General features: G+C 51.3%; 3 protein-coding genes and 2 pseudogenes across 3 annotated transcripts; 1 reads left to right on the top strand and 4 right to left on the bottom strand.

Annotated features, from left to right (window-relative positions):
- Nucleotides 1-28967: 28967 nt before the first annotated feature.
- Nucleotides 28968-30660, bottom strand: LOC147963650 (putative proteasome inhibitor). Its single transcript, XM_087529653.1, has 6 exons — nucleotides 30590-30660; nucleotides 29841-29918; nucleotides 29724-29752; nucleotides 29578-29635; nucleotides 29419-29496; nucleotides 28968-29040 (listed from the first exon to the last, which is right to left on the bottom strand). The coding sequence occupies exons 1-6, from the start codon at nucleotides 30658-30660 to the stop codon at nucleotides 28968-28970; spliced, it is 387 nt and encodes a 128-aa protein (XP_087385779.1).
- Nucleotides 30661-31123: 463 nt separating this feature from the next.
- On the bottom strand, nucleotides 31124-43581 carry LOC147963649 (putative proteasome inhibitor; annotated as a pseudogene).
- A 3076-nt stretch (nucleotides 43582-46657) lies between these two features.
- LOC147963648 (uncharacterized) lies at nucleotides 46658-47833 on the bottom strand (annotated as a pseudogene).
- A 4838-nt stretch (nucleotides 47834-52671) lies between these two features.
- Nucleotides 52672-54084, top strand: LOC125515303 (peroxidase 22.3). Its single transcript, XM_048680748.2, has 3 exons — nucleotides 52672-52942; nucleotides 53054-53260; nucleotides 53345-54084. Exons 1-3 carry the CDS (start codon nucleotides 52724-52726, stop codon nucleotides 53930-53932), a joined length of 1014 nt encoding a protein of 337 aa, XP_048536705.2. The 5' UTR covers nucleotides 52672-52723; the 3' UTR covers nucleotides 53933-54084.
- Nucleotides 54085-56115: 2031 nt separating this feature from the next.
- Nucleotides 56116-57243, bottom strand: LOC147963647 (putative FBD-associated F-box protein At5g56400). Its single transcript, XM_087529652.1, has 2 exons — nucleotides 56286-57243; nucleotides 56116-56126 (listed from the first exon to the last, which is right to left on the bottom strand). Exons 1-2 carry the CDS (start codon nucleotides 57241-57243, stop codon nucleotides 56116-56118), a joined length of 969 nt encoding a protein of 322 aa, XP_087385778.1.
- Between the last annotated feature and the right edge of the window lie 13440 nt (nucleotides 57244-70683).

The raw sequence follows: 70683 nt of genomic DNA, 5'->3' as shown, positions 1-70683 counted from the left end.
GATGCATATTTTGTTCCATTAGAAAATACAACTATATTTTGTTACATTCAGGTCATGTTATATCCTGCACGTATGTTACAGGTGTTTCACTCTACTTTGTGCTCCAGACTTGTTTTCCCTACAATATGGCAAATTAATGTATATTCTTCTGAAGTCATAGTACATTGTTTAATCTGGGGTTTACTCCGGTGCCAAGTGTACCATATTGCTAGATTTAACTTTAATCTACGAGAGTTGCTCTGTAGCTATTTCAGCATAAATGGTCCATCATACTAGGATTTAATTAGTGATCTAACTTCTGTTGCTTCTTGGTGAATATGAAATATATTGCGTTTTCATGGAAGCAGGAGCCGAGTAGTTGTGGAGCGGGTCGTGGGAGAGACGGTTCGTGAGCGCGGGCTAGACGGGAAGGTGATGCATGCGATGGCGACTAAGCCGGCGGGCAGGACAGGGGCGACCGTGGCCATCATGTTGTTTTTGAGGGAGAGCGCGGCAACCGCCATCACGCAGCTGAAGAAGTCGAAGCCCGGGGCGAAGTTGGCCATCGTGGCCAGCGTGAAGCTGACAGACCTAAATACCGGTGATAGGTTAGTCGCTGTCGCACCGTCTTTGAACTTGGTGGAGGCGCACAAGGAGAGCGGTGGTGCCGTGAAGACCTCGACGCCTGCTGCCATGACCACGTCCATGACGATGGAGTTGGTAATAAAGATACTAATTGTATACAAATCCCCCAGCTTTGAAAACATTAGGTTATCGAACTTATTATTGAAAATCTTGATTCAAGATAAATGGAACATTTCCTATATACAATGAGCTTATTATTGAAGGTTGCATCAATTATGCTATTATTGCTGAAATAAGAGGCTTATGAATTTGTCAATCTTTGCGTACCTTGTAATAGTGACTGTCAATTGTTGCGTACCTTGTAATACTGACTGTCAATCTTTGTGTACCATGTAATAGTGACATGTGGATGCATGAAGTTGAGTGATACTCCCTCTGTAAAGAAATATAAGAGTATTTACAGTGAGAATACTAATACTATTTATAAATGGATGATATATATCTAGTTATAACTTCTCGGGTGGCGAGCAATTTGGCTTCTTAAGGAGATAGGAAGATTGCGGAGAGGGAAAAAAAGTGAAAGAGAATTTATATTTTTCATTGCATGATGAAAACTGGATGTAACCATGCTTAACCCGTATTTCTAAATTAGAAGAATAATTTGATCAATGTGTCCATATTTTTATTATTCCGTGGCAACGCATGGGTATTCGGCTTTTGCCCGTAGCAACGCACGGGCATTCTACTTGTAGAGATAAGTTTTTTCCTCAGTTATGAAACCAAGGTTGTTAATCCGGTAGGAAAACCAAGCCACACTATGTAAACAACACCTGCACACAAACAACAAATACTTTCAACGCAACGCGTAGAGGGGTTGTCAACCCCTCAACGATCAAGAGAAAGATTAAATTGTATAGGTTTTGATAAATAGACATAACAAAATACAAAATAAAAAAGTGCAGCAAGGTATTTTTGGTTTTAATATATGATACAAAATAGACCCGAGGGGCATAGTTTTCACTAGAGGCTTCTCTCGAGAAAATAGCATACGGTGGGTAAACAAATTACTGTTGGGCAATTGATAGAAAAGAAAATAATTATTACGATATCCAAGGCAATGATCATGAATATAGACATCACTTTCAAGATTAGTGGATCAACTCCTGCCTGCATCTACTCCTATTACTCCACACATCGACCGCTATCCATCATGCATCTAGTGTATTAAATTCATGTCCCATCACAAATCACTTCTTCCCATGGCCAGATAAATCAATCTAGTTGGCCAAACCAAACGAATAATTCAGAAAAGAAATACGAGGCTATAACAATCATGCATAAACGAACACCGGGCCAAGCGCCACCGCATCACTGCCTTCAGGTCACCACTGCATCGCCTCCTCCGCCTATGCTCATCAGGAGGACCACCTCATGCCGCGACCTCCTCTAGAAGCTCCCAGCTACATGTCGTCGCTCCTTGTGCTCTTCGCCATGTGCTGCTGTACAGGGAAGACCTCCCCCGCCGCCCAGTTGGCGCCGCTCCCCCGCGTGAGGGAGGCCCGCTGGGGCACACAGACCACCCCTGCCACCACCACTGTTACCGGCGGTGGGGGAGACCCGAGGGGGGGGGGCGTTCGCGACGACGGCTAGGGTTTTGACCCTCCGGAGCTGCCCGCGCAAGCAGCCCGGGAAGGGAGGGGAAGTCTTTGCGCCTTATTTAAGAGTTTTTTTCTTTTTCGTTGTTAGCGAGTTTGTGAAAGGAATTCATTGCTTCAACTTGTCGGCCCTCCAACCTAGCTCTAGCATTCAATAAAGAATCAAACCGAGATCGTAAGTTTCAGTTCCCATCGCGTCCATCATCACCTTCATTGCTTGCACATTCATTGATATGGCACTAAGTTTTTTGTGCGAAAAGGCCTAAGGCCAGTTATATTAAGTAAACCGGGTCTTTACAAACTCACCCATACAAAAAAATTGCATATAAATTCTTGGGGGATCCAAAGTCTTCTTTCTCCTGCATCCACCGGCGGGCGCCGTGAGGTAGCTCGATGCCACCTCTAGGCCTCTTCCTCGACCAAGCAAACATTTTTTGAACCCGGGAGCTTGTAGAAGTAGCGGCCAGGAAGTCATTGATGTAGACAAGGAGATGTCGCCGGCCACGATCTGTGAAGCAATCGTCGACCACGGGAAGAAAATGCCGAGAAGAGCCTGTAGAAACTCCGAAGACCACCAAAGCCGGTTGAATCCAAAGGGATCCACCGAAAACCTAAACCAGTTGGATCCCAGAAGACCCATCGGAGACATAGCTCCACACGCCCTCCGTCGGCAATAAACACACCAATGGAAGTAGAAAAGGACAGGGGGGACATTATTCATACAAAGGACGGACTAAGACGACCTAGAACCTATCGCCACTGAGAACCCGACGCGATGCCCACTTCTCCGATGACCTGGCCATGCTGGTTCACCACCGAAGGTTGCCAAGCGCTGGAGCTTAGCCACCAGCCAAGACCATCATTAGCCACCGCTGATGTACACGACTCAACACGTGGAGCAGTCAACCTCCCACCATCCCACGCTCCCCACCAGGGAACCACAACTTGGAAGGACATCCCCACCACCGTTGGCGTTTCGAGGGCTTTGCCCAGCGGTCCATCATGGAGGCGGCAAGAGAGGAGTAGATGTGATCTAACTAACCTGGCGATGCATGAGGACAGGAAACGCTTCGTAACTAAGGGTATCTCTAATGGGCGTACATCAAAATGGACTCGCAAACATGTTTGGAAGGTCGTGTCCATGGATAGTGAACACTACTGGAAAATCACACATTGCCTTGTACTCTTCTCCTATGTTGTGTGTAAAAATATGGGTTCTGGGCTTACACAGACATAAACCGAGTAAAGCAGTAAAATAGTCAAGAAATTAGTTAAAATATACTTCACAACGTTGTTATATAAGTTAGTTGGATGATTGAAACTTACTCCATGTAATGTTGTACTTCTAGACAGTTGTCAAGTACATATGTATGCAGTTTGCGCCATTCCTCCAAGCATTCTTTCTTATGGGCCACCTCAATGCCAACAACACCACCATCTTCCTAGGCTTCCTCTCCTAGATTCCTGGTTTTTATCTTTCCTATCATTCTTACGCATGTTCCTATCTCCCTGTTAAATGTGGTTTCTATGTCATCTTTGAAATATCTAGAGCAATAAGTCAAGCACTCATCGTCGATATATGCCTCCGTAATTGAACCTTCGGGGCCTTGCTTTGTTACGTATTGTTGACTTGAGGTACCCAAGCCTTCTCTCAATTAGAAACATCCAACCATATTGGACAGGCCCCCTTAGTAGTGACTCGTCCGGAAGATGTACAGCTAGGTGCACCATTGCATCGAAGGAAGAAGCTGGGAAGAACTTCTCAAGCCTGCAAAGAATTTGAGGAATATCAAGTCTCAATTGCTCCAAGATGTCGATTCTTAATGTCTTGGCACACAATTCCTTAAAAAATCTGCCTAGTTCGGTAATAGCCTCATACGTCTGCTTGGGGACAATGCCTCTAAGACTGGCTGGTAAGATAGTTTGCAGAAGTATGTGGTAATCACGTGTCTCAATATCGTGTAATTTACTAGTCTCAACAACCACGTATGTTGTCAGGTTTGCAGCGTGACCAAATGGGAATTTGACATTAGCCAGAAACTGGCACAACTTTATTTTGTCTTCCTTACTAAGCGTCCATGATGTAGGATACTTCTTGTAAGAACCCTCCTTATTCTTATTATTTTGCAACCAATGCTTGTCCCACATCCCTAGATGTTGTAAATCCGATCTTTTCCCGATGGTATCCTTGTTCTTACCATGAAGTTCAAGGAGTGTACCAATGATACTCTCACATATGTTCTTCTCAATGTGCATAACATCCAGGTTGTGCGGTAACAAAAGATCCTTCCGGTATGGCAAATCATGTAAGCTCGGTGTCGGTGTACTAGAGTAGGGGTACCCTAGTATCCCGAACTTGTGCACGGACAGTCGCAGCATCCCGCGGCAAGGCTTGCCGGGTGACCGCCAAGGTCCTCCGAGGTTCCTTTGGAGCCATTCAAGAACAAAGTATCCAAGTCAAGGAGACAAGACCCCGGCAAGAGGAGCTTGCCGGGAAGGCCAACCAAGGCATCTCAAGGCCCCGGCAAGAAGAGCTTGCCGGGAAGGCCACCCAAGGCATCTCAAGGAACTTGCCGCGACGCGCCGCGCGTCCCGGCAAGGCCCGGTGAGCGACAAGCTCCCGGACGCAACAAGACAACGACCGCGGCAAGGCGCTTGCCGCGACAAGCTACCACTCTGTGCCCGCACTCCAGCACATCCACCAACGTGTCGCTCTGGGACCCTTCCAGGCGTGCGTGGTGGGAGGCTGTGCAGCCAGCGGTGCGCGGTGGCAAGCGGCGCTGACAAGTTTGCCATCGTGGCGAGCGGTGGCGTCCCTGACGGTCCCTTTTACACTGTTTAGGCGACACAGACGGGCATTTAATACCCTTGTCCCCTGCCGTCAGGGTTAGGTATGATACACTGTAGCAAGTAGCTGTGCCAACCGCAGCACCTTTCCATTTTTACCCTTGTCTACATTGCCACCTGTCGGTGACCCCTTGAGCATATAAAAGGAGGCCCATGCGCAACGTAGAGGTTGTTGGCTGTTAGCTAGTTCAGAGAACACTCACGCTCGGTCTCGTTAGCAGCTGGTGTGTATTGTAGCACTCCGCGCTCCCGAGCAAGAAATCAATACAAACCACAAAGCAGGAGTAGTGTTTTACGCATCCGTGCGGCCCGAACCTGGGTAAACTGCTCGTGTGCTTCGCCTCGCTCTGCTCTTTGCGCGACCTCCGCCCCCGCCGAACCGAAAGGGACTCGGTCCGCCGGTCCCATAGGTGTTCGTGGATCAGTACCCGCGACATCTTTGGCGCGCCAGGTAGGGGGCGTCGAGGTTGTGTGAACCAGATCCGGCGCTCACGCAAGCTAGATCTTCATCATCTTCATCGACATGCCGCCGAAGAAGAAGGTTTCCAAGCGGCTGCTCCGTCCGCGCCAAACCCACCACCGCCGGAGCAAACGGCTGATGGGGTAGGCGCCGGCGGAAGAACGGGCGTCGACGAGGGAGCTCACGGTACTGCCAGGTCCAAGGACAAGGTTGCGCTGCCCATCGGCGGCGTAGCCGGCTCCCACAACGACCAGGCGCACTCCAAGACCTCGGCGTCCGTACATGCACCGCGCCCATCTCATGAGGTGCGGGACCGGCAGCGTCATGGTGCTCACGGTACCATGCGCTTGCTGGACCAAGATCGAGCTGGTGGATCTCGGAGCGCTCAAGACCACCACACACGCCAACATGCTGGCACGAGCGAGGCACGGTCGCCTGGACGGGATACTGCTCCTTCTAACATAGGTAGAAGTCCGAGCATATCCCGCTCCTCGCACCGTTCGCCACACCACCCGCCACTGCAGCAGAAGCTTTGGCGCGAGCTCAACTACTCCTAGACTACCCTCCAACAGCAGACAAGATCGACGGCTGGAGAGCCACCATCCTGAGTCTCATCAGCTTCGCCAACGGCGACACTCAGCGGCAGCCGAGCACGTCGCAGCCGCAGCTAGTCAGCCAGGCACAAGCCGGTGGCGACAAGACCGGTGGGGGTGCAACCTCTGTGCACTCTCCACCCCAAAGGCCAAGATCGCCGACTCGCCGGATCCACCTCGACAGCGACTCCACCGCGTCATCAGATCCACGAGCTCGCCGCGATCAGCGCCAAGTTCTTCACGAACGACAGCAAGAAGACGCTCGTAGTCGCATCGAGCGTCGGAGAGAAGCACGACGTCAATCAGACCAGCGCGCTGGGCCCTCTGTCGACATGCATGCGCTAGGGGAACCAGGCGACTTGCCGTACGCGGTAGGTTGCCCTGCGTTCACTCGTGAGCTGCGGCAAGTCCAGTGGCCCAGCATGAAGAACTTCAAGCCAGATGTACCAGAGAAGTACGACGGCAAGTCGCATCCGTCGGAGTTCCTCAGCATCTACACCATCGCGGTGCAGGCTGCCGGGGGGCGGGACGACAAGATCCTTGCCAACTACTTCCCGCTGGTGCTCAAGCCCAACGTCAGGTCCTGGCTCATGCACTTGCCGGAGAACTCCATATCCTCTTGGGCAGATCTATGCCATCAGTTTGTCGGTGCCTTTACAGGCGGCCACAAACCTCATGGCCAAGAGAGTGACCTTCATCTGCTTGCCCAGAAGGAAGGAGAGCCCCTGCGCAAGTACATTCAGAGATTCAGCCGTGTACAGCACAACATCCCAGACGTCCACCCTGTCGCGGTCATCAGCGCGTTCCATCAGAACGTGCGTAACCGCAGGATGCGGGAGGAGATGGCGATGTGCAAGATCAGAGACGTCAGTGAGCTGTATGCCCTGGCCAACAAGTGTGCACGTGCTGAGGAAGGGAGGAAACTCCCCGGAGAGAATGCAGGAGCAGGAGGATCTGACAGCGAGGATGCTGCCCCGGCAAAGAAAAACCGGCGGCGGAACAGGAAGAAGAAAGGCAAAGATGTGCTAGTCGTTGAGCAGTCCGGCAATGAAGGTGGCGCCAAGAAAGCCAAAGTTGGTAGCTCCGGCAAGGAGATTGCCGCGTGCACCAACTGCCAGGCTGTGGCGGTCGCCGACAAGCAGGACGGCTCCGACAAGCAGTATTGCAAGATTCACCGCACCAAGGGCCATGACCTCCAAAGCTGCAAGAAGGTCGAGCAGCTTGTCCAGCAGCAAAAGGCTGAGTACGAGCGACGAGACAAGGAGAGGGCCCAAGGAGGCGCTGGAGAATCTGGCAAGAAGCGCGCCGGCCGGGGAGGACGCCGCGGCAAGGCCAAGCAGCGGCAAGGAGACAGACCTCCCCACGGCCGCGACAAAGATGAAGATGACGACGACGACGAAGACATGGATGATGTCGAGACCAGCGAGCAGGAGTTCCAGAAAGCCACAGAAGTCTTGTGCGTTGACGGCGGTGCTTCTCTGCATACTTAGCACCGCCAACTCAAGCAGTGGGTGCGGGAAGTCAATGCAGCAGAACCACCTGTCGAGTCACGCAAGCTTCTGAAATGGTCCAGCACGCCTATCATATTTGATATTGAGGACCACCCTGACCGCACAACTACGGTCGGGTGCTTGCCGATGTTGGTTTCACCAACTATCCGCAACCTCAAGGTCACTAAGATGTTAGTAGACGGCGGGGCCGACTTGAACCTGATCTCCTCCGCTGTACTCCAGAAACTCCAGATCCCTGACAGCGAGCTCGAAGAGACCAGCACGTTCCAAGGAATCAACCCGGGAAGGAGCAAGCCGAAGGGGAAGGTCACGTTGCCAATAACATTTGGCAGCGAGCTGAACTTCAGGACTGAGAGGGTCACTTTTGACGTTGTCGATATTCCGTTGCCTTACAATGGGATACTTGGCCGTCCAGCACTCGCCAAGTTCATGGCAGCCTCTCACTACGCATACAACATGCTAAAGATGCCAGGCCCGATAAGCGTCATCTCTGTCCCCAGCGACAAAAATGATGCTCTTATCTACGCCGACAAGATCTACCGGGAAGCGGCAGCCGCAGCAGACCGCAAGTCACTTACCGTTGAAGCTCCCGGGGGGGAGAAGACCAAGTCCGGCAAGAGTTCTGATGCCCACTCCGGCAAGCGCACCTCTTCGGAGTGCTGCGCCGCCGTTGAGGACGCACCATCGAGCTCCACCGGCAAGTGTAAGAAGACGATGGCGGCTCCGCCAGAGACGAAGAAGGTGTCCGCCAAGGAGGACGGCACTGGTGGTACCTTCACCATCAGTGCCACTCTCGACCCTAAATAGGAAAGCGCGCTCATTGCTTTCCTGCGGGCGAATGTCGACATGTTTGCGTGGCAACCGTCTAACATCCCCGGTGTTCCCAGGAAAGTAATTGAGCACCATCTTGTCGTTTGTCCTCATGCGCGGCCCATCAAGCAGAAAGTCAGGAAGCAAGCAGTGGAGCGCCAAGAATTCATCGCAGAAGAGATCAAGAAGTTGGAAGCAGCAGGCCTTGTCAAAGGAGTGCTCCATCCTACGTGGTTGGCCAATCCTGTAGTCGTGCGCAAGGCAAACGGGAAATGGAGACTTTGTATCGATTTTACCGACGTTAACAAAGCTTGTCCCAAAGACCCATTTCCTTTGCCGCGCATTGACCAGATTGTTGACTCCACAGCCGGATGTGATTTGCTTTCATTCTTGACGCATACTCAGGATACCATCAGATCTTCATGGCAGAAGAGGATGAGGAGAAGACCGCATTTATTACTCCATGTGGCATGTACTGTTTCGTACGAATGCCTTTCGGATTAAAAAATGCTGGTTCAACATTTGCAAGAGTAGTCCATGTCGCTCTTGAGCCACAAATACACAGAAATGTGGAAGTTTACATGGATGACATAGTGGTCAAGAGCAAGGACAGAGCAACTTTGATCCAAGATTTAGACGAGACCTTTGCAAATCTGCGCAAGATCAGCCTCAAGCTCAACCCCGAGAAGTGTGTGTTTGGAGTCCCCTCCGGCAAGCTTCTCGGGTTCTTTGTGTCTCAGCGGGGAATTGAAGCCAATCCCGACAAGATTAAGGCCATTGAGCAGATTGAAGCACCAAAGCGCGTCAAGGATGTACAAAGACTTGCCGGTTGCGTGGCTGCTCTCAGCAGGTTTATCTCTAGGCCTGCTGAGCGCGCCCTGCCATTTTTCAAATTATTGAAAAAGGCAGGTCCAATGAAATGGACTCCGGGAGCGGAGGCTGCGCTGCAAGACTTGAAGAGATACCTGTCTTCCCCTCCAATACTTGTCGCACCTAAGCCACAAGAGAAGTTGCTGCTGTATATAGCGGCAACCAATCAAGTGGTTAGTGCTGCGTTAGTAGCAGAGAGGGAGGCAGATGACGAGCCAGCAACCACAGCAAGCACATCCAGCGACAAGCAAGGAGCTTCTCCGACAAGCTCTGGTCCCGACAAAGATGGATCTGCGTAGATGCACGAGGAGACACAGAAGAAGATGGTGCAGCGCCCAGTTTACCTTGTCAGTTCCCTTCTGCAGGGGGCTAGGTCAAGGTACTCTGGCGTGCAGAAATTGCTTTTCGGCCTTCTCATGGCCTCGATAAAGCTGCGCCATTACTTCCAAGCACATGAGATCACAGTTGTCACTCGCTTTCCGCTGAAGAGGATACTACAGAATCCAGAAGCGACAGGCAGGATTGTTGAGTGGGCAATGGAACTGTCAAGCTTTGGCCTCAAGTTTGAGAGCACTTCAACTATTCAGAGCAGAGCATTGGCAGAGTTTATAGCAGAATGGACGCCAACACCAGATGAAGAAATTCTAGAAACGAGCATCCCCGACAAGGAAGTAAGCAAAGAGTGGCTGATGTACTTTGATGGTGCCTTTTCGCTGCAAGGCGCTGGCGCTGGCGTGCTGCTTGTCGCACCCACCGGAGAGCACCTCAAGTACGTAGTCCAGATGCACTTTCCCAAGGAGCAAGCAACAAACAATACTGCAAAGTATGAAGGCTTGCTTGCCGGTCTCAGGATCGCGGCAGACCTTGGGATCAAGAAGCTCATTGTCAGGGGTGACTCACAGCTTGTCGTCCGCCAAGTAAACAAGAGTTATCAGAGTCCGTTGATGGAAGCTTACGTTGACGAAGTGAGAAAGCTAGAAGAACACTTTAATGGCCTACAGATGGAGCATGTTCCAAGAGCTCAGAACGCCATTGCAGATGGCCTGTCAAAGTGCGCCGCACTTAAGTTACCTGTGGAACCAGGGATCTTTGTGCTCAAGCTGACTCAACCGTCCGTAACGCCATCAACTGGACCGAGCAAGAAGAGGAAGTTGGTTTCTGGTGACTATTTACCGGCAGAGCTTCCCGAAGCCGCCGCCAAGAAGGTCCCCAAGATCAACGCCAAGAGCGCTGCGGAGCAATCTGCTCCGGCAAGCCCTAGGGTTTGTTCCGTTGAAGCAGAAGCTCCCGACAAGTTTTGCTCCGGCAAGCTTGCCGGGGAACGTCACGCTCCGACAGAGCCGCAGGTTCTCGCCGTAGAAGCGGATGTTCCCACAGCAGTCCCTAAGATCAACGCCAAGAGCGCCGAGGAGCAGTCTGCTCCGGCAAGCCCTAGGGTTTGTTCCGTTGAAGCAGAAGCTCCCGACAAGTTTTGCTCCGGCAAGCTTGCCGGGGAACGTCAAGCTCCGGCAGACCCGCAGGTTCTTGCCGTATAAGCGGACGTTCCCGCAGCCGCAGATTTGCCTTTAGTCCTTGTTGTCGAGCCACAAGCTCCAGCATGGGCGCAGCAGATTGTCCGTTTCCTTCAGACAGGAGAACTTCCCGAAGAGCAAGAAGAAGCGGAAAGAGTAGCCCGGCAGTCAAGTATGTACCAGTTTGTCGACAAGACACTGTACAGAAGAAGACTCAACGGTGTGAAATTGAAGTGTATTCACCAGGAAGACGGACAAAAGCTGTTGGTAGAGATACATGGAGGCATATGTGGTCACCACATTGGCGCAAGAGCACTTGTCGGCAAAGCATTCCGGCAAGGTTTCTTTTGGCCGACAGCCCTCCAGGATGCAACTGCACAAGTAACCAAGTGTGAAGCGTGCCAGTTCCATTGCAAGCAGATACACCAACCAGCTCAAGCTCTCCAGACGATCCCTTTATCCTGGCCATTTTCGGTCTGGGGGCTCGACGTCCTCGGCCCCTTTCCCCGAGCTGTCGGGGGCTTTGAGTACTTGTACGTTGCAATCGACAAGTTCACAAAGTGGCCGGAAGTGGAACCAGTGAGGAAGGTGATAGCACGGTCAGCAGTCAAGTTCTTCAGGTCGATTGTTTGCCGCTTCGGGATCCCTAACAGGATAATCACCGACAATGGCACGCAATTCACGAGCCGCACCTTCATGCAGTACGTCCAAGACCTTGGCGCCAAGGTCTGCTTCGCTTCTGTTCCTCACCTGAGAAGCAACGGTCAAGCGGAGAGGGCAAATGCTGAAGGGCTGCGCGGGCTCAAGACCAGGACTTTCGATAGGCTGCACAAGTGCGGAAGAAACTGGATCGAGGAGCTGCTGGTGGTTCTTTGGTCGATCAGAACGACGCCAAATCGAGCCACTGGACAGACACCTTTCGCTCTAGTCTATGGAGCAGAGGCAGTTATCCCCACGGAACTCGTATACAGGTCACCTCGAGTGCTTGCTTATGATGAGTTCGAGCAAGAGCAGCTGTGACAAGATGACGCGCTGCTCCTTGAGGAAGACCGTCTTCAGGCTGCTGTGCGAGCTGCTCGCTACCAGCAAGCTTTGCGCCGCTACCATAGCCGCAAAGTTAATGCCAGAAGTTTCGAGGAAGGCGACCTTGTTCTTCGGCGTGTTCAGTCCGCCAAGAATTCCAACAAGTTGACCCCGAAGTGGGAAGGCCCTTACCGGGTGAAACGAGTCACTAGGCCTGGCGCTGTCCGCCTTGAGACCGAAGATGGCATTCCGGTGAGCAACTCCTGGAACATTGAGCATCTTCGTAAGTTTTACCCATAAGGCGCGGTTGTCGGAACCTGTTCCGGCAACCACCTTTTGTACAAGTCTTGCCGCTGTTGCATGTAATCCTTTGTACAAAGCCGGGCGCAGACCCCGTGCATAAGTAAAGCTCATGTGCTCCGCACATTTTGTCAATTTCATACTTTCTATTTTTTGGCATATATGATCTGACATTTTGTGCAGCACCTACTCCCCGGTAAGCAATAACGAGTCGTAAGGCTCCATATCTTTATTTTCTCTTCTTTCTTTTTTCTCAAGAAAGGAAGGTTCCCTCGCCCACAAGTTTGCCGGGGGGAAAGGAGAAGATAATGGTATGGACCAGGCGTCGTCCAAGAAAGTTTCACCTTGCCGGGAAGCAAACAACAGAAAAGCTAAGTTGCCAAAGTTTGAGCAATCAAATTTTTTAAATTTTAAGTTATCTTCCTTGAATGACCGCACTTTGTATGGAAAACCTGTGCGCGGAGGAACCAACTCGTAGCTAGTTGCGCCCTTACTTTGTTTCGAGCCCGCTCAACAACTTAAGTGAACTGCAACTAGTTGCGACAAGGTTTCTTGTCGGTAGCGGCACCGCCAGCAGGCTGCTGACGTCCCGCACTCAGCGCTCGCGGCTCAGGTGCCTGCGCCGGCAAGTTCCCTAAAAGCGTAGGGTAAAAAGACATACAAAGGGGGGAGTCAAGTAAAGGGAATAACGTTGCAATCATTACCCAGAATAAAGTTGTATTACAAAGATAGCTTGTCGCAGCTCTAACAGATTGTTTTCATAACATGATAAACAGCAAAAGGAAAGAAGGAATGGGCGGCCTAATCTACGCGATCGCCCTCGATCCTCTTGATCCCGCTCACCTTGTCCACAATGGGTGCGACAAGGGCCTTGAGCGCCTCCAGATCAGCGTCCGGCGGCAGGGTCTTGAGGACGTTGGTGAAGTTGAGGCCCGAATTGCGGAAGGCCACCTTCACCAACACTTTCTGAAGAGCTCCCGCGCAGATTTTGCGCGACTCGTCGGCCAGTTGCTTCGGGATCCTCTCCCGGAGTCGCTGGAGGGCCGTCGCCACGCCCTTGAAGAACAAGACGAGCTTGGCACTGGGTTGGAGATTCTCGTCGGAGGGATACCCGAGATCCTCCATCCCCAGCCGCGCCACCTCCCTGTCAATATCCGTGGCAGCATTCACAAGACTTTCCGTCCAATGCTCCACAGTCTCTCTGAAGGCGTTCTGGGTGGCGGCAACACTCTCCAGCAGCGCCTTGTCGACCTTAATCTCTTCCTTCAAGGCCGCCTCCTGCTTCTTGGCGCCGTCCAGCGTCTTGGTCAAAGCGGTCAACTTCGACTCAAGATCTGCATTGGAGTCCTTGGCGGCATTGAGCTCTTTGCCCTTCTCGGCAAGGTCGGCTTCTAGCTGCGCCACCTTCGTCTCCAACTCCTTCTTGGCGGGCTCGGCGGCGGCGGCAGCGTCCTCTGCTTGCTTGAGGGTTCCGCCGAGTTTTTGCTCGCGCGCGGCAAGCTCCTCCTCGTGGGCGTCAAGATTGACCTTCCGCTGCGCCAGCTCGCCTTCCTCCGCGGATAGCTTCACAGCAGCAGGTCGCTGCTGCTCTTCGACTTCGGCCTTCTCGAGGAAGAAGACCTTCTGCACTTCGGTGAGCTGCTCCCGCTCCTCCACCAGGGACCGGAGGGCTTCCCGATGGAAACCCCCGAGCTCCTCCGCGCGCTTCTCGATATCAGCTCCCGCCTTCGCGACAAGCGCCTCGCGGGATTCCAGCTTAGCTTGCCGCGCACGGTAGAGCGACATCAACTTCCGCAGCAGCCGCTCTTCTTCGGGCTCGTTGCTGCTGCTGCTTGGCGCGTCAACTAGCGTCAGCCCAGCGGAGGCAAGCACTTCTCCGTCAAAGATCTCCCCCTCGACCGGCGCCCTGGAGCTTGACGCCCAGGGGAGGTTGATGAAGACGCCTTCGCCGGCCTTCAAATAGACGCCTGGCTGGGGCTCTTCGGAGCCTGGCGCTGCAGCAGCGGAGGACGGGTCGGTGGTCGGTGTAGCGCCTGGCGCTCCTGCGGCCTCAGGGCCGTCAGTGCGATCACCAGACCCTTCGCCAGTTGCTGCGGCGGCAGCCTTGGCGGCCTCTGCGCCGGCGGCATCGCCAGCACCGGCTGCTTCGTCGGCGACGACCTCGTTCTCCATCTGCTCTGCAGCGGATGGATCTGACGGCCGGAAAAGGGGGAAGAGTCAAGCAAAAATCCAACAAAAAGAAGATCAAAAGAAGAAGAACCCAAGGGAAGTTTTGGAGCAAGAGGAGTACCTGCACCAGGTTCTGCAGTCGTGGTCTCCGCCGTCGGGGGGCCGCTGGTGCTGTCCCTTGCCGGAGAACCCTCCCTTGCCGGAGACTTCTCCCTTACCGGGAAGCCCTCCCTTGCCGGAGAGTTCTCCCTTGTCGGGGGATTCTCCCTTGGCTCCTGGTGGGGCTGCTCTGCTCCTACACAAATCAGCAATCAAACATCAGCAAAGACAGAGTATCCATGCGCGCCTCATAAGCGGAAAGCAAGTTATATACTTACGCTGGGGGCTGCTCTGGAGAAAGGTTGCCGGGTCCGGCAAGGTTGTCTCGGGCGCACCTCCTGTTGTCGCAGTGGGTTCGTCCTCGATGACAATCACCGGGACCTTGGCCCTCTTTGCTGCTCTCTGGGCCAGAGTCCTAAAGAGGAACAAGTTCAGAGAAAAGCAGATCAGATACAAGACAAACAGCAAGGATTGAAGAACTACAAGTACGACAAGGGAGTCTTACTCCTCTTCTTCCTCGCCGGAGCTAAACGCGGAGAAGTCGAAGTCTGGCCCACGTCCGGCGCGAGGAGGCGGAGGAGTAGCTTCCCTTGGTCGCTTGGCAGGAGCAGTGGCGGTGGTCTGGGACGACCCCGCTCCGGCTGGAGTAGAAGCAGTGGTCCGGGAAGGCCCCGCTCCAGTTGCCGTTGCAGCGTGGGATGCTCCTGCGGCAACAGTGCTTGCCGCGGTGGAGCGTGTCACGCGGCGCGGCGGCTGTTCACTCGCCTGCCGCTCCGCTACGTCGCCGGCCTTGCAGAGACGCCTTCTCGGTGGGGACGGAGGCTCTGCTTGCGGCGAGCTATCCGAAGACGAGGAGGAAGAGGAGTTGATCTCCAGCGAGCCGCTCGTATCCTTGGCGGGCTCGCTCGACCCGACGCCATGTCCGGCAAGTCCCTTCTCGCCGGCGGACTCCCCTCGCTCGGCACGGCTTGCCGCCTCTGCCGCATCTACCTCCTCCACGGTGAACCCGAACTCGCCCGCGGCCGCGGCTGCCGCCTCCTCTTCCAGCCTAGTGGCGATGAGTGCCATCTCCGCATCCGTGGTGTCGCGGGTGAGGCTGTCCTTCTCATCGGAGCGGATCGGCACTTCCACCAAGTCATTGAAGAACTGCTGCACGACGTCGTCTGCAGGCTCCTGCCAAGTTGGCACAATTCCATGCGAGTCGCACTCCAGCATCATTGCACGGATGCGGTCGAGCGAGGAATTGTTGCACAGCGGAACGACGCCCCCCGGCAACCTGAAAACCTCGGGATGTTGGGGGTCATACTTGAAGAGTTCCTGGAGCATTGCGTTGAGCTCCAAAATTGTGAAGTTGAAATTGAGGCCCGGCCACAGCCTCATGACGTCTGCCGCGTTCTTGAACTCCCAAGTGGGCCTCCCCCGTTCCTGCAGGGGAGCGATGCGGCGGCGAAGGAAATCTACGCCAACAGCGCCTACAGTTAGCCCGTCAAGCCTGAGGCGCAGGATCCTGGTGACAGCAATCTTCAGCCTGTCGTCTTCCGGGGCCACGTCACTCCAATCGCTGCCGCGTGCTACTGGGGTTTGGCGCCGGGTGGTGAATGGCTGCGGGTTCTCCTCGTCAATCCAGCACCAGTCTGCTCTCCACTCCTCCCACTTGCCGCGGAATTCTCCCTCCAGATACGTTTCCTTCTTGCCGGCCCTTGAGATCTAGGCGATTCCGCCGGATAAAGGTTCTCCTCTCTCTACTCGGGGTATATAGAAGTGGTGGAAGAGGGCTACGTTGGAAAGGACTCCGACAAAGTTTTCGCAGAGATGTGCGAAAACGCCATGGTCAGAACGGCATTGGGGAAAGTCAAGGAGGTGGAATCCGTAGGTATTCATGATGTCGCAGAAGAATTCAGAGAAAGGCGGGCAGAGCCCGCAGTAGAAGAACAGAGCGAAGAAAGGGTATCCGTTTGGAGCTTTCTTCCAAGCGGCGGCGGGGAGTACCTTTGTGCGCGGATGCGCTCGTGTCTCCGCCGACCAGAAGAGGTAGTAGTTCTCCCTCAGCTCCTTCGCGGCAAGCTTGGGGGGGAAGACGGCCCGCTCCTTCCGCAGCGCCGCAAGCCGCTGCGCCTCGGTCGACTTCACGACTTTCCCCTTGTCGGCTTTTGGAGCCATGGCGGAAGTGGTGGAGGAGGTCGACGGCGTTGGTGGTGCTGGTGGCGATGGGGGGGCGGAGCGCTGCTCTCTTTCGGCTTTGAGAAGATGAGGGAGGGGGCGGACGTTCCGCATTTCCGAATAAAGAAACCACCCACGATCTCTCCCACGACGCCGCATTCAACGCGTGTCATTCGGGGAGGGCGCGGTGGATACGGAGTAAGATACGGCGTAACCTAGGCCGCGCGTGCCCGTGCCCTGTTTTGGGCCTGGCCCAACAGCGCTCGGCACCGTGTATGGCCCAGGCCAGGGGGCTCCTGTCGGTGTACTAGAGTAGGGGTACCCTAGTATCCCGAACTTGTGCACGGGCAGTCGCAGCATCCCGCGGCAAGGCTTGCCGGGTGACCGCCAAGGTCCTCCGAGGTTCCTTTGGAGCCATTCAAGAACAAAGTATCCAAGTCAAGGAGACAAGACCCCGGCAAGAGGAGCTTGCCGGGAAGGCCAACCAAGGCGTCTCAAGGCCCCGGCAAGAGGAGCTTGCCGGGAAGGCCACCCAAGGCATCTCAAGGAAATTTCCGCGACGCGCCGCGCGTCCCGGCAAGGCCCGGTGAGGGACAAGCTCCCGGACGCAACAAGACAACGACCGCGGCAAGGCGCTTGCCGCGACAAGCTACCACTCTGTGCCCGCGCTCCAGCACATCCACCAACGTGTCGCTCTGGGACCCTTCCAGACGTGCGTGGCGGGAGGCTGTGCAGCCAGCGGTGCGCGGTGGCAAGCGGCGCTGACAAGTTTGCCATCGTGGCGAGCGGTGGCGTCCCTGACGGTCCCTTTTACACTGTTTAGGCGACACAGACGGGCATTTAATACCCTTGTCCCTTGCCGTCAGGGTTAGGTATGATACACTGTAGCAAGTAGCTGTGCCTACCGCAGCACCTTTCCATTTTTACCCTTGTCTACATTGCCACCTGTCGGTGACCCCTTGAGCATATAAAAGGAGGCCCATGCGCAACGTAGAGGTTGTTGGCTGTTAGCTAGTTCAGAGAACACTCACGCTCGGTCTCGTTAGCAGCTGGTGTGTACTGTAGCACTCCGCGCTCCCGAGTAAAAAATCAATACAAACCACAAAGCAGGAGTAGGGTTTTACGCATCCGTGCGGTCCGAACCTGGGTAAACTGCTCGTGTGCTTCGTCTCGATCTGCTCTTTGCGCGACCTCCGCCCCCGCCGAACCGAAAGGGACTCGGTCCGTCGGTCCCATAGGTGTTCGTGGATCAGTACCCGCGACACTCGGCCTCAGGTGCCATGTGGGATTATTCTCCATGCGCTTTCTCTTTCTACTTGCACTACCATGGTACTTCCCCAGTTTGAAATTCTCCATAGCACGTTGTAAGTACTGATCAACTTCTTTGCTTCCGCATATCTGCTATTAGTGCTGCGTAATTACATGAAAATCCTTTCCTGGTGAGTATTTTCCAGGAATCAGCGATGCCATCATGAAATTGGATTGGTCCATGCACATCCAAGGCGGGAAGTTGTATGTATGAGAAAAAGCATGCCACATATTGTATGCACTGCTCATGTGTCCAAAGGGATCGAATCCATCAATTGCAAATCCTAACCTCAAGATACGAGGATCTGCAGCAAAAGTGTTCATGTATTCCGTCGAAGGCCTTCCATTGCTTGCTATTAGCGGGGTGCTTCATTACATTATCCTCTTCAACCCTCTTTTCCTCATGCCGCCGGGTGTGCTCTGATATTTCCCTCGAAGAAAAAAATTTATTTGTGACCATGGGATTATTTGAAAGTATCGAAGGATCTTGTGAGGAAACTTTTTCTTCCCATCGACGTGTCTCCACCTTGATGTACCACAGTGGGGACAGTGACTACTATTGGAATGGTCTCCCCAATACAAAATGTAGTCATACTTGCGTACATGAATTGTCTGATAATGAGGACCAAGATCAGAAATAATTCTCTTAACATCAGCATAAGATTTTGGAAATTCCACCTTAGGCAAATCAAGACTCAATAGCTGAAAAACCATATTGAATATCCTGTTGGTCATACGGGTATATGTTTCGATATGAAGGACCCTGATAATGAACATCATCTGTGTCATAGTTTAGCATCGCTCGTCAAGGGGTTTCATCGCTTCTTCGTTGAGCTTTTTAAAAATGTCCAACCCACCAGATGCATCTTCTTTATTTCCAGATGTTCTGCTCATGTCATCCACGAGAGCTCCGAGCACATCATACACAAATTGATTGTACAGCTTAAAATTATCAGAGTCGTCAGATTCACAACCATCATCATTGGCAGCACCACAGCTTGCACTGATTCCCCATGATAGATCCACCTCGTATAGGTCCCGAGCATATCAGTGATATTTACATGATATCTGACAATATCAATAGCTTGGCGGATCCCATTACGTCAATCTTTGCATGGGCGCAACATATCTTCTGCCTCATTGTTGAGCAAGCGTGAATTTCATACACCGATTCACACCAGCCATGTATGGTCGCCTCAGCTTCATTCCATGAGTAATCCATCCACAATCCAATGTTTGTACAAGATCAAAAGTAAATACAGCACACCTGAAATTTGCTACTATGTCTTTCAGTAAAAAGATCTCATCTGAAATCGCCCCTGTTTCACACTGCCTCAGTCGCGTGTGACTTCTCCATTCAAAAGGGGCGTGCAGCCGCGTGCACCTCACTGTGGCAGCCTGTTGACTTGCCGGGGCATGGTATGAGAGGAGGGCCCTAAGCCAACGTTCCCAATTCCCTTTGTTATGAGGGAACCGGATGATACCAATTCCAATTTCACGCTATTATGAAAAGAGATCCCGCTAAATGAGTTAGCTGAAAAACAATTACCTATTATTTTTCTAATGAATTTTCAAAAAAGGACCCACCAACATTTACTGTGACACTGAGACTCGGCGCCGAATATGCACATGCCTATTGACGGATGAATACGTCGCCGAAAATCAGCCCAGAACGGCACCAAAATTGCCGAGTGCGTTGCCCCGGGAGGGAAACACCAAGGCGATTAACACTGCCATCTACATGCGATGGAACATTTGGAGAGAACGGAGTCGATGGGTGTTTGAGAAGCAAGTTCATCATGAAGATGAGCTAGTTATGCTGAACAAGCAAGACATCCTCCAGCCTTTGCTCTCCTTTCATTGTACTAGCGACACCCAAAATTCTCCTAATCCTGAACCTGATTAGGTTAGTCTTTTATTTCCCTTCGTCCTATAAGGACCTTTATATTTGTTTTACTCCTGCTCAATATATAGGCAGATGATCTGCCAATTCCTAAAAGAAAAGTTCATGGGTCGTCAAGACTTTACCATGATTAGTTCATATATGACCTCCTCAAGCATTCTTTGAGTCCAACAGGGTCTATTTGCAAGCGAACTATGCGGTACATGCTACACTTCTTCCAAAACAGAACTTCTTCCAAAGAGTTGGCTATCACAATGAGACCCTAAAAGACCCGGGGTCTAGTTACAATGGTATCCCATGGTATAGGCCCATGGCGAGTCTCAGAGACTCAGATGTATCTATAGTTTTTGCTATATTTGTGCTACTTTTATATCATAATTGCATAGTTTTGACACGATTTCATACCAACTACTCCCTTCGTCCGCAAACACTTGTTGGAAAAATGAATAAAAGAGAATGTATCTATAACTAAAATACGGCTAGATATATCCATTTCTCCGACAAGTATTTTCGGACGGAGAGAGTATTTTACTAACCTATTAATCCAATACCCACGACCAATTGGTATTTTCTACATATTTTTGGACTTTAGAAAAAACACCATTTTGGATACAAAAATATATTTCACATAGGTTTTGATCAGAACGAAGCCAAGGGTGCCAAAGGGGGCAGAGAGGAGCCCCAGAGGATCCATGTGGTGGGCCCATGCGGCTCGGGAGCTGGTCACGAGGCGAGGCGCGTGGAGGCCCTAGGGCACCCCTCTGCCGCCTCTTGGCCCCCAGCCTTTCCATACTCCTGAAACCTCTAAAAATATTTATCGAGGATTTTTCACGTTGTTGCCACCTCTTATTCCATGATGATCTAACTGGAGGCCTTCCAGGGTACATGTAAATTATCATATGAGGCTTGATTAGAACACTCAGTACGAGTAGGGTATTACCTATACGCAAAGTCCTTTTTACCGGAGGCGGGAGCTACCGGTCAAACATCCGCCCTCCACAGCTGCTTCACGATTCGTGCGCCTGCCAGCTAATATTTCTCCTTATCTCCTATACAAAAGCAATATACCGTCCTAAATACAGTCAATGGACCCCACGCCCGAGTAAATATCTACTCCCTCCGTTCCAAAATAGATGAGTCAACTTTGTAAACAAAGTTGAGTCGTCTATTTTGATACGGAGGGAGTACCTACCCACGACCTCGTTGTTCAGATTCGCTCGGTCCAATAGTGCTTCGCCTCTCGATCCAGAATGGGCGGCTGGCTGTGCGTCTTCTCCAACGCCGGCCATCGTCGGATCCAACTCTGCCGACGGCAGTACCTACGCGCCAGCGCGAGTTCCCCGTCCTCCTTTGTCTTGCTGCCTGGCCGCCGTGCTCGCCGTGAGTGGATCTTGCAGCACGGCCTAGACGACGCGTCCTTGCACACGGTCGTCGCCGGATCTGGCGACTTCCAAGCATGGCCGCCACCAGATCCCTTCCCGTCTCTCTCTCTCTCTCTCTCTCTCTCTCTCTCTCTCTCTCTCTCTCTCTCTCTCTCTCTCTATCTCTCTCTCTCTCTCGGACCCGAGTGCACCGCGACGAACCACTTGCCGCACCCTGTCTCTCAACAACGGGAACGACTGGTGAACTATGAAACTCACCTCCCATTTCATCTCTCTCTGTGTTCCTCATGATTTCGGTTTTATTGTGCATGATTTGAACTTCCCTTCCTTTTTCCCCAGATGGTTGGCCTCCCCTGCTCCTTGCCGTGGATTTAATTTCAGATCTTGTTATGTTTGTGACTGAGATGATTGGTTATTGTTTACTTGAGGTGAAATGAGAATTCAATAGATGTATTTAATGTGAAATTTGTGTGAAATACATCAGACTTTGAGACCAATTACAAAATATGTCAATTGTGAAATTGTGAAACACGACTTGTGCACTTTTGAGATCCAGTGAAATCAATGGATATAATTGATATTCTGAAATCAAGCTAAATTTCTTTCTGGAATTGTCAAAATTAATGTGCAAATATATGATATTGATTTTTTTGTGATCGCTGAAATTAGTGAAATAGCTGAAATAGAATTGAAATATGTTATTAAAAAGAGTTCAAATCAGTTTCGACAATTGAGTAAAATTAGTATTTTGAAACAAGTCAAATATATCTATTTGCTACAAAAGGCGCCTCAGCAAGTGGCTTGGTAAATATATCTGCAACCTGTTCTTTAGATGAGATGAATCGAACATCAAGAGCTTTTGCTGCAACTCTCTCTCAAACGAAGTGGAAATCCACTTCGATGTGTTTTGTTCTAGCATTAAACACCGGGTTTGCTGACAAATGGGTAGCACCCAGATTATCACACCACAAGACTGGAGGGCGAGCCAGAAAGACTCCAAGCTCACCAAGAACAGACTATATCCATATTAGCTCCGCCGTTCCATTTGCCAAAGCCTTGTATTCAGATTCAGTGCTTGATCATGAAACGGTGGCTTGGTTCCTTGAACTCCAGGAAACCAGGTTGGGTCCAAGAAACACAGCGAATCCTCCTGTGGACCTGTGATCATCACTGCATCCTGCCCAGTCTGGATCTGAGAAGCAGCTCAGCAGCATAGAGGGAGACTTCCGTATAGATAGTCCCATCCCTCGTGTATACTTGAGATACCGTAGGATGCGTTTGGCTGCCGAAAAATGTATCGTGGTTGGTGCATGTAAGAACTGACAGACTCGATTCACCGCAAAGGAGATGTCTGGCCTTGTGAGTGTTAGGTACTGAAGAGCCCCAACTAGACTGCGATAATCAGTGATGTCTGCCTGTCCAAGGAGTGTACCGCTCTCCTTACTAATTTTCTCACTTGAGGACATAGGCGTGGTGGAGATCTTGCAGTTTTCCATGTTTGCCCGTTGAAGGATATCGCCAATGTATTTCTATTGTGTCAGAAGAAGCCCCCTTGGCGATGACGTCACCTCAACTCCAAGAAAATAATGCAACGGACCAAGGTCTTTGAGAGCAAAGGACATCTGAAGGTCAGCTAGCAGCTTGGTGGTAGCAGCGGGAGAGGAACTGGCCACAATAATATCGTCAACGTACACGAGCATAAAGATGGTGACCCCTCTCCGATTGAAGACAAAAAGTGATGTGTCAGCCTTGGAAGGCAGAAAACCAAGTTGTTGAAGACGAGAGCTCAACCGGGAGTACCAAGCCCGAGAGGCTTGTTTGAGACCATAAAGAGCTTTCTGAAGCTTGCAGAGATGCCAAGGAGCAGAAGGATCTTCAAAACCAGGAGGTTGACGCATATACACTGTCTCTTGCAGAATGCCGTGAAGAAAAGCATTTTGGACGTCCAACTGCCGCAAGCACCACCCACGAGATACTGCAATAGAGAGCACAAGACGCACAGTAACAGGTTTTACAACCGGACTGAACGTGTCATCATAGTCCAAACCATACCGTTGCTTGAACCCCTTGGCAACAAGATGAGCTTTGAGACGATCAACTGAGCCGTCTGCTTTGTGCTTGACCTTAAAAACCCATTTGCAGTCAATGATGTTGACATTGGATGGCGGAGCAACAAGGGTCCAAGTGCCATTTTGACGAAGCGCATCAAGTTCAGCTTCCATAGCTTGGTACCAACCGGGGGATCGAAGCGCCTCACGATAATCAGCAAGCTCACGGACAGTGAGAAAAGCACGTGTGTGGTCACGCGTTCGGGTGACCATAGCATGTCCCAGCGAGACAGAGGATCCGGTGGCCGCAGAAGATCCAGCGGGCCCGTCACTCGGCGCAGCAGCAGGTGGATCCGCCTGGGATCCCGTGAGCTGCGCGTCAGGTGAAGGTTCCGCGCCCACGAACGGGGATGGACCCACCCCGCCGGCATCTCCCGCAGCAGGCGCGGGCGCCACACGGGCGGCTCCTGCTGGCGTGTCGGGCACAACGAGAACCGGCCCAGCGGTAGGCCCCACGGCGGGTGCGGACGAGCGCCGCATAGGGATGGGTGAGGCGGGAACCGGCCCCGTGGTGGACCCCACGGCAGGTGAGGACAAGCGCCGCATAGAGGCGGGTGGGCCGGGTGGCCCACCTGGGCTGGGCGCGTCGCTATCATGCGGTGAAGACGCGCCTCTGTTGTCGACGATCACGGTATCCGAGAGCGAATCAGCTCCGGGATCAGTGCCAGAATCTGCATGGGATCCTGGGGCAGCTGCTGCTGGGATCGTCTGTGGCACACGGGATCCTGCATCCAGGTTAGCATCTAAAACAGAATTGCAATAATTCATGTGGTCATGCGGAAACAAGAGGATGGCATGTTCTGCAACACGAGGTGGTATGGGGGCGGTTTGGGGCTGAGAAAACGGGAAAATTTTCTCGTCAAACACAATGTCGCGTGAAATATATATAGATGCGAGCTGTGGGTACATGAAGGCATTTATAGCCTTTGTGACGGATGCTATACCCTAAGAACACACATTGTTGAGAGCGAAAAGCAAGTTTGTGTGTGTTATACGGGCGCAAGTTTGGCCAACATGCGCATCCGAAGGTTCGAAGGGACACATAGTCTGGTTTGTGATGAAACAACTTTTCCATGGGACTAAGATTACCTATAACACAGCTAGGATGTCTGTTGATAAGATAGCAAGCGGATAGGTAAGCCTCATCCCAAAACCGCAATGGCATGGACGCATGGGATAAAAGTGACAAGCCCATGTCAACAAGGTGACGGTGTTTTCTTTCGGCGGAGCCGTTCTGTTGATGCGTGTGTGGGCACGACACATGATGTGCAATACCAAGTTGGCGAAAAAATGTGTTGCTAAGTTTTTCGTATTCACCGCCCCAGTCAGATTGAACGCGGAGAATTTTACGAGAGAGAAGGCGTTCAACATGAGCAAGAAAATCACGAAAAACGTCAAACACATCACACTTTCGTTTGAGAAGATAAATCCACACAAATTTGCTATAATCATCAATGAATGACACATAGTATTGGAACCCACCAGATGAGGTCTTAGCGGGTCTCCACACATCTGAAAAAACTAACTCCAAAGGAAAAGACGACACACTCGATGACCTAGGAAAGGGAAGCTGGTGTGCTTTGCCTTGCTGACATGCATTGCAAACATTGGTCAAAGACCAACTAGACGAAACCAGTTTATTGGAAGCCAAAACATGCTGGACGACTTGAGACGACGGGTGGCCAAGCCTAGCGTGCCAATCTTCAGCAAAGAGCCTAACCGAGGACAAGGCACGAGCTCGAGATGGTCGGATGGGGTAAAGCCCATTTTCACATCTGCCTTGAAGAAGTACCTTCTTGGTAGTCAAATCCTTCATAAAAAAATGAGTAGGGTAATATTTTAGATAAGCATGATTATCAACAGCAAGACGATTAACGGAGAGAAGGTTCTTGTCTGCATTAGGAACAAGGAGGATATTGCGAAGCTGAAGATTGGCGGAAGGTGTAGGAAGAATTGCATGACCACGATGAGCTATGTGCAAACATGAGCCGTCAGCCGTATGGATGCGGTCCCGCCCTGGATACTTCTCCCTTACAGTGAGACGATCCAGGTCGGAGGTGATGTGGTCTGTAGCCCCCGTATCCGTGAACCAGGCGGGATCGCCAAGAATGGACGGAGGAGAAGCAGCAGCAAGGCCGGCCATCTTGGAGTGTGGAGGCTGGAACACGTGATTGTAGCGTTGGCCACACTACCAGGCAAAGTGCCCGGGGCCACGGCAAAGCTGGCACCACACGCGGGTGTCACCGCCACCAGCGCGGTCACCGCGGTCATCACCGCGATTGCCACCGTAGTCGTTCTGCTGGCGGTTGCCACCACCGCCACTGTTGCCGCGGTCACCACCACGGTTGTTGTTGTTGTAGCCGCCATGGTTGCCGTAGTTGCCGCGGCCCTTGCCACGGCCCCTGCGGCGGTTAGAGTTGTTGTTGTTGCCGCGGTTGGGGTTGTTGTTGTCGCGCGCGACGTAGTTGACGGAGGAGCCGCCGGATTGGAGACGAAGGCGTGCAGCGTTGTACTCACGCCGGCGCTCAAAGGCGATGGCATGAGAGTAGAACTCCCCGAGCGTCATGACGTCGAGGCGGGTCGTGGCAGCGGTGATGAGAGGCTCGTACTCGCTGTCGAGGCCGGTGATGACGGCTGTGATGATGTCCTCATCACGCATGGCGCGGCCGACAGCAGCAAGCTGGTCAGCATTGGCGCGGATCTTGGCGAAGTAGTCCGCCATGGAGAGATTCTCCTTCCTGAAGATCGCCATGTCCAGCTTGATCTGCACAATACTGGCACGGCAATGGGTCTGGTACATCTCCTCGAGATGCTCCCAGATGGCGCGTGAGGTGGTAAACCTATGCACCTGTTGAAGAATTTCATCGGAGAGGGAGGCGAGCAAATAGCTGAGAACGATCTGGTCCTGACGGAACCAGGTGGCGTACTCCGGGTTGGGAGCACGAATGCCTTTATCATCGACAGGAAGCAGCCGATCAGGAGGGAGTTCGGTGCCATCGACGTAACCAGTGGCGTTGGCGATGCGGAGAGGTGGAAGAATCTGAGCTTTCCAGGAGAGGAAGTTGGAGGAGGTAAACTTAGCGGTGATCAGGCTGGGGGAAGGAGGAGGCACAGCGGAAGCAATCGGGCCGCCGAAGGAAGCCGGCAGCGAGAGGGTGGTTAGGGCGGTGGAGGAGGAGGCGGAGGCAGTAGGGGAACCCATCGTGCTGTTCAAGCGATAGGGCCTAATACCATGTGAAAACTGGAGAATAGATGGATTGGATCGGCGCACCTGATACGGTGGCCTGAGAGGGTATTTATATACATGAGCTAGGGCACAAACCCTAACCGGATATACATGAGTTGTTACAGGAGATATACAAGATACTAACAACTTCCTAGATCGCAACTACATGTTTAACATCGGCTTCCGGGGCGGCGGCGCGCGACGTGGCCTATGCGACGGGTGGCGTCGGCGGGTGCAGGCGGGCCGCCTCCCTGGCCGTGAGGGCGGCGCGGAGGCGGCAGGCGTCGGCTGCGGCGGCGACTCCTCGCCAGTCGTTTGCGCCCTGGAGAAGTGGCGTCTTCAACCTAGATCTACTCCGATTCGCGCAGATCTCGGCCCCTGGCGGCTATGGTCTCTGGATCTCGGCGTTGGGTGCGCGGATCTGGTGCTTGGGGGCGGATCCGGGGGAAACCCCTGGCCGGTGCGGCGGCCACACCGAAGGTGGTGCCTTTGTGCGTCGTTTACCTTGTTGGAGGCTTCGGTGGGACTCCTCGTCCTCCCATCCCGTCCAAGAGCTCAGGTGAAAGCCTCAGGTCCCCTTTTCCTGGCGACAACGGCATTCTGGTGGCGTGTTCCTTCTTGAGGATGTCGTCCGGGGATGACTCGAGTGGTGGTGGAGTTGGGTGTGGTTCGAGGGCGGCATGTGGTGGCATGATTTCATCAATGGCATCCTTCTCTGGTCCAGGTGCGGAGGGTTCCAGCCGCTGGTTCGAGGGAATTGGGGTCCCTGCCTCCATGCCCGCGGTAGGCCTTCGGCGTGGCGATTCCTATCCATTACCAGGGGCATGGTGTCGCATCCTTTTGGCCTTCTCTGAGGTTTCAGCGTCTGCGTCCGATAACTCTCGTTCGGTGTTCGGCCTTGCTGCTGCCGATGATGGTGTTTTGGTGGTCGGTTCTCCGTTTCATGTGGGTCTGTCCCTTGTGCCTCTCCTTTGGCAGCCGGGGCACTCTGATTTGGATTCTAGGGTGAATCACTCCGTCGGCCGCCGGTGCGGCACCCGTCGAACCCGGGTGGTAGGGTAGGGGCCCTTTGCGGCGACGGAGTCAGATCATGTTTGCCCTGTTTGATCCCTTTGGTGGCAGCCAGCGACACAAATCATGAATGGTGGTGCCCTCCTCCTGGCATCTCCGTAGGTTAGCTAGTTTTTGGCTTTGAGTCGTTCGATGGCAAGAGTGGTGTATGCTCTTTGCCTTCGAGTTGTTCTGCTGAGCACATTGTATCTTTATCTTTCCGCTTTCCCCTTTCTTGCTGTAAGTTGCAGTCTTGTACTTCTGGCCGGTTGATGGCTTTGTTAATTCAAATCCGGGCTCTTCTTGAGCCTTCGTTCAAAAAAAATGATGCTGCAAGGGCAAGGGAAAGCGGCAACAAGACACAGCAGAAATCTGGGTCTTGTTGGAAGAACTCGAGGTCTGGGTGATACTGCATAGAGAGAAGTGCATATTTCAACCCTGAACTTTTGCCCTAGTCTAATTTACAACCCCGAACTCCAATACCATCTAAATTACAACTCCCAACTCTCAAAACCGGCTAGGATTCAACCCTCCCCTCTTTGTTGACCGGTTTTAACCTGGTTGACCAGTTTTACCAGTCAGCATGCCACGTAAGCAAAAAATGCAAAAATTCCAAGGAAAAAAACTGTAAAATTGAAGAAAATCCAGGAAAAGAAATAAGAAATCAAATTTCCGAAAAACAGGGAAAATAAAAAAATGAATTTCCAAAAGAACAATAATTTCCAGAAAAGACCCAAAAACTCAAATTCCCGAAAAAAATATTTCCAGAAAAAATAAAAAAACATTTTTATTTTCCCTAGCTTTTTTCGCAAACAATTTTTTCGGAATTTTGATTTTTAAATATTTTTTCCTGATCTTATAGATTTTTATTTACTTTTTCTTAAAATTTTGAAAAAAAAATCTGACGTGGCATGCTGATTGGACCCGTTGACTAGTCAAAACTGGTCACCCCAGGTCAAAACCGGTCAACAGGGAGGCGAGGGTTGAATCCTGACCGGTTTTGAGACTCGGGGGTTGTAATTTAGACGGTATTGAAGTTCGGGGTTGTAAATTAGACTAGGGCAAGAGTTTGGGGTTGAAATATGCACTTCTCTCTACTGCATATGGAGAAACTGGAAACAAATATTAAGCCTACTGAGCAGCAACGAGGCAGACATTCCAGCAATAGCTTAGCTAAGATAAGAAGCACAGAGGGTTACGAAGACAGCTCTACATACAATTGTACAGTCGAGTATGACAAAGCACCGTTTCGAAGGTGAATACAGGAGTTTACATTCATGTTCTCAAGCGCAAGCAGAATCTATTTCAAACACAATTTGCGATACATAGCAGGTTGGTGCTGCAAAGCGTTCACGATCGAGCACAGCAGAAACAAAGCAGCATTCAGCGCAGGATGCAGGCAGGCATGAAGCCGAGTCTCAGAAGAAGTCTGGATCTTGTTGGAAGAACTCGAGGTCTGGGTGAGTGCTTCCACCTGAATGCCTTGAACGCCTGCGTCAACAAAAAACTAGGTGGTTGGCATCAGCTGTTCATCGGAGTTTCAGCTAGTGAGCACCCCACCCCTAAACCCCGGTCGTGTGCAAGTAGAAATAGGTATATTGGTTTCAATTATATGTTAGTAAACTGTGTTCAATGACTTCCATGACGCAACAGTATATAGAAATATGTATTATGCTGAATGATGCATTGGATGTGGATGCGAGTTAACTCTCAGCGCGAAAAAAAAGAACCATAAGCACCGTTTGTTTCTTACTTGAGACAACAAACCTTTCTAAAGTGGTGTCAAGTACAATAACAGGCCATCTCCAGCCTTACCGGTTGCCAAGCATAAAGTGGGTCTATAGAAAATGTTAGAAATAATTAACTTACCTCACAAAGCGCGATGATTCAAATCCTGGGACATCGGGCGGGCCAATTGGATCGTAGCGACCACCGGGTGGAACACTCCTATTGTGAAGTATTTGATTCTCCATTTATGACAAAACAAATACTGCAATGGAATATTTAGTAAAGGAAAACTGAACATACCCAGGGTCACCAAAAGGAGTAGAAGGAGTTGAAGGAAAGAAGCATGGATCATTTGGGCCTGTAGTAATCAAATAGATTGTTATTTAGGCAGTACAGCGGAACAAATGTGAAGAGACTCCAGAGATATTCAGTTGACAACATATTACCAACGTGCATACTACCACCTGTCTCACCACTGCAAACAATAAGACCCATATGTTAGTTATGTTTGAAAGAACTGATGTGTCGATGTTTTTACATGCATATTATGGTAGGAGAGAGACCTGTGAGGGTACAAGCCTGCACCAGGAGCAGGGAAGGTGTCATCATGACCAAACAGAACTACAGGAGAATAAATCAGGCTGTAACACAATACATAACTGGAAATATTAGCCCCGTTATCAATATCCTATAACCAATTCACTGGTAGCCTATTTATCCTACAACAGTGCTAGAGAGTGCAAATTTTGGTAAAACCGAACATAATTAAGTTGACATGAATGTAAACTCCCAATCGGGCGCTCCACATTCAACCGGCCGCTCCGCCCGCCCTGACTATTTACGATGGCTAGCCATGGCCCCAAAACTAGACCTCTCCGCGCCCTTCTCCCACCATCCAAGCCTCCATCCGCTGTGGTCATGGCCCGTTCCTTTGCCATGTGGTACATGAACTTCACGCCGGCGTGCCTCGCGCAAATCACGTTGGAGGTCTGTGATGCGGAGGCCTGAATTCATGCTTGCATTTATGCGGGCCAACCATAGAGCTCTCCGCTGCGTTCCAAGGAGATGGAGGAGGGCCACCCATGGGCCATGGCCATGCCAGAGATCATCATGGAGTTAGCGTCAGTGTGGAGCAAGAGCCTGCATCATAGGAGGACAGCTGGTGTCCAGGTTCCGCATTGTATAACCGAGGCAGCACTACGACCGGGTGCTGGCGGAGGCGAAGGAGGAGGAAGCGCTGCACCACTAGAGGAGCTGCCGGTCTCTGTGTTTCATCTTCTTCAGGAGGAGCAGCAAGTACAACCTAGTACACCTCGAGGAGCACCGGCTAGTGGAGGACCAACTCTCGACGGAGCGGACGTCCAAAGATGTCGGCATGGCCATGGTCGCGGCGGACTCGAGTATTGTCGACGAGTAGGAGCGATGATCGATTCCATGCATAGTGCCGCATCATCTGCCGCGAGCGCTGGCAGCTCCTCTACAATGAGATGGAGCACAGCTGCCTCACTGACGTGCTAGAGGTGATGACTAACAACGCGCCGGACCAGCATGCTGATTATGGAAGGAAGGCAAACGTTGGTAGCTCCGCCTCATTCGCACCAGCACACAACATCGACAAGGCCAGTCCGTCCGGCATGGGGATCGTCGACCCCACCTCCACCGGCGATGATGACCAGGCAGACTCTGATGAGTAGTAATTTTTTTAGGGTGTTTTAGATGTTTTAGTTATGGCCTTTTGATATGTATTAAAAAAATCAGAAAATCAATGCAACATCTGGTGTCCCGGACATTTGGAGTTGTTTGTTTTGGTGATCCGAGTTGGAGTTGCCCTAAGCCTTAGCGAGTTCTAATCATATTGGACAGGACCAAATAAAAATAGAGAAATGTCTAATAGCTCCCGGGTGCCCCTACACCCTCATGAACAGTAAATTCATATAAAATTGAAAAAAAATCAAAAAAATCTGAAACTTTTAGGGATCAAGGATTATGAAAGGTTTGATGTTCCTGCAAAGTTTCAGCAACAAATAACCTTCGTGGAGCCCTCACCAGAAAAAACTTTGCAATGATTTTGAACAATGATTTTGTTTTTTATATTTGAGTGTTCTTCCAATGTTATTTTTAGCTAAAACTTTGCAAGATCATCAAAAGTTTCATGATGTTAGATGTCCCAAAATTTCAGATTTTTTTAAAATTTTTTGAATTAGTTTTGAATTTACTGTTCATAGAGGGTGTAGGGGCACCCGGGTGCTGAAAGTCCTATCTCATAAAAATAACATCAAAGTACAGAATGGTGAATAACGGTGTACCACACAAAAGAAGGGAAATATACAAAAGCTTGTATTCATACCCGGCAGTCCTTGCGCTCGGGTTTTCCCACAGAACATATTCAGAACTGGAGCAAGTGACAACAAAGTACAAAAAAGGTGAATAAAGGAGTGCCACACAAAAGTAGAAGGGAAAATACAAATGGTTGTATCATACCTGGTTTGTTCAGAAGTCCTTGTAGTCGGCTTTCCCCACATAACATTTCCAGAACTGCAAGGAGAAGTGCCACGTGTTAAGAGAATTACTAGCAAATGGAGTCCGCTACAACAGGAAAAGCTTTGGAACTTAAATTTTATGCGAAGGAGGAAAATCATCAGAATATAACTAGAAAAGCCCAAATTCCCAATATAATGATATTAATTCATTGATAGCAAGTAAAAATGCAACATGAAGTAATTCCAGAGGGCAATATACTAGATTTTTGTTTGCGATGAGATACACGGAAACTTTGTCTGATTTTAGTGTTAGAGATGGAGATGTGACATGCCACAAGTTTGAAACCCAGCATAGACATACCTGTTTATTGACGAACTGCTCTCAGCATTAGGATTCTGGGCGGCAGCAGTGTCCATACCATTCAATTCAGCCAATAAGCTTAAGTTCAGGATATTAATGAAGTCCGTAATTTTTTTGTACAAATCTTTATAATTCCTGGTCTATACTTCAGAGAAGAAATCCTTCGCACTATATACAAGGAACCAGGGTCAAAAATTCAAAACTTTGAACTGGAAGATCCACGTGTGGATAGAACTATTCAAAAGAAGGCCAGCCATCAGAGCAAGTACCAAAGTATTTTACATAATAATGATAAACTAAACACGACAGAATTGTCCTGTTGGCTGCACCGAGTCTTGCTTAACAAAGAAACTAGAAATGGATTCAGTACTACTTACTTCACATTGTATCACACCTGGACAATATAAATCCATAACTGGTCCAGAAAGTCATACTCAATTGAACAAAATAAATTTTTATACTACAGAATTTGTAGCAACCCAAGTCATCACATAGTAGAATAGAGTAAGCACACCAACATATGCTAGCAGAATTCATAAACAGGCTATATAAATCCATCTCAATTTTTACTTGTCTCTATAATGCTGGTTAATACAAGTGAAGCTACCTAACAAAAAGAATGTGTTTGGTACCAACTCGCTGACTAGCAATGCTCATGTGCATACAACAAGCAAAAAAAAAAACATCATATAGTAGGTCAACCACCGAAGTAGTGTTACATATATAAAACGTCTCCACACGTAAAAGAGAACATGGAATGTCTAGCAAGCTGCAGTATGGTTATAAATCATATGTCCAAAGAAACAGGTCTTGAGTTCAAATGGCATGGCTTATAATTCCTGTTATTATGTTACCAAATAGTTTAGTCAGCCCAGGTCACAAGGATGATGATAGAGAAAGCCAACCATCACCATAAACTGAAATACGTATAGTAGCAAAGCAAATTTCAAATATATCCCCACTTGTTAGTAACCAAATAACGGGAATGTGAACATATCATCACTACCGTCTGAAATATTTATTGGAGTGAAGATTACCACATAACGTAAGTTCATGTCTTAAATCGCAAACCATATTTCCTGTGTGAAGCAAGTCACATCTGTTCTAGTAAATTATACATTGCTCTGACATAGTTTAGTACTGCTACTATCCATTGTGTTTTTAGAATGTTATAACAATAAGCAAAGCACATGAATCTAATTAAGAATGATCTAAAACAATAATAACAAGACTGGAACATACTTTTATCTGGACATGGAAGGGTTCCTCATGTTGTGCCTCAAGATCCATCGCATCAATAGCAAGGAAGTCAGCAATCACTACACATTTCATAAAAATGCACTTCTTCTTGCCCTCCTCCTCATCCTTGGAGTACAAAAAGGCATAGCAGTTGTCCATAAACCGAAAAAGGCTTTCTCCCCGCTTCATAAATAAAGCAACCACCAAGCACAAGGTACCAAGGTAACAACAGGACACACCACACACCAACACACAACGCCACCGCAAGTCAGGTCCAACACACAAACGCACACACAGGCACAAACAGCCCCAAGTTCCGCTGTGGGCACAGCACAACAAGCCCAACACCAAGCACGACGAAACAACCCAATACGGCGGCGGCAGAGGCGGAGGCGACGACATGATGATCTAATCTGGTTCCGGAGGTGGCGGGGGAAGCGGCGGCGCCAACCGGAGAGCCATCGCGTGGAGCTGGGTGATGATGGAGGTGATGGCGTCTCTCTCCTAGGACGGCTAAGCGGCCGCCAAAGCTGCAAGTAACTAGACCATTTGAATAAAGCGACAAGAGCACGACGAAGAGGGATATGCTGAATCACAAGTTTATTCCTAACAGTCCACAGCGTCCAGGCAAGGACCCCAATGGTCAGCCACCTAATGTGGCGCGCCGCAGGTGGGATCGCCTGGAGTTTGGCAAAGAGAGCGGGGAAGTTGTTATGGTCCCAACTTCCACCGACAATCTCGCGGAAACAGCTCCAAAGGAACTGCGCGGACACGCAGGTGGAGAAGATATGGTTCGAATCTTCTTCAGGCCCACAGAGCGGGCAGCGCCCATCCCCAGGGCCATTGTGTTTCAGAACCTCAACGCCAGATGGGAGGCAGCCGCGAATCCATTGCAACAAGAAGATCCTAATTTTCAGGGGGAGGCGGATCTCCCAAATGGAGGAGAGCGCCTCATGGACAAGCGATGGGGCGATGGCCAGGTATAAAGATTTGGTGGAGAATTGCCCAGAAGGCTCAAGTCGCCATCTGGAGCGGTCCTCGTCCATCGAGAGATCAGGCTCGTGGAGTGCAATACAGTCGAGCAACTCATGCCAGTCCGCGTTCTCAGCTGGGCCGAAGGGTCTCCAAAACGCTAGTCACCCTAAGTCAATAAGGGCGGTCGCCACAGAGATCTGTGGCACAACCGCAATGGAGAAAAGGTCCGGAAAGCGGGCCGCAGGGGGGGTGTCGCCAGCCCACCTATCGAACCAGAAGAACGTGGCGGTGCCGGAACCAATCTCGATCGAGGTCCCGATCCGAAGGACTGGGAGGAGCTGAATGATGGACTGCCAGAACTGGAAGCCCCCAGACCTCAGGCAGAAGGCGAGAGGCTGGCCGCGTAGGTATTTCTGCTGAATGATGCGGAGCCACAGGCCACCATCACCATTAGCAATCCGCCATAGCCACCTAGTCAGAAGGGCAATGTTCATGCGTTTGGAGGACATGATACCTAGACCACCCTGGTCGCGAGGTTTGCAGATCTCAGACCACCTGACCATGTGGTACTTCTGCTTATCCCCCTCGCCTGCCCAGAAGAAACGCCCCTGGACGGTGGCAATCTCGTGATGGAGGGTCTCAGGAAGGCTGTAGAAGCTCATAATGAATAATAGCAGGCTGGAGAGGGATGAGTTAATGAGCACCGTACGGGCCGCTTTCGAAAGCCACCTACCCTGCCATGGCTTGATCCGGTGCTGAAGCTTTCCCACTGTTGGGCACAGCTCGGCCACCGTAAGCCTGGAGTCGCTAATGGGGATCCCCAGATATGTCATGGGGACGCACCCGAGCTGGCAGTTAAGCCGATCCGCAATGCTCTTGAGCTCGTCTTGGGTGTAGCCCAAGACCATCACCTCACTTTTGTCGAAGTTGATCCTAAGGCCGGACATTTGCTGAAAGCACAACAGGAGGAACTTGAGGTTGGAGATATCACTCTCCGTGCCCTCCACCATGATAATGGTGTCATCCGCATATTGGAGGAGAGAAATTCCGTTCCCCCCAACCAGATGCGGTACTATCCCCCTAATGTGGCCTGCTGCCATGGCCTTTTCCAGGATGGCTGCCAGAGCATCGACCACCATGTTAAACAGGAATGGGGAGAATGGGTCGACCTGACGCACCCCACAAAATGTGGGGAAGAATGGGCCGATCTCCCCATTAATGTTCACTGTGGTGTGACCCGAGGAAACCATCTGCATCACCCTGGTCACCCACCGGTCGTCGAAGCCCTTACGGAGGAGACATTCCCGAAGGAAGGCCCAACTGACCATGTAATAAGCCTTGTGGAAATCTAGTTTCAGGAAGACGGCCTTGAGGTGTTTGGAGTGCACCTCATGGAGCGCTTCGTGGAACACCAAGACTCCATCAAGGATATATCGGCCCTGGATGAAGGCCGACTGGTCCGGGTGGGTGATCCGGTCAGCGATGGGGGCCACCCTAATGGCGTACCCATTGGCGAGGATGCGGAAGATGACATTAATCACCGTAATCGGGCGAAATTGCCGGATGTCGGATGCCCCAGCCACCTTGGGAATGAGAGTGATTACCCCGTAGTTCAGCTGGGCGAGGTCAATGGACCCAACAAAGAACACATCAAACAGGGCCATCACCTCAGGTTTGATCACCTCCCAGAAAGTCTGGAAGGACTTGACTGGGAGGCCATCCGGGGATAGGTTCATGCCCTTAATTGCCGCCCAAACTTCAGCCTCAAAGAACGGGGCCATGAGGGCCACGTTATCCACAGGGGTGACGCAGGAGTGGGTAGGCCAGATGTCTTATGCTAAGGCAAGACCTCCCTGAGGGGAGGCAGAGAATAGGTCTCTGTAAAAGCCGTCTACATGGGCCCGGATTTCCTCCGGCCGCTGCAAGAGGGTCGCTCCGTCCCACAAGAGCTGGATGGAGTTACGGCGTCTGCGGCCGTTAGCGATGGCCTGGAAGTAGGCAGTATTGGCATCTCCCTTGAGGACCCAATTATGCGTACCTCGCAAGCGCTAGTAAGCCTCCTCGTCAGTGTAGATGACCATGAGATGATCTTCCAGGTCGTATCTAAGCATCCATTCGTCCGCCGATAATCCAGCGGCGTCAGCCCGCAGGTCGAGGGCCTGGATGCCCTCCCGACCCATGTTGGCGCCCCACCCTTTCATGAATTGCCGTGATCGTTTGGCATAGAAATGCCATGAATCAACGGCTGAGAGGGCACGGTGGAGGGCATCGCGCGCCTCGCGCCACCTGGTACCCACCGTGGCAGTAAATCCAGGCTGGCGTAGCCAGAAGGCTTCGAAGCGGAAGCGGGACGGTAGGGGTGGGCGCTCATTCTTCGAAGAGAGGAGAAGGGGGACGTGGTCTGAACCAATCTGCGTAATCACCCGGAGCGACGCTAGGGGCAACGAATGTCCCACTCAGGGGAGGCGAAAACCCGATCGAGGACCGAGCGAATTGGATCAACTTGGCGGTTAGTCCAAGTGAACCTGGCCCCGACTCGATCGAGCTCGCGCAGCCCCATGTCAGCAATGTAATCATTGAACATTTGCATGCGAGGAAAGTTCACTAAATTGTTGCTCTTGTCTTCTTCCGTCCTGATGAGGTTGAAATCGTCGCCCACTACCACCGGTAGCTGGGAGGATGGAACCTTCCTACGGAGCTCAGTGAGGAAGGCCTCAGACTGGCGATGGTCGGCAGGGCCATAAACCGCAATGATTTCCCATTTGAAATTTAGGGCCCGTTCGAACACCTCCATGCTGACGAAGAACTCTCCCCGGTCCATGCTTCCTACCTCAAAGGTGGCATCCCTCACTCCTAGTAGGATGCCGCTTGAGTGGCCCGTACTCCCGCTAGAAGGGAGCCAGTGCCAAGCGAACAAGTCGGAGCTCAGATGCTCAAATTCCCACAGGGAAAATTCTGAACGCATCGTTTCTTGGATGGCCACAATGTCGATTCGCTTGGTTCGCATGTATTCTATGAGTTGGCGGCGTCAACGCCCTCTTGACCGAAACCGCGGATGTTCTAGAAGAGGGTTCGCATCACTCATCCATCGGGGGGTTGCTTGACCCCAAGACACGTGAGGCGCTCTGGGCGCAGAGGGCTGCGGTGCGGGAGCGGGTGCGGCCCCCGATCTCATCCGGGGCGGCCGCCGCGAGGGGAGGGCCGCTCGGGATAGCCCCAGAAGGGGATGCCGAGGAGGGAGGGAGACGTGCGCGGGCCTCGTCCAGACGACCATCGAGGATTTCCCGCGCATGGATCACCTCGATCTGAACTAGAGGGGGGCGGTGCAACCTCCCCCCTGAACACTATGGCCGAGTATGCTGCCTCCTTAGCGAGGTGGCCAAGCGGAGCCGACTCCAAAGCAGAAAAGGAGCAAGTAGCAGAGGAGGCTGGAATGGACGGGGTACCTGGCTCAAGGTTCCGGGCAGCAGCCCGGAGCGCAGCTTGTTCGGGGATGGGCACAGCCAGGCTACCCGCCGGCCTGGCCGCCTCAATCTGAATGCTGCGTCGCGAGAAAGTCACCGGGGTCGAGGTTGACCGACCCCTCCTGGAGTACGCCATAGACCGAGGCAGAAGTGGGGGGCGGCCACCAGGGTGGCCACCACCGCCGACAACCCACAAAGGGCGGTGCACGAGGAGGCCGAGGGGCAGGTCGATGGAGAGGCGGGTGTGGCAGGGGCCAGAGTCGTCGGCGCTGGGGTCACGTCCGGGCCAGGGGGAAATCAGGCATCCCCTGGTCCGACAGCACTCGGACGGCTCGGGGAGTGACTGGGGGCGTGTCCCCTTTCGGGACCGGTCCAACCCCCACGGGAGGAGGCACCGGCGAAGGCGGGGGAGCAGGCGTGGAGTCAATCCCGGTCAGGAGCACAAAGAGGATGGTGGGAGGAGTACCATCTGGTGAGCGGGGCGACGACACCGAGAACACAGCAAGGCTCGCGTCGGACGCATCACTCCCGTCCGTAGGAGGCGGAGGTGCCGCCCCGTGGCCGCGGCCGGCGTCCGAACCACCCTTGGACGCTCCTGGGGGAGGAGGTGGGTCGCGGGGGCTGTCCTCATACTCGTCGTCGTCCTCCGAGCCAGAGTGTCGGTCATGGCGGGGGCCACGGTCGCCACGATGCCCCCCACGCCCCCACCAAGAGGGCCGCCCAAGAGGATGTCGTCGGGGATGCGAGGGCGGCCGATGTGGTTGGGCGGCTCGAGAGAGATCCGGAGGTCGAACCCCTGGTCGTTGAAGAATACCCGGATCGTGGCACGAAGCTTGGACGAGTCAAGGGATTTGACATTGATCCGGACCTCCTCCTCCTTGCGGAGCAAGAGCTTGTCCACCACGACCACCTTGCGGAGGATGCGTGACATATTCCGAATGACCCTCTCCGAGCGCGCGATGTCAGGGAGGCCGCCGATGAGAATCCATGCCGTGTCCACGATGGCCACAGCCAGGGGGTCCCGGACCAGGACAGAGATGTCCACCAGCAGCTTGTAGAGGGCGAGGGTGATGTCGTCGCTGTGGGTGCCGTAGCCATGGCTGACCACGTCGAGGAACACCACCGAGAACTGGTTGCTGGTCAGAAGTGTGGCCCGCCAGTCCCAAGTGTAGTAGTAGAGGTGGTTGAGATCGGCCTCGATCATCTCGTGGGATGCCACCTCGTCCCGGACGGTGACGATCGCGAGGAGCGAGGGTGAGGGAGGCGGGAGGTCCGGGACCTCAATGTGGAAGTAGCCGAGACCCTCGATCGCATGCCCGTACATCATCAACTCCTCCGACACCGGCCGGTCGGAGCAAAGAGCAGTCGGATGGTCAGGGTCGGCGCACACGAAGAAGCACTGGGGACGGGTGCATGCCACCTGGGAGTGTCCAGCAATGCCACAGTTGAACCACTTGGCGAGGTCGGCGGCACGATCATCAGGTAGGAGGGCGATCAATGCGGGGATGGCCAGGTCGCGCGCCCAAGAAGCGGTGGGGGCCCGGCCGGAGCCACGCCCCAGGCCCCTCTTCTTCTTGCGCTTGGGACCCGTCTTACCCCGGCCGGCACCGTTGGTGCCCGATGGAAGCTAGGCTCGCCGCGAGGGGGCTGGTAGCGGCGCGACTCCTCGAGAGGCGCAGGAGGGTGCACACGGGCAGGGAAGCGGGAGCGCCCGCCACGGGGTAGCGAGTGGTCACCGTCACAGCGTCGAGGTGGGGATGGGGAGCGACGTTGCTGCGCTCGCCAGTCAGCGGCCTGCGTGGGCGAGCGGGACTGGGAGCGGACCCGACGTTCAGCCCGGGCCGGCGAGCGACGAGGCGGAGAGCGGTAGTCAGTGCGGGAGGGCGAGCGGCGGTCAAAGCGGGGAGGGGAACGACGGCCATCACGCGTCGAGAGCTGACGGCGGAGGCCGGTCTCGTGGCGAGCCGCGTCAGGGAAAGGGCGGGGCGCCGCGCGGTGCTCGTCCACCCGCCTCTTGGGCCGGGGGCCCCGTCATTCCATGCGCGGGGCATGGGCGTCGGCGAGGATGGGGCTGGGAAGTCACCGGGGGGGAGGCGGCGGCCGGGGGAGCACGGGGGAGGAGCGCTAGGGTTCCAGGAGCTGAATCGGGGGTGGAGTGCGGGATTGGGGGGCGAGGGAGCCCAGCCGGAAGCCGGATAGCCTGGCTGACCGCGTGGGCCGGCCCACGAGCGGCCTCAGTGGGGAGGCCCAGAGCTTCACGGCCCAACCAGCGGGGCAGGGAGATGGGTGCGAGAGTCTCCCTCGTCGCCGCCATCCCTGCCTCGGCCGGTGCCGGAGCTAGGGGAGCGGGCCACACATGCTGAGGGCCCGGGCGGGGTGAGAAGCGAAGGGAGGACGAGCCAAACGCATCGATGAACGGTCTGAAGGGCGAGGTGCGGCGAAGAGACGGGGTGCACGATGATCGGGTCGCCGGGACGCGAAGGGGAGCACCGGCCTGGGAGGGAGGAGTCCCGAAGGTCGAGGAGCGCCAGGAGAAGCACGCCCGTCCCTGGTCGGACCGCCCTGCGACGCCCCACGCCGGAGCGTGGCGGCGGCGAGCGGTCCTGTTGCCCAAGGAGACAGCTTTCCGGGCTGGGGACGGAGGTGCCGCAACCGCGGGCCGGCGGAGCCGTGCAGGGGAAGCGGAACCGCCACGCCGGGGTAGGGGGACAGCGACCATCCGGGCCACCGCCAGCCGCGGTGGAGGGTCGCGGCGAACCACCGGACAACCGGCCTCCGCATCCTCCACCTCCACGAGGTCAGCCCATAGGAGCACCGGCGTCGGCGCCAGGGACAGGGGAGAGGAGGGGACGGGGCAGTCGGGGCAGCTGGGGGCGAGGTGCCAGCGGGGGCGGGTGACGGCGGGGGCAGCGAGGCCGCGGGCGGCGAGTCGCCGCGGGGTCGCGGGAGCTCATCCCTTGTCCTAAAGCATCTCTGAGCAGTTGTCCATACTGTTCCAACCATCAATTCCAACCTCCTCCTCCTCGTCTAGAATTAAGAAAAATAAATACATTACTTATATGATTAAAGCCTTGCAATTACAATAAAATTCAGGACTCACTTTCCTCTTTTATCTCACAACAAAATGTAACTTAATTCCCATCGAGTGAACCAACTGCACATACTCTAAACTCCCGTTAGAAATTTACACTTGGTATATTCCGGCTAGAATGACTGGTAAATTAGTTCCACAATGCAACAGGAAAAAGAATTTCATGGGTTCTATTCATTTAATGACCGGATATTCTCCCTCTCAGAACTATTTAACATAATGCTATGTTTCTAAATTTAGATGTCTATTTCCCACCTATTAAGATCAGTTTGACTTGAAAATAATTCTAATTTTATCCCTCCTTGAAAATTATTTAACGTAATGCTAAGTTTCTAAATTTGGATGTCTATTTCCCACCTTTTAAGGTTCTAAGTTAGATGTCTATTTCCCACCTGTTAAGATCAGTTTGACTTGAAAATAATTCTAATTTTAATGACCGGCTAATTTTAGATCAGAACATATAAACATAAACTCCAGCTCAAGAAGGATATACTCTGATTCAGAATTCCAAAATACTAGCATATTATATTATTACCAGAGAAGATCAAACCATAGACCATAAATATAGGGAAGGGACTGATTGACTGAATTTAAGTTGACAATTAAGCCGTTAACTGTTTGACTCAGGGACAAATTTCCCAAGTCAACCACGCCTGAAATAGAAGAAGCAGCTACTGGTTCAGGACCTTGCACCATTAACACCTAAGTATAGCCGAACCATCAATCTACATCTATCCACTCGGGAACTAAACCCGAAAATCATCATCAGAGATGCCTTTGTTAAGAATCTAAAGAACATGAATTAGCAATGATGTTACTTTTGCAACATTTCGAGAGAGTGAATGCACATACAATACACAAAAAGGAAAATTTTAAGAGGTTTAAACTGTTGTTCAATAGAAAGGTGGCGCTCCTGCCAGTTCCTCGGAAAAAAAATCCTTGGCAAAAATCAGATGAAAATAAATGTGTAACAGGAGTCGTGCAAAATTTCCTTCGAGAATATTTGAATCCAATCTAAAAACACTTCAACATTAAAATGTAACCTTAGTTCTATAAACTTAAAACCAATCACTTCATCATTGGTTCAATTAATAATTTCTAACAGAAGGAAGTGGTTGAATTTGTGAATACGATGGCAATCGTGTGCAAGCATCAGGAAATGTTTGTTGAAGGTTTATGTTATAATTGATGCACAATCTGTAGTTCAAATTGAGTTTCAATTACATGCATGTTTTAGGATTATTTTGTGTAACCAAGTTCGTTTATGGTTCAAAGTACTAGCTAGATATTAACTTTTGGTATGTTATGCGGGCCAAGCACTACAACATACTGATCTACTGTATTGAAAAAATTCTGCCATGTTTAGCAAGCACAGAGCAAGGCAGCAATTAAACCGTAGAATAATTAAAGAGACTCCCGCGTGATCAGGTGACTAGAATTTGATGGATGTTTCTTGATGATGGCATGGCTCGTGATGTCATTATTATTTTTATTTCTTTACTTGACAAGTAAAGTGTGGCATGAATTTCAGGAAGGCCGAGTGAATCCAGCTGACTTTGGCCGTCCGATTCGGCAGCTATGTGAGTACATGTTTGACGCTATAGTGTGCTATGCGATGCATTTAGTGCGAGGCCCCTGCAAACGCAATAGCACCGAGATAAAGCGCTATTAAAAACTATGATTGACATGCTATATCTTTAGGCGGGGAAACAGAAGGTGGGGTGGTAAATCCAAATTCAAAACTGGTGTATTAATTATAATAGTAGAGATTGATGATAGTATACATAGAACATTGACACTGCAATGATCAACTAGTACTTATGTAGTTCCGTAGAATACAAAGAATTGAATAATAATCCAGTGACCCAAGTCTGAATCCAGAGGTTCAATACAGAACTAACGAAATTTAGCATAGTAGCATACAGCGCACTACTAAGTTCAGTCACACAGGCAAATTTAAATTACGAATTCCGAAATAGGAATTTCACTCCACTGCGTGGCTTGAACTGCCAATTGCAGATCAGAACATATAAACAGAAACTCCAGCTCAAAAATCGATACTCTGATTCAGAATTCCAAAATGGCATACAATATTACTCCCTCCGTCCTAAATAAGTGTCTTTGATTTAGTACAACTTTTCTTTGGATGGAGGGAGTACTAGCTACCAAAGAAGATCAAACCGTAGATGATAAATCTAGGGAAGGGACCGATTCACTGAATAGTTGACAATTAAGCCTTTAAACTGTTTTACTCAGTGACACATTTCCGAAATCAACCACGCCTGAAATAGAAGAAGCTCCTACTGACCTTGCACCATTAATTTACACCTAAATATAGCCGAACCATTGATCTACATCTATCCACTCAGGAACTCAACCCGGGAATCATCATCAGAGATGCAACAGGAGCCCTAAACATGGGTCCGTCAAATCCTAACTAGCAGGCTACTGTATGCTCACACTAGAAAAAAACACATATACGTAAGTACATAACATAACCCCTAGGGCTAAGGGCGTAAGGCGGAACGCAGCTGCGGACGGGGGCTCGAAGAGCGCGGAACGACCGACGGCGCAGAGGGAGTATCCGTCGGCGAGGAACGCGGCGTTTGCAGCGAACGCGAGTCCATCGTGGGCACCGCGGAAGAAGGGGCGCGCGGCCCTCACGACTGCCATCGCGGCCTCGGCGGTCACCATCGTGGAGGCGGTGGTCTCGCGGTGTTTCAGGGGTTCTGGTGAAGTACTGTAACGAACCGGAGAGGAGGGGATCGGAAGTAGGTGAGGGAGAGCGAGAGAGAGACTTGGAGAAGAAGAAGGCGAAATGCTTCCCGAGGAAGGATTAGGTGAGTGACAGTCTGTTACATCGCATGCCTTGCCACAGGCGGCTGGGTGCCCCTTTTATCATTCCCTCGCTCACACTCACGCACACTTTCAGCTGGGGCCCGATCCTTGCCACGTCACACTGGACAAGTGGCGGACAAGTGGCCAGGTGTGACATTCTCCCCCCCTTGAGCGCGAGCTCCCTCTTCAGTGCTGCTGTCTTCGTCGTCCCAGATGAGTGCAGTTGGAAAGCGTTGCCGGAGGGTGTCGAAGTCCTCCCATGTCGAAGCTGCAGTAGCGGAGTTCCCCCATTGAACCCTGATCTGGACGACTGGGGCATTGCCTTTCTTCATCATGCGTCGCTCCAGGATGCGCGTGGGTGCCGTGGTTGCCACGGACAGATCAGGCACCCATGGAAGTTCTGCGTACACCGGCGTGTAATCCGGCGTGAACGCGGCTGGATTCCGGTAGGTCGAGCTTGTACGCCATGAGCCCGATGTGCGCGATGACGGTGTAGGGCCCGAAGAACTTGTAGGCGAGCTTGGCGCAGGGCCGACTGACGACGGACTGCTGGACGTAAGGCTGCAGCTTCAGGAGTACCTGCTCGCCCACCTGGAACTGGCGCTCGGTGCGATTGCGATCCGCTTGCTTCTTGCAGCGCTTCTGGGCGCGCTCCAACTGGGCGCGTATGTGCGCGGTGTGCGCCGCCCAGTCCAGGTCGTCACTGGTGGGCGCGTCGTTTGGCCAGGCTGCCATGGCCCCCAGGTTGGCCTCCTTCCCGTGCAGCGCCTTGAACGGAGTGCAGTTGAGCGACGAATGGAAGGTCGAGTTGTACCAGAACTCCGCCATGGGCAGCCAGCGACGCCACTTGCCCGGAGTATCGTGCACCGCGCACCGGAGGTACATCTCCATGCACTGGTTCACCCGTTCGCTCTGGCCATCGGTCTGCGGGTGGTAGGCGGTGGAGTACAGCAGCTACGTGCCGGCTCCGGCGAGCAGCTCCTGCCAGAGGTTGCTGGTGAAGACCTTGTCGCGGTCGGAGACGATCGAGGTGGGCACCCCGTGCAGCTTGACCACGTTGTCCCAGAATGCGCGCGCCACCTGCGCCGCGTGGAAGGGGTGCCGAAGCAGAATGAAATGGGCGAACTTGGTGAAGCGGTCCACCACGACCATGATCGTGTCGAAGCCATCCGAAGGCGGCAGCCCCTCCACGAAATCCATGGTGAGGTCTTCCCAGGGCGCGGATGGAATGGGCAGCAGCGCCAAGAGTCCGGCAGGCTTGGTGTGCTCGTGCTTGGCCTGCTGGCAAGTCACGCACTGTTGCACGAACTCCTCGGTGTTGCGCTTGAGTCCCCACCACTCGAAGTGCTTGCGCACGCGCTGGTATGTTGCTGTGACGCCGGAGTGGCCGCCGACCGCGCTATTGTGGAGCGCGGCGATGAGCTTGGTGCGGAGCGCAGTGTTGGCGCCAATCCACAGGCGGCCACCGCGACGGATGACGCCGTGGTGAAGTTCGTAGCCGTCGTCGTCGGGGCTGGTGATGGCGAGTTTTTGCAGTCGATCCTGGGCGTCCGGGTCGGTGGAGTAGGAGTTGAGCACCTCCTGAATCCAAGCCGGCTGGCACGCCGAGAGCGCGGCCAGGTCGAGTTGTTTGCCCATGCGGGACAAGGCATCAGCCGCGCCGTTGTCGAGTCCGCGCTTGTACTGAAAGCGGAACTGCAGCCCGACAAGTTTCGCCATGGCCTTGCGCTGCAGCTCGGTCTCGAGGTGTTGCTCCCCCAAGTTGCAGAGCGACTTGTGGTCAGTGAGGATGTCGAAGGGGCCGCGCTGCAAGTAGGGGCGCCACTTGTCGATCGCCATCATCACTGCCAAGAACTCCTTCTCGTACGTTGAGAGCTTCTGGTTGCGCACTCCGAGCGCCTTGCTGAAGAACGCGACCGGATGGCCCTCCTGCACCAGCACTGCCCCGACGCCCGTGTCACAGGCATCGGTCTCGATGGAGAACGGCTTGGCAAAATTGGGCAGGGCGAGCACTGGCATCGTCGTCATCGCGATCTTGAGCTGTTCGAACGCCGCTTGCGCCTACTCGCTCCAGGCGAAGCCTTTCGTCATGAGGAGCTGCGTTAGGGGCTTGGCAATGATGCCGTAGTGCGGCACAAACTTCCTGTAGTAGCCGGTGAGCCCCAGGAACCCGCGCAGCTCGGTGGCGTTCGTCGGCGTTGGCCACTGTTCCATGGCCTGCGTCTTGTCCTTGTCTGTGGCCACGCCCTCCTTGGAGATCATGTGCCCCAAGTAGTCGATGTGGTCGCAGGCGAAACTGCACTTGCTCTCCTTGACAAATAGTTGATGCGCCCGCAACAACTCGAAGATGATCCGGAGGTGCTCGATGTGCTCTTCCGTAGTTTCACTGAAGACAAGGATGTCGTCAAGAAAAATGATCACAAATTTGCGCACATACTTACTGAATATGGCGTTCATGAGGCATTGGAAAGTCGCCGGGGCGTTCGTCAGGCCGAACGGCATGACCCTGAACTGGAAATGCCCGTGATGCGTTTTGAATGCGGTCTTGGCCTCGTCCTCTTCGCGCATACGAATTTGGTGGTACCCTGCGCGGAGGTCCAGCTTGGAGAAGACTGCTGCGCCCGCCAGTTCATCAAGGAGCTCGTCGACGATCGGGAGCGGGAACTTGTTTTTGATCGTGGCATCATTCAGGCGACGGTAGTCGACGCAAAACCTCCAGGTTCCGTCCTTCTTCTTGACCAACAGGACCGGCGCGGCATACGGACTGACGCTGTGCGTGATGATGCCAGCGTCGAGCATTTCTTTGACCTGGCGCTCGATTTCGTCCTTCTGCAGCGGCGAGTAGCGGTACGGGCGAGTGTTGGCGGGGACTGCGCCTTCCACCAGTGTGACGGCGTGGTCATACTGGCGATGGGGGATGGGGCGGCAGGCCCTAACGGGCGGCGAAGACGTCGGCGAATTCCTCCAGGAGATCGGCGAGGGGCGTCTGGCTGGCGCATTTGCACCGTGGAGGCGGTGCGCGCCCGCATGTGTCCACCATGGCCATGGCCCAGACGTCGTTGCCCGCGATCATCTTGCGCAGCTCGTCGGGTTTGATCGCCTTAAGGGTGGTGGACGCCTTGGTGGGCGCGCCCCGGAGCGTCACCTCTTCGCCATCGTGTGTGAACTTGACCCACTTGTCTTGCCAGTGGCATGTCATGGGGCTGTGCTGGGCAAGCCAGTCCAGGCCCAGAATGCCATCGTACGCGCCAATGTCCAGCTCATGCATCGGGGTGGCGAACGTGTGCCCCTGCATCCACCACTTGAGCTCGGGGACGACGCGGTTGCAGGAGAGGCGGTCATCGTTGACGACGCGCACGTCCACCCGCGGCATTTCTTCTGTCGCCAGCCCGAGGCGATCGACGAAGGACTTGTTGACGAAGCTATGCGAGCTGCCCGAATCAAGGAGCAGCAGCATGACCTGGTTGCCCACCAGTGCGCGCAGGCGGATCATCGTCGCCGACTCGGTGCCGTCCAGCGCGTGCGACGAGAGGAGGCAACACTCTGGAGCATCCCCAGCAGGAGCGGGCGGCTGCGCGACCGGTCTGGGGTCGTCGAGGAGTTGCAGCGCGTGGATGGTGTCGTCGGAGAGCACCTCCCCGTGATCGCCGACACTGATGGTAAGCAGCTAGGCAGGCTGTGCGCACCGGTGCTCCCGCGAGTATCTGTCGTCGCACTTGAAGCACAAATTGTTGGCGCGGCGATAGTCGCGGAGTTGCCGCTCGCGCGCATAGTCGTCCGTGGGGGCGCGGTTGGGCGCGGCCGCCCGGGGTTGTGGTGGAGCCGCCGCCGGTGGAGGTCGCCCCGATGGTGTGATGCGTGGGCACGTGGTCGAGCCCAGCTCCTCCTCTTGAATACGCGCCAACACCGACGCCCTGGTGATGCTCGAGGTCGCCTGCAGACGGACCGGGGCGCGTAGCTCGTCCTTCAGGCCCAGGATGAACTGGGTGACGAAGAACTTAGTGTTGATGGACGGGTCGAGTGCGAGCAGGTGGTACATCTGCTCGTCAAACGCCGTACGGTACTCGGCGACCGTGGTGGTCTGTCGGAGCTGAAGCAGCTTGTGCATGACCACCTCAAACTCGTCGGCACCGAACTCCTCGAGCACGGCCGACGTGAAGACCTCCCAGGTGATGTCGCGATGTGTTTGCCGAAATGCTTGCAGCCATTGCGCTGCTTGGCCTTCGATATACAGCGCCGCAGTGGCCACCCAGTTGTGTGGTGCGACCTTGTAGAGCTCGAAGTACGCCAGACAGCGATCCAGCCACAGGTATGTGGCGGAGCCATCGAACCGAGGGAAGTCGTGCTTCGGTGGCTTGTGGTAGTCGTTGCCGTAGTGGCCCGCTGTTGGGGAGGGCGCGGCAGCCGGGGCCACGAATCCGCCCTGTGGAGGCACCGGAATCAGCGGAGGTCGATGATCCCCGAGACGCGCGTGAGCGGTCGCCGGGCGGCCCTGTTCGGTGGCCACGTGCGGCGAGTGTGGGGGCGGCGGGGGCGGTGGCGGTGGTGGTGGTTGGTGCAGCACGGTGGTGACCGACCACCCCGACGGCGTCGCCGGGCCTTCCACCGTCTTGCGACGACGTCGGCCTGCGTCAGATCGATCTGCCGGGCGAGGCCGCGCACATCCTGAGAGATCTGCGCGTTGAAGGCGGCCTGAATCTCGATCTGCTTGTCGTGGACTGCCTTCTGCTCGTCCATCTTGGCGAGGAGGGACTCGAGCATCTTGGTGATGTTGCTGTTGCCTTCGTCCATGGCGGCCAGAACCTGACGCGTCGCCGCCGAGGCTTTGGAGGGCGCCGTCGCCGTGCGTGGAGGAGATCGAACCCCGCGACTGATTTCGGGTGCGCTTGCCGAAGCAGCACACACCGGCGCGGTGGATGTTACCGATCTGTAACCAGCGCGGTGGGGAGAAAATTTTCGGAGCGATTTGGCTCCGATTACCAACTGTAACGAACCGGAGAGGAGGGGATCTGAAGTAGGTGAGGGAGAGCGAGAGAGAGACTTGGAGAGGAAGAAGGGGAAATGCTTCCCGAGGAAGGATTAGGTGAGTGACAGTCTGTTACATCGCATGCCTTGCCACAGGCGGCTGGCTGCCCCTTTTATCATTCCCTCGCTCACACTCACGCACACTTTCAGCTGGGGCCCGATCCTTGCCACGTCACACTGGACAAGTGGCGGACAAGTGGCCAGGTGTGACAAGTACCTGTTTATTGACGAACTGCTCTCACCGTCAGGCTTCTTGGGCAGCAACAGGCAGCGTCCTTAGCATCCGAATAAGAAATTCCATATTGCCAGGCGTGGATCCGGCGGCGAGCAACGGAGGGAGCGAGGGCGGGTCGGGCGTCCGGGCGCGGCAAGCAGCAGAGGCAGTGACGCCAGGTCGGACATCGGGGAAAGGCGGGAGACTGCGGCGGTGATGGGAGGGAGTGTTGGTATTGATCTACAGGCCCAATGGGCCAAAACGAAAATAAAAGATCAGAAATAAGTTACGTTAAAAAGAGAAATGGGAAGGTCACGAACCAACGTTCATACCCCTCGATCTCAACTTACGCGTCCTGATCGGGGGCACCCTAACCAACTATGGTTTTGGTCCCCTATCGCCAGCGCACATAAAAATATGGGGGAGCAGCCGGCACCTACGTCAGACTAGTTCTCGTACGGTTTACTCCTGCTCCCCACATCCCTAAACCCTAACCGATCTGGGGGAGCGCTGCACGACGGGAAGATCATCTCCAAGCTCTGCCCCTGTCCCAGGGCAGTGCCGGTGGCACCCCGAGGGGCGCCGCTACCTGCAGTGAGCATCTTCACCGAGGCTGCATCAAGCCTGCATCGAGCAGGCACGGGACTTTGCACCGTGGACACCAATGACTGCTTCCATTGGTGGTAAGAATCTAATCCATCTATCTGATCTGTGCTATTAGGTGATCTAACGCCTGCCTTACAATCTGTTAAGTATATCATACGGGATTATAAATCTAACAAGGAGTACTGGGGGAACGGGGCGGGGGCGCGGCACCGGCGCGCGTGGGATGGTGCGGCGGTGGGGTGACGGCGCCCTAGATAAGAAAGGGGACGAGAGGCTGAGGGGGAGTGATGAAAAGGACGAATTAGTAACTGAGATCTGAACCCCACTCCAACTCGAGCGAGCGAGCAAGCAAAAAAACCGCTCGTCCATCCCGTGTGTGACGGTTTCGTCTCGTCTTTGGCGATTTCTTCTTCGCTGGCGAGTAAACCGATTGACGTTGTGCAACTGTTCGTTGACGGAGAGTCGAGGGACTGCTGCAGGGGTTGAGGCTGTCAGAGAAGGAGAAGAAAGGAATCAAAATCGGCTGGTCTGGATCTGGCAAGGCGGGAATCGTAGAACCACAGGCGCTGCCTAAACTCTTCTAGGAGAAGCCGGTTTTCGTTGAAGCGATGGCAGTTGCAGAAACGCTGGGGCGTATGACAAATCAGAGGTGTTCACTGTAATACATTTTTGTTTACATTTGGACAGGAGTTGGGGAAGAAGATGGCTTTAGACAATGGGCCCTGGGACTTTGGGAACGATCTGCTAGTCTTAGAAGATTATGTACCAAGAAAGCGGATCGAGGACTATTCTTTCGATACTACTGATCCCGATATGGGTGAGAGTGCTCCGGCTGCCACTTGGTTGAATGAATAGGGATGCCGGGGAAACCATTGGATCGGAATTGGGAGAGGTTACTGAAGTAGAGGCAAGACCAGATGGAAGAGCAATGGGTAAATACTTGAGGATTATGGTCAGAATAAACATCAAGGTACCACTGATGAGAGGTTTCAGACTTGACAAGGAGGAGGAGGAGGAAGGACAAATGATCTTCCAGGGGCCTTCAAAGACACCGGAGGAGGAGGACAAAAACTGGTGCCCTTTTGTATATGAATTTCTGCCTGAGTTCTGTTACATTTGTGGTGTCTTAGGCCATAGTGACAGGTTGTGTTCTATCCAAGGTTTTGGATCCCAAGTGCACATTTTTTCTCAAGGGGCACAGGAATTCGCGGTTACCATGGTAACCGCAAAATACCGGAAAAAAAGGACGAAATTTGAAATTAAATTTTGAATTCAATTTTTTTGAAGTCGATATAGATAGTAAAAAGCGTGGGTCAAGATTCAAACACGAGACGCGCTGTTGAGGAAAGGCAGGCGTTGCCACTAGGCCACAACCACTTATGTTAGTACAGAAGAGATGCCCTGTATTTAACTACACTCTCAGCGTTTGAATTCAAAATATTCAAAAATTTCGAGATTTTTTGCCCGGTATGAGTGTTTCTCGAGAGGGGGGGGGGGGGGCGATAAATGCGGTAACCGGGCGAGATCGCGAAATTTCGTTCGGTTACCAAAACAGTGGTGCTATCAAACTGAAGAAAGGGGAAAGGAAACAACAACATGGGATGGGGCTAATTCGCATGAGAAAGAAGCGGATTTGGGGATTTACTCACAGGACAAATGAATATGAGAAATCCAAAGGTCTCTAGCTAGAAAAAGAAGAAGAAAAGAGATAGCTACATAGCTTCCTAACTAGATAGTGACCAACAAATCAACTAAATAAATACGGATATAATCGCTCACTAACCAACAACTCTACATCAAAGGGGAAAAGGCACAAATCACAAGAACAAAGCACATATTCGAGCATGGGGAATTCATACCTTAGGCAAAACAGAGGACCGAAGATTAGGTTGGAGGAGACGAAACCTAACCAGGCACCGCCAAGAAAAACCTGAAGAAGAAGACTAAAACATAACTCAAGAACTCAATCGTAACCTGATAGTTCCATAGATATAACAAGAACAAATGCGGATATCAACACGGGAGTAGCAAGAACCAACGAACCCTAGAGAGCCGAAAAGATTGAGAGAGAAGTGAGTGAGAGAGACGGGCCCGAAGTTAATGAGAGGGTGCTCAACTCTCTCTGTGTGGAAGGGCTGCAAGAGACAAGGTGCCGGTCACCTGCACAACGCGGGCTGTGCTCACAAGCCTAAACGGGCATTGAGATCTTAACGAGCGTCGGGAACGAGCCCAACAAGCACATCGACTGTCCCAAATAAGGGGTAAGTCGATTCCATCCAACCCAACAGACCAAAAGCACCAGCCAGAAAACAAACAAAGGCATAGATCTCAGAACAGATCAAACGGCCAAAAGATCAGCTGGCCTAAATTCAAAATGCAGGCGACTCACATGTAGCTAAAGTGTAATATATTCACTGTTTCCCACAAAAACAATAATAATCCATGATCATGGCTGCGCACGCACGCATGCATACGCACGACGTACGTACTCCGGCCGTGTGAAGGTGACGCCGTCCTCAGCAAAGATCTTGGGTTGCACGCGCCATGACGAAATGGAGCACGTCCATGGTTACTTTTAGCAGTGGAGTGAGGATGAAGAACGAGGGCAGCAAGCCAGCTAGCTAGACACACAAGTAGGCAAGTGGCAGTATATATACATCTAGAACGTCCCTACGCGATCGACAGACGATTTAGCTGTACATTCGGGCTCCCAAGAGCCAGCTCTGCTCGGTAATCTCCCATTATACGTAACATTCAGAAATAATGCATGCAGGCGGCTGCTGGCCAAAGTCCACAGTATCACATGCACATATGCATTCTCGATCGGTAAGCATGCATGCATGGCGGCAGCATTCTCGCTAAGCTACACGCTTTGACTTCGCAAGTAGTGTTACTAATTTACTATGCCAGCGCAACGCAGCTTGTAAGCTCACCGGACGACCAGCGCGATCGATGGCGAAGTTTGCACGCATGCATGGCCACCGAGAGGTAAGCTCTGACTTTGGTGAGGAGGCCGTAATATGCAAAGCCAGCTATCTTGCATGGACGCGACGCAACTGCACTATAAGTAGCGGCATGGGTACGGTGCATACTCCATCACTCAGCTCGTGCCATTCACCCAAGGAAAGCAAGCAAGCAAGCTAGACCCTTACAATGGCGGTGTCCTGCACCACCACCTGGCGTTGCGCATTCCTCGCGCTACTAGTCCTTCTCGTCTCCGGCGCCCACGGGCAGCTCAGCCCGACGTTCTACGCGTCGACCTGCCCGAACCTGGAGGCCATCGTCCGCAGCGTCATGAACACTACCGTCGCCAGCGAGAAACGGATGGGCGCCTCGCTGCTCAGGCTCCACTTCCACGACTGCTTCGTCGAGGTATGAGAATATCCATATGCATGCACTTGTCTGGCTCAGATCGATCGATTCTATCATGCACGCATTGCGTTCCGCGCACAGTATATAATTTTGGCGTTTGATTTTGGTTAGGGGTGCGACGGATCGGTCCTCCTGGACAACGTGCCTGCTACGGCGACTACTCCGGCGATCGGCGAGAAGAATGCCTTCGGGAACATCAACTCCCTCCGCGGCTTCGAGGTCATCGACACGATCAAGGCCGCAGTGGAGCAAGCCTGCCCAAAAACCGTCTCCTGCGCCGACATCCTCACCCTCGCCGCACGGGACGGCACCTTTCTGGTACGTAGTCCCGGACGCGGAAACTGCGAGTACTGTACATTCATTTGAACCGCCGGCATGTGATGTCTTTTGCATTATTTGCAGCTCGGCGGGCCAACCTGGACGGTGCCGCTCGGCCGGCGCGACTCGACGACGGCGAGCATGGACCTGGCCAACAGGGACCTCCCACCGCCGTTCGCCAACCTCGTCACCAATCCTCCTGACGGCAGCGACCTCATCGCGAGGTTCCAAAGGAAGGGCCTGAGCGCGACCGAGATGACCGTGCTCTCCGGCGCGCACAGCATCGGCTCCGCGCAGTGCCAGAACTACCGGCTCCGCCTCTACAACGAAGCCCGCATCGATTTTCAGTTCGCCGAGGGGCTCAAGGCCAACTGCCCCCAAAATGGCCCCATCAACGACACCTTCCCGGCGCCGTTGGACTCGACGGGGTCGACCTTCGACAATAAGTACTACGCGGACCTCACCAGCTTGCGCGGCCTCCTCCACTCCGACCAGGTTCTCTACCCCCAGAACAACCAGACGCAGGTTAAGATAGTGCTCAAGTACAAAGGAGACAACGCTGCCTTCTTTGCCGATTTCGCAGCCGCGATGATAAAGATGGGGAACCTCAGCCCGCCCAACGGAACCGTCGGGCAGATCAGGACCAACTGTAGGTTGGTCAACCCGGCCTGATCATACGGCCTGGCATATATACCACTGTTAATTACGGCGTAACCAAAGATAAATAAATGCAACCTCTGTGATAATCTTTCACCTTTGTAATAACTATACTATGTTGTGCTACATACTGGCTTACTGGTTAAACTATTAATCGTTCCAATTGACTATTGAGCTCCAAATCATGTGCTATGTTTGCATCATTTGTAAACAATATTGTTATCAGCGACAGCAAGATGATCCTCACGCCATTGTTTGCATCATTTGTTAAAGTATCTTTTCTTAATCGTGCCCTGTGAATCCCGAGGTTAATTTCTTCAACGGCAGCTGGCTCTCCAGAATTCGTCACGAATATATTATGGCAGAAGTTATCCAGGCAGTGCAAATGTATTAGAATGAACCACCCTCTGAATCCTGCCAAGTATGACACTATTTATAGGAAATCTTCCACATTCCATGCAGCAACTCTCCAAACAGCCCCCCCCCCCCCCCCCCCCCCTAAATAAAGGCAGAAATTGAACAAGGTACACAACCAAACTATACAAGGTGGTGAGGTAACCCTCTTATAAAGAAGATCTTAGGTTACCTAGAACGCGTAGAAGGCAAGCAACTATGCTGCCGAAGGAGAACACTGGTGAAGCTGAGACCAACCCCACACAACACCCTAGGATACCTAAACTCCTCGAGGACGCCCTCGAGAGGAAGAATGACGCAAGGCGTCGTCACTGTCTAGCAACACCAGACAAGGGTTTTCACCCGGAACTCAGACGCGGAGAGGAGATCCACAACAACGTCTTCAAGAAAAGAGCGGCACCCCGAGTATTCCTGTCATTGGTGCAAAAGCGCGGAGCTTTCGCTCGGCACCCCACCCTGTCACAACGAGGGATCCTACGACAAGCGCGTTGTTCCCAGATCCTAGATCCAGATCTGGAATAATTTAGTCCATAACTTCAGTGATGCCTTAGATGTCAGTCGCGATGATGATCATCGTCAACTCACCAAGTCGCATCGAGAGGGCTGATTATCACACCGAGGTCGTGTGTTGTCTTGTCCCCTCAACTTGATGGGGATGCGGGCGCAACAAAAGTTTTGCCAGTCAGCCCCGTCATTGGCAGGAAAAGGAAATTGACAGGGGCAACCTGTAGTGGTGTCGGACCCTACCGGAAGTTCTCCATCAATCCATGTGGTTAAAGCGTACAACATCCTAAGGTTATGATCATGTCGACCTCCTCTAGACTTACTAGGCTATCGTAAGGTTGACTCGTGGCAAGGACGGCTGATGTCTAGGTGCCTTTTAAGCAACCTCCCCTATAAAAATTTGGAAATCGCTAACCTTCATTTGGAGCACCGACCTCGCAAGCTTAGGTGTGAATTCCAATTGAAAATTGCAAACTTATTTAGAACTTTTGCTTATTATATATTTCACATGCATCGATTATTTTAGTTCACATTGCATGTAAAAATGTTTACCAGAAAGTTACAAGCTTGTGGTTCATGCATCTCCTGCTCCGACCTCGGGCATCGACGAATATGGCGTCCACTCCAGCCCTGCCACATTAAAAGCTAGGCGAGCGGTCCACTTCCCTGTACCGCGTGGAAGCCTCGACTCCAATGATGACAAGTCAATTGTTGGGCGCCGGCAGCCTTCTTTAGGTGCCTGCATGGTCAAGATCATCCTCTCCAACGCCGGAGCGCTCACTAGCAGCAGCTGCACCAAGTCGAAGCAGTACCCCTGCCCCGAGAAGCCGCTGAACTCCACCTCACGCAGGTACTTCAACGAGACCACACCATGTTTCCAGCCACTGGAGAGGCCACCGGTGTTGTAGTCCTTCTCACTTTGACCATCCTTCGGTGGTGATACATCCAATTCAAACGAGAAATACGGTCAGCGACCTTGAAACTCTGAGTCAACGTTCACAGACAAAAATATATATACGGTAATTAATGAAACATTACAGGCTCACCAGGTGAACGTCTAGGTGGAGATACCGGAGATTGCTGCATCGCTGTAGGAGACCCGTCGCAATTGCTCTGAAGTGGCTGCCTTTTTTTGAATAAAATCTTATCGTCAAATTTGTGATGCCGGGGAATTGGGGTATCGCTGTTATTTCATCATCTACCTCTTTTTCCGTTTGCCCCTGTATAAAGGATAATCAGATGCTAATTAATGTAAATTTCCATGTAAATGAAAAACAAAGCTAAAGTGCACCTGCATGCGTACCAAAAAATAAAATCACAAATTGCAGTAATATTTCCACATGTAGCGAACATACATTTGCATGAGACTAATTACCTACCTCTGGACCTGGTATGTATAAGTCGCGTCGAACGTTAGGGCTACACTCTTGTAGTAGTTGGATCGTGTGACCTTGGAGGTTGAGCTGCTGGCAATAGCCGAGCTGCATGGAGGAATTCAGTGTCTCCAGCGCGGGTGCTCGGACGGTGAGGCTGGTGTGCTCGTCTTCGTCGTCGTACTCCATGAAGTGGAACCCGAGGTGGAGCGCGGAGAGCCGTGGGGCGTCGACAACCAATCGCCTCACGGAGAGGTCGTCCAGACCCAAGAACTCTAGCGCGCTGCCATTGAGCTGCAGCTGCTTCACCCCGGACAGATTCCGGAGTGTTAGCCTTCGCAGCCTCGGGCAGCACGAGGAGGACGATAGCAGGCTGCCGAGACGGTCATCGTCGCCGTCGATGAATTTTATGGTGCATAGAGTCAGGTCCGTTAGCGCATGAAACTCCACCGTCGGCGGGAGCAGAAGGAAGCCATAGTACAACTCCAGTGACATCCTTGTCGCCCTCGTGGAGCGAGGCAGCTGCAGCCTGGGCTTTGGCTTTTTCTCCACCGCACGTCCCGTCAGATTGATCGTCGACGGCGCCCGCACGTGGAATTTCAAGGAACCAACCACTATCTGCATGGCATGGCGGAGCCACACATCGGCTTGCGAATCGCCGGGCCAGAGCCAGCTGCTCAAATCGAGCGTGTCGATGTAGGCGTCGCTATTGGCCCGTCGCGCGAGGACGTTGTGTATAAATTCGTTGTACCGCATGTGGCCATCCTCCTCCTCCTTTTTCTTCTTCTTCTTGTTCTTCTTACTACTAGTCTTCTTCGTGGTGCTGCCGGCGCCTTGCCCGTCGCGGAAGTGGAGAACGGGGGCGCGCGTCGAGATGTCGCGCCACCGCCTCGAGAGCGCGGACGTGCGTGCGACTTCGCGTGCTTCGGGCATGAAGCGCAGGACGTGAAGGAGGAGGTCATCATCGAGGCCGCTGATTAGGTCTGCGGCGTCGCGCGCCGACGACGGCGGCATCGTCTGCTTTTCGCCCTCCATTGTTGGTTCAGTCCATCGATGGTCCTTTTCCGTGGTGTATATGTGGCAGTTGAGCGGAAACGAAGCTGTTGTAAAACTTGGAATCCCTTCTTAGGTCAAACTGAGTTGTAAATAAATCAGGACTCGAGTCCTAGCCCGTCAAGCACTCGTATCCATCCTCAGTTTGGAGGCCTCTCTATTTATTAATAATAAGAAAAATCATTTAAAACCTGTCGACCCGATGCAACTCGGCCGTTCACGTTCAAATCTGCCAAGGGGCCCACACACCACCGGTTAAGTCTTCCTTATCTAGTCACACGAAGTACATCACAATAATTATTACGTGTGCATTCATCATATAGCACATATATGTATATAGCAATCACGCACACCTATCACAAATCCATCCATATCATCACGGGAAGTTAATGAGAAGTTAGTTCTCTTACATAGAGAGAGATGAGAAGATGTTCAAGCTAGTCATTGATCGAGCGAGCGAGCGAGAGGTCAGTGGTCCTGTATGTAGGTTGCTGGGCGCCATTAATGAAGGAGGCATGGATAATTTAATGCAAGTGTGTGCGTGGGTGGAAATGAGCTAGCTTAGAGCATGGTTAAGTATAGCCAACTACCAGCTATGTCGAGTTACCATATCACATATAACCAACCCAATAGCCAAAATGTGTACTAGCTAGTTGCTAAGAGGTGTACTACTTTATTAATACATGGCCCACATTACACTCTGACAATATTTTTTGGACCACGTGTTGCAACCACTACTAGGAAAAGGGCTATAGACACTGGTAGAAAAAGGGTCTATAGTCCCGGTTCGTAAGGGCCTTTAGTCCCGGTTCCGGAACCGGGACTAAAGTGTCGGTACTAATACCTCCCCCCTTTAGTCCCGGTTCAATCCAGAACCGGGACTAAAGGCCCTCCACGTGGGCAGTGCGCAGAGCCCAGTCAGGGAGACCCTTTGGTCCCGGTTGGTGGCACCAACCGGGACCAATAGGCATCCACGCGTCAGCACTTCTGTGGCTGGGGTTTTTGTTTTTTTTTTGAAGGGGGGGGGGGGGTTGGGGGTTTTGCGGGGTTAATTTAGGTGTTTCATATATTGTGTTAGCTAGTTATAATTAATAGAGAGAAGTGTCCTCTCTTATGTCCGTGCTTGGTCGACGCTACGTACTATACATACGTATATAGAGAGGACTAGACACGCTAGCTAGCTAGTAAGCAAACGAAGGAAACAGAAGATCATCATGAACATATATGCATATATACAGAGAGAAGTGATATCGACCACCTCTCCTTCTCCGAGAGATTGGTCGAACAACAAGTTCTCGTATATCTATCTGACACTACCGGCTACATATATACAATAATTATCTCTTACAAATATAATCATACGGACTCAGGGTCCACATAGAATTCTCCGTCTTCAGGGATCACGTGGTCAAGAAAGAATGCCGCCAATTCCTCTTGAATTGCTCGCATGCGAGCTGGTGCTAGGAGTTCATCCCGCTTCCGAAACATCTAATTTGAAGAAGGGGGTCAATATATATATATATATATATATATATATATATATATATATATATAAATATAAATGAATGAAACTCAACACAAATGATGGTAATAAAATAAAATTGTGAATGTTGTTATTTACGTACTTCATATTGTTCGTTAGAGTACCCGCCCCGCTCACAGGTCGTGTGGCAGATGGACTCGCAGATGTAGTATCCACAGAAATCATTCCCTTGTTCCTGCCACAACCACTTTACAAGAAATAGAGGTCAATCAAACTGATAAGCAAGAATGCTAAATGGTATTGATGAAACTAGCGCTTGAATCACTAGGAGATGCGCGGAATATGCTACTATAGTACTTACTTTCGGGTGTCTAAATTCCAGCTCCTTCGGCAGTCCCGGAACTGTTTTGGTGAATTTTCTCCAAACCCTGCCGGACAAAGAAAACAATTACTTGATATCAGGAAATGAACAAAGTTGCTGATATGGTGGATAATGATCGATTTAACTTACTTCTTGAGGATTTCAGTCATGTCCGCATACTCCTTGGGATCTTTTCGTTTAGAGTCCAAGACGGTTACTACTCCCTGCTCAAGCTTAATCTCTAGGAGAATATAGTGGTAACTGCACACACATGCATAACTCATCAATTACATTACTATAACCTTGACTAATATATAAGGGAAACCGAATACGCACAAGACAGTAACACTCACCTGAAGTTGTAAGGAAAGAGTATTATATCTTTGTTTTGATTTATTACGAACGATTGTAGCAAGCTGGCCTCGGTAGCTGCGGCATGAAGTTTAACCTGAGTTGCATCTATGAGATATGTGTTAATGAACCCAATATCACCGACTTGTCTTTTCTTCAATTCGACGATCTTCAATCTGCATAATATAGTGAGGATGATTATAAATACATGCAATGAAAGAGCTAAGCTATATAGAGAAACTTAATGACAGAAGTAGTACTACTTACAGACAGTAGCAGGCGACCATTGTTTTATCGAGGCCAATTGATTGAAAAACTGATAGAACTCCTCAAATGGAACAGGCAACAGATCAATTCCAACGAGGTCATGCTCCGGTTTAACTCTCGCATACAAAGTACTCCTCCCCCCCAGAGTCTCTGCAGATTTTCAAGTACCAATCATGCAATCTTCGCATCATCGTTGATAGAGATCTTTCATCTTTGACGAGAGGCTTCCCGTACTCGTATCTTTGTATCTGCACGTCCATGGGTTCATAATGTACTTCGTCGGGCAGGTAATCTGCAAGATTGCTATAACCGGGCACCATCCTCGGATCATTATCGACGTTGTGGCTAGGCACCTTGAGCGGGGGGCACGATTGCTTCGCTTGTTTGCCGAGCTGGGCAATTTTTTTCCCAGCTCGTCGTTCTTTCAGCCTTTGATCACTGACAGTACTTCCCGACCGCTCCGCTTCGGCAAATTCCTTTCCAATAATGCGGTCATAGTTTCCTTTCGGCGGATCAGACTTCGGTGGTTTTGTCAGGGCAGCCAGAGTGCGCTTCACTTTCACCCGATCTACCTTCTCCTCCGGAGGTGGATGTTTCTTTGCTTTCACCCCTTCAAAGAATTTCTTCACTTCTTCTCGCGCGATCTCGGCGTTCTCCTCCTGGGTCCTCTCGTATGGTAACTTCTCTGGAGTCTTCAGAGAAGGACCGAATCTGTATGTCCTCCCGCCTCTGGTTGTACTGCTAGACGCCGACCGAGCAGACGTAGTGGTTGTCTTCTTTACTTGCTTAAGCGGCGGAGGAGAAGGACTACGACGCGCCGGAGCAGCTGGAGCGGCGGCAGGTCTCTTCCGCCCTTGCTGACGAGGCGGAGAAGGAGGAGGCTGGCTGCTCGGGCGCGTCGGCGCAGGCGGAGAAGGAGGCGGAGTGCCGCCACGCGCCGGAGAAGGAGCCGGCCGAGGGCCCTGATCGTCACTCGCCGGAGGAGGAGGCGGTGGAGGCGGAGTGCCCTGACTCGCCGGAGGAGGAGGAGGAGGCGGAGGCGTCCAGTTCGGAAGGTTGATGAGCTCCTTCCGCCATAGGCATGGAGTCTTCAAAGCAGACCCCAGCCGAGTCTCCCCTTCACCGGTAGGGTGGTCAAGCTGGAGGTCCTCAAATCCCTCTGTTATCTCATCCACCATCACCCTAGCATATCCTTCTGGAATCGGCCGGCAGTGAAAAGTTGCGCCGGGTTCAGTAGGATAAACTGAGCCAACAGCCGCCTTGACCTTCAAATTCATCCATTGCGTCATAAGGTGGCAATTTTGAGACTCCGTGATAGCATCCATGGGATAGCTGGCAGGAGCCGTCAAGGCATGCTCTGGCTGAAGCAGCTCGGTGGAAGCCACGCTGCTTCTGCGCTGAGATGGCGGGGTAGCTTCGGGGAAGGCTTCGGCAGTATGTTTGCTGCGATTTGCTTCTCGTTCCTCTATCGCGTCTACCCTTGCTTGTAGCGCCTGCATTTGGGTCTGCTGCACTTTTTTCCTCCTCTCATGGGATTTGTAACCGCCTGCGTCCGGAAACCCAACCTTCCACGGAACGGAGCCTGGCGTGCCTTGTGTCCGTCCAGGGTGCTCGGGATTCCCGAGGGCCATTGTGAGCTCGTCGTTCTCTCTGTCTGGAAAGAACGTCCCTTCCTGCGCTGCTTCGATATACTGCTTAAGCTTACTGACTGGTATGTCCATTTGATCGTTCGTCCAAATGCACTTCCCTGTTTCAGGGTCCAGGGTTCCGCCAGCCCCGAAGAACCAAGTCCGGCAACGGTCTGGCCAGTTATTTGTCTCTGGTTCGATCCCTTTATGAACCAGATCATTCTCACTCTTGGACCACTTAGGCCGGGCTACGAGGTAGCCACCTGACCCCGTGCGATGGTGAAGCTTCTTCTACGCAGCATTTTGCTTGTTTGTCGCCGACATCTTCTGACTCTTTTCCGATGTCTTGTAGGCCACAAATGCGGGCCAGTGATCTCTGATCTTCTCATATCTGCCCTTGAATTCTGGTGTCTCATTATTTTCGACAAACTTATTCAGCTCTTTCTTCCACCTCCTGAATAGTTCTGCCATCCTCTTTAGAGCAAAAGACTTGATTAATTTCTCTTTAATTGGGTTCTCTGGATTATCCTCTGGCGGTAGGGTGAAATTTGACTTCAGCTCAGTCCAAAGATCATTTTTCTGCATATCATTGACATAAGACACCTCAGGGTCTTCTGTAGCCGGCTTAAACCATTGCTGGATGCTTATCGGGATCTTGTCCCTAACCAGAACCTCGCACTGAGCAACAAATGCGCTCTTTATCCGGAGGGGTTCAATAGGTAGGCCATCGGGCGCGATTGCTATGATCTCAAACTTTTCATCCGAGCTCAACTTTTTCTTCGGGCCTCGTCTCTTTACCGAAGTTGTGCTCGATCCGGAGGGCTAGAAAAAAGAACAAAGACTTAATTAATATGTGTACATACCAAAACAATGAATGCATCAATCAGCTAGTCAGCATAGGCTTAACTAATATTATATATACCTGGCCGGACTCGGTTCAGTCACCGGAGCCGTCATCACGGTCTCCTTCTTGCACCGGCATTGGGTCACCGGAGCCGTCCTCATGTTCTTCTTCTTGCACCGGCATTAGGTCACCGTAGCCAGCTTGTTCACCCTCTCCTTCCAGACCATCGGTTTCGTTGAGAAACAACGAGATGGCACCACTTCCTTCTGCGATTATGTCCCTCAACAACGCTTCTTTTGTTGCTTCGTCTAGGGCGGTGTCCATAGTTTCTACAAATATTTACAACATGGCAATTATTATTCAAACATGATAGATGGATATATTAGTGCCAAACATAGAACTAGCTACCTAATCATAGTAAGCTATCGGGAGGGGGTATATATCGACAACGACGACACTACATCTATGTCCCTCGACGACCCTCGTTCCCGATAAAAAAAAGAGGAAGAAGAAGAAAAATAAGAGGAGAAGAAAGAATAGAGGAGAAGATCTCCTCTATTCTTTCTTCTCCTCTTTTTTTTCTTCTTCCTCTTCTTTTTTTATCCTCTTCTTCCTCTCATGTTCGATAGGATCGCCGAGGGGTCGGGAGGTTGCCTAGTGTCAAGGGATTCAACAAAACCATGTCTTCATCATTAGGCGAAAGTAACATGTGCATGATGGTACGAAGCTCTTCAAAGTTGTTCTGGAACGGAGTCCCAGATAGGATAATTCGCTTTTTGGTACAAAGTTCAGCAAGAGCCTTCCGAATATCACTATTTGGAAGGCCTTTGCTGAATTGGTACCAAAAGGCGGATTATTCTATCCGGGACTCCATTCCAAAACAACTTTGCAGAACTTCGTACCAACATGCCCTGGTTACTTCCGGCTAATGATGAAGGCATGGATTTCTTCAATACTTTGACACTAGGAAACCTCTCTCGACCCCTCGGCGATCCTCGACCCCTCGACGACCCTGGAACCCTCGACCCCTCGACGATCCTCTTCTTCCTCTCATGTTCAAGAGGATCGCCGAGGGGTCGGGAGATTGCGTAGTGTCAAAGGATTCAACAAAACCATGTCTTCATCATTAGGCGAAAGTAACATGTGCATGATGGTACGAAGCTCTTCAAAGTTGTTCTGGAACGGACTCCCAGATAGGATAATCCGCCTTTTGGTACAAAGTTCAGCAAGAGCCTTCCGAATATCGCTATTTGGAAGGCCTTTGCTGAATTGGTACCAAAAGGCGGATTATTCTATCCGGGACTCCATTCCAGAACAACTTTGCAGAACTTCGTACCAACATGCCCTGGTTACTTCCGGCTAATGATGAAGGCATGGATTTCTTCAATACTTTGACACTAGGAAACCTCTCTCTACTTTCGGCTAATAAGAATAAGAATAAGAAGAAGAAGAAGAAAAGAAGAAAAAAAAAGAGGAGAAGAAGAAAGGAATAGTGGAGAAGAAGAGAAAATAGAATTCTATTTTCTCTTCTTCTCCACTATTCCTTTGTTCTTCTCCTCTTCTTTTTCTTCTTTTTTCTTCTTCTTATTTATTTCTCCTCTTCTTTTCGGTAGAGGAAACCCTAAGTAGCTACCAAGTATCGTGGGTGTGAGATACATGTGGCCTTCGGTGTCGGACACTACATCCACGTCCCACAAGTGACGTGGGCGTCGAAGCCCGCGCCACTTGTGGGATGTGGGTGTAGTGTCCGACACCGACGGTACATGTATCTCACACCGACGATACTTTCTATTTAGGGTTTCTCCTCTACCGCTCGGCGACCCTCTCGACGACCCTCGTTCCCGATAAAATAAAGAGGAAGAAGAAGAAGAAAAAAGAAGAGAAGAAAGAATAGAGGAGAAGACTTCCTCTTCTTCCTCTCCTCTTCTTCCCCTTCTTCCTCGCCTCTCTCATGAATGTCCGGCGTTCTCGACCCCCCCCCCCCCCACGTGTCGAAGAAAAAAAAGAAGAAAAAAAGAGGAGAAGAAGAAAGGAATAGAGGAGAAAAGAGAAAATAGAATATATATTCTATTTTTCTCTTCTTCTCCTCTATTCCTTTCTTCTTCTCCTCTTCTTTTTCTTCTTTTTTCTTCTTCTTATTTATTTCTCCTCGTCTTCCTCTCCCCTCTCGGCGACCCTAGACCCCCTCTCGACCCTCGACCCCTAGGCGACCGTCGACCCCTCTCTTTTTTGTCTTCCTCTTCTATTTTATCCTCTTCTTCCTCTACCGCTCGGCGACCCTCGACGACCATCGTTCCCGATAAAAAAAAGAGGAAGAAGAAGAAAAAAAGAGGAGAAGAAAGAATAGAGGAGAAGATCTCCTCTATTCTTTCTTCTCCTCTTTTTTCTTTTCTTATTCCTCTTCTTTTTTTATTCTCTTCCTCCTCTCATGTTCGACGACCCTCGACCTCTCGGCGACCCTAGACCCCCTCTCGACCCCCTCTTCTTCTCCCTCTTCTAATTCATTTGTTCATATGAATATACAAACATTTTCATATTTACAATAATTAATATCACCAAAAAAAAATCTATGAACAGAAAAAAAATCCTAATTTTTCTAAAAAACTATCTTTTGCATATATACATGAACATAGATATATACACAGAGAACATATATATACATATATATAAAAAACAAGCATATATATGAAAAAAAGAATATATATGAAAAAAATGCTAGCTAGGGCGCCGGCCGGACCAGAGGAGGACCGCGGAGTCGGTGGCGAGGATGGCGACGGGGCAGTGGGCGCGCGCTTGGGGTAGGAGACACGGGCGACGGCGACGGCGGGCCGGGGAGGCGGGCATCGGGCAAGGGGCCGGTGCGGGCGGGACGGGGCGGTGCGCGTCGGGGTAGGGACGAGGGCGACGGCGACGGGGCGGGCCGGGGCGGCGCGCGTCGCGGGCGACAGCGACGATGGGCGACGGCGACGATGGGCGCGGGTGACGGCGACGATGGGGGCGGGCGGCGTCGGGGGCAGCCTGGCGGCGTCAGGGGCGGCAACTGCAAGATGAGAATGATAAATTGCAGAGTGTGGCCTTATATAGAAGAGGCTTTAGTCTCGGTTCGTGGCAGCAACCGGGACTAAAGGTGGGCATTAGTCCCGGTTGGTGCCACGAACCGAGACCAATGGCCTCTTTTCGGCAGCCCAAAGGGCGGGAAGCGAAGCCCATTGGTCCCGGTTGGTGGCACCAACCGGGACTAAAGGGGGGCAATGGTCACGGCTGGTGCCATCAACCGGGACCAATGCCACCTTTAGTCCCGGTTGGTGCCACCAACCGGGACCAATACCCTTGTGCTGCCCCGCGCCCAAAAGTTTAGTCCCACATCGCTAGTTGACAGTGCCCAACACCAGTTTATAAGCTCTGCTGCCTCCTCCCTCTCGAACTCCTCTGAACTGCAGGCCTATGGGCCTAATTTGACACTGCTTTGCCTGTGGGCCTATTGGGCCTTCTGCGGGCCTGAATCCTGGCCCATGTAGGGTTTCTAGTCGTATTCAGGCCGTGGAGGCCCAGTAGGTGGCATTTTTTTTGATTTTTTCTTTTTTATTTCTACATTTTTTTGGTTTTTTATTTTTTTTATTTCTACTTAAAACTAAATACTTACAGTTTTTTAGTGATTTCTTTTTGCTTTTAGGTCACAAAAATTATAAACTTTCTGTTAGTGCCATTAGTTTTAAATTTTAAATAGTTTAAATTTGAATTTTTAAAAATTTGTGTGAATCACTAGTTTATGAATAACTTTACTATAAAATTAGAATTTTTTTTCTATTTATATTTTATTTCTACTTAAAACTAAATACTTACAGTTTTTTAGTGATTTCTTTTTGCTTTTAGGTCACAAAAATTATAAACTTTCTGTTAGTGCCATTAGTTTTAAATTATAAATAGTTTAAATTTGAATTTTTAAAAATTTGTGTGAATCACTAGTTTATGAATAACTTTACTATAAAATTAGAATTTTTTTCTTCTTTGCTATTTATTTTTTATTTATACTTACAATTAAATACTTATAGTTTGATTTTAGGTCACACAAATTATATTCTTTTTGCCATTGAAGAATATTATAGTTTTATTTTAGTTGATCATAACATAATATTTTAATTGATTGTTTTTATTTTCATAAAAGTTTTGTAGTTCATTCTGTTTGCTATTAATTCATTCTTTGAGCTAAATGACTCTGAAATTGGAAAGCATTTCAAAATGAACTCTGAAAAGGTTGAAAGTTGGCATGGTATCATCATTTCACCCACATAGCATGTTCCAAAAAGTAGAGAGGGTTACGACAAAAACTTGATGCACTTCGTGTACAAAATGGACAATCACTTTCGAAGTATTAAAGTTTCGAATCATAAGACATGAAAGCATTTCAAATGAACTCTAAAAAAGTTGAAAGTTGGGATGGTATCATAATTTCACCCACATAGCATTTGCTTATTGCGGGAGAAAGTCTTCACTTTTTCTTCGCTTGTGTCACTTGCTTATTGCGCCGTAACCATGGATAATCTTCATTGTTTATCAGGATGCTTGGGTCAGCCTTGACATTGAAGGGAGGAATTTCATGAAACTTTTCATAATCTTCAGACATGTCTGTCTTGCCGTCCACTCCCAAGATGTCCCTTTTTCCTGAAAGAACTATGTGGCGCTTTGGCTCATCGTATGATGTATTCGCTTCCTTATCTTTTCTTTTTCTTGGTTTGGTAGACATGTCCTTCACATAGATAACCTGTGCCACATCATTGGCTAGGACGAATGGTTCGTCGGTGTACCCAAGATTTTTCAGATCCACTGTTGTCATTCCGTACTGTGGGTCTACCTGTACCCCCCCCGCCTAACAGATTGACCCATTTGCACTTAAACAAAGGGACCTTAAAATCAGGTCCGTAGTCAAGTTCCCATATGTCCACTATGTAACCATAATATGTGTCCTTTCCGCTCTCGGTTGCTGCATCAAAGCGGACACCGCTGTTTTGGTTGGTGCTCTTTTGATCTTGGGCGATCGTGTAAAATGTATTCCCATTTATCTCGTATACTTTGTAAGTCAATACAATCAAAGATGGTCCCCTGGACAACAAGTACAACTCATCACAAACAGTGTTGTCACCTCTGAGACGTGTTTCCAACCAACTGCTGAAAGTCTTGATGTGTTCACATGTAATCCAGTCATCGCACTGCTCCGGGTGTTTGGAGCGCAGACTGTTCTTGTGTTCATCGACATACGGGGTCACCAAGGTAGAGTTCTGTAGAACTGTGTAGTGTGCTTGAGACCAAGAATATCCGTCCCTGCATATTATTGAGTTTCTTCCCAGAGTGCCTTTTCCAGTCAGTCTCCCCTCATACCGCGATTTAGGGAGACCTATCTTGTTAAGGCCAGGAATGAAGTCAACACAAAACCCGATAACATCCTCTGTTTGATGGCCCATGGAGATGCTTCCTTCTGGCCTAGCGCGGTTACAGACATATTTCTTTAGGACTCCCATGAACCTCTCAACGGGGAACATATTGTGTAGAAATACGGGCCCCAGGATGACAATCTCGTCGACTAGATGAACTAGGACGTGCGTCATAATATTGAAGAAGGATGGTGGGAACACCAGCTCGAAACTGACAAGACATTGCGCCACATCACTCCTTAGCCTTGGTACGATTTCTGGATCGATCACCTTCTGAGAGATTGCATTGAGGAATGCACATAGCTTCACAATGGCTAATCGAACGTTTTCCGGTAGAAGCCCCCTCAATGCAACCGGAAGCAGTTGCGTCATAATCACGTGGCAGTCATGAGACTTTAGGTTCCGAAACTTTTTCTCTGGCATATTTATTATTCCCTTTATATTCGACGAGAAGCCAGTCGTGACCTTCATACTGAGCAGGCATTCAAAGAAGATTTCTTTCTCTTCTTTCGTAAGAGCGTAGCTGGCAGGACCTTTATACTGCTTCAGAGGCATGCCGTCTTTTTCGTGCAAACGTTGCAGGTCCTCTCGTGCCTCAGGTGTATCTTTTGTCTTCCCATACACGCCTAAGAAGCCTAGCAGGTTCACGCAAAGGTTCTTCGTCACGTGCATCACGTCGATTGAGGAGCGGACCTCTAGGTCTTTCCAGTAGGGTAGGTCCCAAAATATAGATTTCTTCTTCCACATGGGTGCGTGTCCCTCAGCGTCATTTGGAACAGCTAGTCCACCGGGACCCTTTCCAAAGATTATGTAGTGTAAATCTTTGACCATAGACAGCACGTGATCACCGGTGCGCATGGCGGTCTTCTTCCAGTGATCTGCCTCGCCTTTGAAATGCTTGCCTTTCTTTCGACATTGATGGTTGGTCGGAAGAAATCGACGATGGCCCAGGTACACATTCTTCTTGCATTTGTCCAGGTATATACTTTCAGTGTCATCTAAACAATGCGTGCATGCGTGGTATCCTTTGTTTGTCTGTCCTGAAAGGTTACTGAGAGCGGGCCAATCGTTGATGGTCACGAACAGCAACGCCTTAAGGTTAAATTCCTCATGTCTGTGCTCATCCCACGTACGTACACCGTTTCCATTCCACAGCTGTAAAAGTTCTTCAACTAATGGCCTTAGGTACACATCAATTTCGTTGCCTGGTTGCTTAGGGCCTTGGATGAGAACTGGCATCATAATGAACTTCCGCTTCATGCACATCCAAGGAGGAAGGTTATACATACATAGAGTCATGGGCCAGGTGCTGTGATTGCTGCTCTGCTCCCCGAAAGGATTAATGCCATCCGCGCTTAAAGCAAACCATACATTCCTTGGGTCCTTTGCAAACTCATCCCAGTACTTTCTCTCGATTTTTCTCCACTGCGACCCGTCAGCGGGTGCTCTCAACTTCCCATCTTTCTTTCGGTTCTCACTGTTCCATCGCATCAACTTGGCATGCTCTTCGTTTCTGAACAGACGTTTCAACCGTGGTATTATAGGAGCATACCACATCACCTTCACAGGAACCCTCTTCCTGAGGGGCTCGCCGTCAACATCACCAGGGTCATCTCGTCCGATCTTATACCGCAACGCACCGCATACCGGGCATGCGTTCAGATCCTTGTATGCACCGCGGTAGAGGATGCAGTCATTAGGGCATGCATGTATCTTCTCCACCTCCAATCCTAGAGGGCATACGACCTTCTTTGCTGCGTATGTACTGTCGGGCAATTCCTTATCCTTTGGAAGCTTCTTCTTCAATATTTTCAATAGCTTCTCAAATCCTTTGTCAGCCACAGCATTCTCTGCCTTCCACTGCAGCAATTCCAGTACGGTACCGAGCTTTGTGTTGCCATCTTCGCAATTGGGGTATAACCCTTTTTTGTGATCCTCTAACATGCGATCGAACTTCAGCTTCTCCTTTTGACTAATGCATTGCGTCCTTGCATCGACAATGACCCGGCGGAGATCATCATCATCGGGCACATCGTCTGGTTCCTCTTGATCTTCAGCACCTTCACCCGTGGCAGCATCATTGGGCACATCGTCTGGTTCCTCTTGATCTTCACCAGCTCCCCCCGTTGCAGCATCACTGTATTCAGGGGGCACATAGTTGTCATCGTACTCTTCTTCTTTGCCGTCTTCCATCATAACCCCTATTTCTCCGTGCCTCGTCCAAACATTATAGTGTGGCATGAAACCCTTGTAAAGCAGGTGGGAGTGAAGGATTTTCCGGTTAGAGTAAGACCTTGTATTCCCACATTCAGTGCATGGACAACACATAAAACCATTCTGCTTGTTTGCCTCAGCTGCATCGAGAAACTCATGCACGCCCTTAATGTACTCGCGGGTGTGTCTGTCACCGTACATCCATTGCCGGTTCATCTGCGTGCATTATATATAATTAAGTGTCCAAATTAGTAGAAGTTCATCATCACATTAAAACCAAAGTGAATACATAGTTCTCATCTAACAACATATAGCTCTCCAGAGCATCTAATTAATTAAACCATACATTGAAACTATGTAAAACATTTCAATGCGAAAACAAATGCGATCATAATCGCAACCAAGGTAACAATTGATCCAACGGCATAATGATACCAAGCCTCGGTATGAATGGCATATTTTCTAATCTTTCTAATCATCAAGCGCATTGCATCCATCTTGATCTTGTGATCATCGACGACATTCGCAACATGCAACTCCAATATCATCTTCTCCTCCTTCCACAAATTGTTTTCTTCTTCAACTAAATTTAACCTCTCGACAATAGGGTCGGTTGGCATTTTCGATTCACATACATCCTAGATAAATAAAATCTATGTCACGTTGGTCGGCATAATTTTCATAAACAATAAATGAACCAATAGTTATAAAGATAATATACATACCAAATCCGAATCATAGACAGGACGAGGGCTGACGGGGGCGGATACCAAAACCATCGCACTATATAAGATGCAATAATAAATGTAAGAAAATGATACAAGTATCTATCTAAACATACAAGT

This window comes from Triticum urartu, chromosome 6A (assembly GCF_056163025.1).
Source record: "Triticum urartu cultivar PI428250 chromosome 6A, HENAU_Tu73, whole genome shotgun sequence".
NCBI lineage: Eukaryota > Viridiplantae > Streptophyta > Magnoliopsida > Poales > Poaceae > Triticum > Triticum urartu.
The sequence above is the reverse complement of the archived record's forward strand: the minus strand, read 5'-3'. Positions and strand labels throughout refer to the sequence as shown.

Bases quoted from the DNA above. Each gene is read 5' to 3' on its own strand.
- LOC147963650 (XM_087529653.1), bottom strand. From the start codon at position 30,660: ATGGCCATGCCGACATCTTTGGACGTCCGCTCCGTCGAGAGTTGGTCC. The intron at 29,919-30,589 runs GTGTACTAGGTT...ATTGTGTTACAG, and splicing joins ACTAGCCGGTGCTCCTCGAG to CCTGATTTATTCTCCTGTAG. The intron at 29,636-29,723 runs GTAATATGTTGT...TGATTACTACAG, and splicing joins AGGTGGTAGTATGCACGTTG to GCCCAAATGATCCATGCTTC.
- LOC147963647 (XM_087529652.1), bottom strand. From the start codon at position 57,243: ATGGAGGGCGAAAAGCAGACGATGCCGCCGTCGTCGGCGCGCGACGCC.
- LOC125515303 (XM_048680748.2), top strand. From the start codon at position 52,724: ATGGCGGTGTCCTGCACCACCACCTGGCGTTGCGCATTCCTCGCGCTA. The intron at 52,943-53,053 runs GTATGAGAATAT...GATTTTGGTTAG, and splicing joins TCCACGACTGCTTCGTCGAG to GGGTGCGACGGATCGGTCCT. The intron at 53,261-53,344 runs GTACGTAGTCCC...CATTATTTGCAG, and splicing joins CACGGGACGGCACCTTTCTG to CTCGGCGGGCCAACCTGGAC.